The 72,089-nt window shown below is 43.4% G+C and overlaps 1 protein-coding gene across 1 annotated transcript; it reads right to left on the reverse strand.

Moving 5' to 3' along the window:
• Nucleotides 1-26,153: 26,153 nt before the first annotated feature.
• On the reverse strand, nucleotides 26,154-48,845 carry LOC310786473 (galanin receptor type 1-like; the record flags this gene model as incomplete). The annotated part of the gene is made up of 3 exons (XM_083647698.1): nucleotides 26,154-26,474; nucleotides 47,992-48,057; nucleotides 48,180-48,845. The coding sequence occupies 3 exons, from the start codon at nucleotides 48,843-48,845 to the stop codon at nucleotides 26,154-26,156; spliced, it is 1,053 nt and encodes a 350-aa protein (XP_083503824.1).
• Between the last annotated feature and the right edge of the window lie 23,244 nt (nucleotides 48,846-72,089).

The following is a 72,089-nucleotide window of genomic DNA, read 5'->3' on the forward strand; positions in this document are numbered from 1 at the left end:
CGGGTTGCTCAGGGAGAAGATACAGGGTTCCAAAGGCACGCACAAATCGCTTGAGGAACAGTTTCTTCCCGTAGGCCACGAGACTCCTTAACATACACAAATAGTGTAGTAGCCGTACTGTACCGCACTGTAGCTGCTACCATAACGTATGTCTAATGTTTAATTGTATGTTTAATAAGGAATATGCTATTTGCACCTGTATGTCAAATACGCAGAATTTAAAACACAGAGTTTAATTGTATGTTTAATAAGGAATATGCTATTTGCACCTGTATGTCAAATACGCCGAATTTAAAATGTTTAAGCACGTCTAAAGTATGCACATGACACGTATGTGCAGTGAATATGCCACTGTCTCTGACTTGTCTTATCACTATACTGCCTTATTGCTTGTTGTGTCTCTTGTTGTTTTTGCACTCATATGCCCTGTCACATTTGTACTATGTTGTAAACGGAGTCCTCAGCACAAGAATTTCACACATGATACTTGTACCATGGAGTGACAATAAAAATCTTGAATCTTGAAAATAGAACTTTGTTAGTTTTTGGTATAGTCTCTATTTTCAACTTTATTCGACCTGGGGAGGTGCTTTTCAGGATTTTACAGGACTTTCCCAGGTGTTTAAGTGTTTCTAGGATGACTTATTACAAGTGTGGTTTTGACTATATTTCAGTCACGAAGACTGACTTCTACATCATCATTTAGTGCACCCCATGCGTACATGCCCCTTGTCATTCAGGGTGTGTAACTCCTTAGTGACATCACTGACTACATTTACATGCACACAAGATTCAGTTTTTTGCCATATTTGGAAAATGACAATATTCCGACTAAATGAATAATCCACTAACATTCCTGTTTACATGCAGCCGTAGCTCGCCCTCTCCGACACGTGAGGGAGGGGGGGAGAGAGAGATGTAGGTAGGCGGAGTTTTTCTGTTGAGAATAACCAGAGGATCACTTGGTCCATTTCAGGAGCTGCTGCTGGAAAGTTTGGCGTTGCAATTATTTCCACATCAAAGTCTTTCATAAAAAGTAGGCTAGTAGCCTACGTTATTAGCCTACCTTGCAGGCTCGCAAGCACTTTGGACTTCCGTGTGTTTCTCATCTCCTCCCTATCAGAAATGTGGGCTTTTCTTTTCGTATGCCAGAGATGACGGAGTATATGATTATATCGCCTCTTCTAGAGCTTTCTAGCACACATCAGCTGACCACAAACAGGCAACATGCATCGTAAAACTGCGGTAAAAACCCTGATTGAGATGCATATTCCGAATGCGCTGTATACATGATCAAAGAATCCTCCTAAAACCTGAATAATAGTGGAATAACCCAGATGTCTTAATCGGAAAATGCTAAATTCGGAAAAAGGCCAAATTCGGAAAATGCAACCTTATCAGATTCAGAATATTGTCATTTTCCGAATAATAGTGGAATATTGTGTGCATGTAAACGTAGTCAGTGATGACATCACAATTGCTTGAGTGACATCACTGATGACATCACAATTGCTCGAGTGACATCACTGGTGACATAACAATTGCTCTAGTGACAAAACAACTGCCCCTTCTCCATTTCCCAATATCCAATCAGCTAAGGCCATCTGTCTCTCCTGATCTGCTGAGCCAATCACCTAAGCAGTGGTGTTGGTATATAGAGCCCTTGCTACTACGTCATTACTCACATTTGTGCCATCATCCTCAGCTGCTGTTCATCATCACTGGAGCAGTTGTCTCGCCCCACCCCCTCCCCTGATCACCACCAACATCATGGCTCCTGTAGAAGTCCCTATGGGGGGATTATCTATCCTATACGTCACTGACGCCCCCCCTCTCTCATATCAAGAGGAGCCTCATATCATGGAGTCATACGCCTCACTGGTTATTTGTTCAATAAAGTTTATTAATCCTTCCTACACGTCTTTCGTGATTGAACTATATTTAGGTAGAGCTGGGGAACATTGAACCATGGGAACATTGAATCCTGGCCTGGGAACATTGGACCCTGGGAGAGCAAATTTTTAGGCCTGGGGAACATTGAACCCTGGGAACATGAAATCCTTTGTCATGTCCCCATTAGGTGACATGTAAATCTTGGGAACATTGAACCCTGGGAACATTGAGCTGACCCCCTCGAGACAATATAGCTTGGGACACAGTGAGGTTAAAAGTTTGACATCTCTGCACAGTGAGTACAGTGGTTATAGTTGTTGATCTTGTCCATAGCTCTCCACTAATGGTAGGCTAAACTATGTTAGTTTATAGGACGAATCAGCGTGACGTCACTGCCACCCAAAAATGCGTAACTCCGCGGCAGTTAACTAGTATGAGTTGTGCCAAACAAACGTTAATATCTGAAAAAGTATACATCACATCGCTTATATTTTGACATTCTGAGAGAGAGCAGAATTAACTCAAGAGTTTGATGTATAATATATGCATGTCGTGTTAAAGTTGTGTGAACTGTCGCAGTTTTTAAATTGTAAACACGGTCAGCCGGCTAGAGTCAGACGCTCAAAATCAGACCCCATAGGGTTCCATTGCCGTTGCCACCCAGTGACAGGGTTTGTTTACCAAAATGCTGCTCGGCTGATCCCTAGTATAGAATTTAAGGGGCTATATTAAGTTAAAAGTAGGCTACCTTCTTTTTAACCCTAGAACACTAACGTGATTTAAAGTCACACCATCACTAACGTCGGGTGTATTTCACCCGATGCAATATACCCCATAAAACATACTTCTCATCAAAATATCTTAAAGTACAACAATACATGGCAAATTGAGGTACTCTTCTTTTGTTTTTAATTGTGAAATATCACAAAAAACACAAAAAAGTTTATTATGGGGGACACTATAAAAAATATGTCAAATTCGGGAAAAATTAGGTAATCGTTATAAAAAAATCCCCCCCCCCCCAAAAAAAAACAGGAGCTCCCAACTTCTCCTTCGGTCACCCATTCATGGGACTTGTGTGGTGAAAAAAAAAAAAAAGTCACCACAATACCATTGTAACTAACCCGAAGATATTTTACCCTCTATCACTAACGTCGGGTGAAAATCACCCGAACACGTAGCCGGTAGAAAAAACCATGAATGGGAGCAGGGAAACAAACCTACATTCAATGACGTCAGTGAGCATCCTGAAGGTACCTAAGGACCCGCCCACCTCAGACAGCAGCAAGACAATGAAAATCACGTGAATTCAATTGTCCGGGTGAAAATCACCCGACGTTAGTGTTCTAGGGTTAATATAATTATATGGTTACCAGCTTGCTAATATAATGATGATGATTTTAACAAGAAGAGCTATAGTAAGAGAAGCACATTTGATAACCTTGTCACAAACAGCAGTATTCAGTTGAGTTTTGAGAGTAATACAGACTAGACTGCTAGTCACTTCTGCACAGTCCTCGAGCAAGAGTGACGCACTACTGCCTTAACCAGACTTGTGTTGTCACCATAGCAACTAATCCATAGTCACCCTTATACTCCACCTTAATTATCATGCCAAACAGTGGAAGGAGCGTAGGTGTCTGATACACTCCCTCATGATCCAAATTTAACACTATAGCTTCATTATAATAATGGAAAGAAGATATTTAGGAAGGGCCTGCAGCAGCCTTCTCTGCTGAAACTTGCACAGTTGTATCTCTCCTCCCATTGTAAGACCAACCAATTTATTCTCAATTCCTGAAATATTCAAACTGTCCATTTTCCATCAAGCGTTTCCATTCTTAGTTTAATAACAGAGTAGAGTACAGCATTGAAAATGAAAAAGTGATTATGACTCATTAAAGTCAGCATAGGTCACATCAATAGGTTATCTAATAAAAAAAATACTGAACTTCTCAGAGAAGAAATTGAGAGAAAGGGGCTTAATTTAGAAGATACTTTTTTATCCCCAGCAGCTTTCTTTCTCTGAACACAAAATGGTTTTCCATATAGACATGTTCATCTGGTTTTACTTTAAATTGCTCTGAAAAAAGTTAAAGGGAAAGTTTGTCATTGAATTAGAGGTTATTAAATAATATTTTTTGTTACATCAATATGCATGATGTGACTCATCCATCTAAGCAGCTGCTTGACAATTAATAGGGGGATACAATTCTAAACTGTTACAGCTGTTAATTAATGTTCAGAACAATTTTATAATGAAACATCCATCCTTGTCAAAATAAATCACATTATGTTGATGTGTTATGTTGTTGCACCTTTTTGACATCAACACTCTGGTGTGTTCCAGCCAAATGACATTATACAGTATTGCCTATCTTCTTCTACAGACTTTTGCAACAATGTTGGATTGTCTACGATTTTTCTCAGCCAGTGTCATAACTGGTGATTGGGCAACCTATACCTATAGTCTGTTTACCTATAGTCTCTTGCTCTCTCGCTCTCCCCGTGTGTGTGTGTGTGTGTGTGTGTGTGTGTGTGTGTGTGTGTGTCTCTCTCTGTCTCTCATTTTTAGTTTTAATTTCAAAAGCAGATTATGGTCACCACCATGACTGTTAAAAATGTACATCAGTGCACAATGAATAACAAGCATAAAGATATTGGTACGTTGATCATTGAATATATCTGTGATGATCAAATGCAAACATGGCCATCTGCAGCATACTATTTTCAATGTGTATTTCTGTGAAATGAGCTGTCTGTCTTTTCCTTGCTGTATCGCACACATCAAAGCTTTTAGCAGATAGGAACCAGACTGCATCATCGAGATAATATGAAGACATTGTACATAGGGTGTAAGTGAGATGCTGAGCTGCTTTGCTGTGACACAGCAGCAGCTGACACCTGCATGAATTCACATAGAAACATCCCCACACAGTAATCACTTTAGCTCTGATGTACAGGCTTTCGTTGAAGTCAAATAACTCATGAAATGAAAGTAAAGCCAATTGTTGCTTGTTTTAGTACTAAAGTAGTAGTTTAGTACTAAGTACTAAAAGAAAAGGTTACAGAGTTAATTGAAACAAAAAAGGCACAGCCCGATTCTGGATGTGCATAAGAAAGGAGCTGAGTTCAATTTTAGAATGTGTTATTTGCTTAGATCCAGGGCAGTTTCCGCAAAGATCTAAGCTATTAAACAAACTTCTCTTCCTGGCAAGAAGATGTATACTATTAAATTGGATCCAAGAAAAAACCCCATCTGTGACGCAGTGGTACAGAGAAATCTTGAGAGTACTTCCTATGGAGAGACTCAGCGCCAGAATGAAAGATAATGAAAACGACTTTATGAAAATATGGCAGCCACTAATAAATTACCTGCCCCAGGATCTAAGCAATATACTCCAAAGAGGAAGTACGGCGGTAGAGTGGAAAGCTCCAGAAACCCTTTTACGTTTCACTTGAAATGGAAAGTTGCTTGTATGAAGAGAGGATGTGTGTGTAGGTAGCCTAACAAGCAGTGATGTTGTGTGTGTGTGTGTGTGTGTGTGTGTGGAGGATATCCAAGACAAAAGTGATGCCCCCCCCCACCACCACTTTGTTGTCTTTTATTTATTTTTTTATTGTCGTTTTGTTGTGTTTTGGGATGTATTTGTATTGGGATGTGTTTATGTTTTGTGTGATGTCTGTCTTTTATATGGGTTACTAATCATAGACTTACTAGTCTCATTTTGATCTAAATAAATGATGATGTAATCTGTGAAAAAAAAGAAACAAAAAAGGCACAGCACAGTTCCCCATACAATATAAAAAGGACCAAGTCAGGATTTTTTTCCAGAAATTGACGCCATTACAGTTTGCCTACCGCCTCAAAAATAATTTATTTGAGAGGGGCAATATCTTTATAAATATCAACAACTAGCCAATGCTGGTGGCCTGTATGGAAAGAGCGTTGCTCAAAATGGTTGAAAGTTATATCAATTTGGTAATTCAGTGGCGAACTAGAAATTTTATTATTTTTCTCCATGTGTGTGTATGTGGCATCTGTATCTATCGCTATTGAGCAAAGTGAGGCAAGGCTCGTTACCGCAGCACACCGCACAATAGGACAAACCCCCCGCTCTGGGGTAACACAATGCGAGATTTCTCCACGTCATTCCCTCGTCTAACTAGCGATAAACCGCGCCATGAAATCCGTTTTTAATTTGCGTTTTGGGGCTTTTTCGTGATTCTTGTTAAAAGTTACAGCACCTCTGATTTTTCCTCTCAGGGCGCAGGCAGCGCAGGGCAGAGGTGCAGAGCTCTTCTCCTCCTCAGTCAGCCCATTCAGTCTGTCCAAACTCAATACCAATATAATCTCAGTAGGAGGGATGCAGGGAAATATATTATAGTAGCCGATGTGTTTAGAGAAGCTTTGTCACGTTGTCACGTCGTAGTATAGCGTTATATTTTACATGTGCGCTAAACTGCGATGAGATTTGTTTGCGGAAATGTCAGACTGTTCCCATGCAAAAGCCCCCGCCTCTCATGACTGAGAGGCTCAGAGCACTGCTGTGTGCTGCTGCTGCTGCACGCGCCCCCGGAGCTTGGGGCATGCATGTGCATGAGAGCAGACTGACTCTCCCGCTTGACTGGCCGGGAGAAAGTGCTTATGATTGATGATATGATGGCCATGTCGTTCCTTTTATGATTATAGTGGCGTTTATTGATAGTATTGTGTTACATAGGAGTTGGTAGGAAAACAACAGGCGATTGTAATCAATTTACAGGTGATTAACAGGTCAAGTGACATCATGGGAATAGGCTTGGAGTTGTGAGGAGCCGAAAGGGTACAGGGGGAGTAGGGGAGTAACTATCTTGAAATCCCATAGTCTTTGGGGACAACGTCAGGTTGTACCAAATCTCCCATTCATTTGAGGGCAAAAAAAAAGCAGTGTTCCACCCTTAGAGGGCGCTTATGCCTGGTATGCTGCTGAAAAATGATACAAATGGTAAAATGGCAACAGTTTGGTCACAAATGTGGAAATTTTGACCAGCATTCTTCACACATCACCCCCAAAGTCATATATCGCTGCTGTCGGGGGGAAACCTTGTATCTCCAAGGTTTCTGCATGACAGCAGCGATATATTGGTTAAAAGCTGAAAAAAAGTGTTTTGGAGGTAAGTTCTCCTTTAAGCATCCACCGACAGAGAGATGGAGAGAGCTTGTCAACAGATCGTCTGTGGTGCCCCAACGACCCTCCGGGGTTCTGGGATAGGTGAAGGTGAAGCATGCACCAAAAAAGACAGACCACTTTTCACCTTTTGCACTTTTGCACCTTTTCAGAGCACACCCATTTTCTAACTCGTTTCAAAGTTTTTGACTGCCTCTTGCACGGTTGTGATGCTATCGCCTTGACACAATGTCCGTAAACAGACATAATAATCATATAGCAAAGTACTCAAAATCTTGCCTGGGTCCAGCTTCGCCCACTCCACCAAGTTGACTGCTTAGTGTAGCGAGTTGACAATTCAGTCAATCAGGCTAGTCAAAACCGTTTCTGTGGTAGTTCCCACTGCAATAGGTGTCTGGCAGCTAGGACAACATTTTGCACGCACGCGCGCGCACACACACCCACACACAAGGTGAAAACAAAGCCAGGTCATAAGCAGCTCATCTGGCTGATGCAAATCTCCTCCAGAATGCAGGAACTCGTCTTTGCTGGAAGGACTGCATAATTTATTGTTATCACAAAATGTAGCTCATAATACACGTGTACAGCTACATTCACAGTTTATACTGCTGACCCAGCTCTGCGCTGATCAGCACATTATGTCCGCCATCATGGCACCCACACCGCCGCTTCATCACTCTCACTCGCCCACTCACTCACCTTTAGCCAATTAGTATGCACACTGCAGCTAAAAGTTTCAAACACGACATGGTGCTTCAAATTGTCAAGACTGCTCTTCAACACAACTGCTGACAGAACTTTCATTACAACCACTATATCCATTTCCAACCGAGCCACCCCGCTGATGTTGATCACTTTCACCCCATACCAGCCGAAGGAGGAGTCAGCAGTCACATGGTCATTGTAGTGATATATATATATATATATATATATATATATATATATATATATATATATACCGTATATATATACATATATATATATGTAAGGGATAATGTATTGTGAGCCGGTGATTACTGGCGAAATAATGACCGACAGGTGAATGATTGAGCCCGACGCGCAGCGGAGGGCTTAATCATTCACCTGAAGGTCATTATTTCCAGTAATCACCGGCTCAGTATACATTATCCCGCTTACAACACGGCCTACAACTAAATTATTTCAGTAATCTGACAAAAATAATTATACAAAAATAGATTTTTTAATAGCGTTTTCAACAACAAAGCGGTTTCATTCGTAATTGGCACACAAGACACCACAGCTGCAACTGGTTGGCCTAATTAGTAGTGTCTGCAGACAAAATGCTCTTATCAACTGATTAATCCAGGTGTGGCAGAGCAGCGGTCGGTTGTCGAGAAATAATGACCGGTGAATCTTGTTGATTGACCAATCAGAATCGAGTATTCAAGAGAGCCGTGTTCTAAATATATATATAGACTGGGCTGTACTGTAAAGGTCAAGTAACTTGACAAAGTCACGCTCCCATGAAGCAGCATGAGTCCTGGCTCTCTTGCTTCAGGACCTGTGGGAGAGCTTGTTTTAGCAAATTGCACTTTAATTGGATGTTATACTTTGGAAGAGGTATAATAAAACATGGTGAAACTTTACCTTTTACTTCAACCTTTGAGTTACAGTAAGTTGTCCTGTTCATTTAAAAACTTCATGGAACCTTGCTTGCAGCAGCAGCAGCAGCAGCAGCAGTAATAACAGTCTCTTTTTGATATAGATGCTCTGAACAATCAGTTATTGACTCCTGTTCTAACTTAAATCGTATCATGCCATCACAAACAGTTTTCAGAAATAGATTGTTCTGTGTTTATGTGACTCAGCCCGTCCCTAAGGTATAACCAGGGCATTAGTATTCCAGCCTGCATGGAGATAGTGCAGTACACTAGCTGCAGTCATCAAGGCCATGAGGCTTTGCTTATTTTTCACCAGTGGTGTGAAGGACATGGCCACAGATGGCTAAACCTGACATGAATTCAAAGCACCTATTTGTTCTAGTGCATCTGATTTAAGTTCTTTTTTCAGCTTTGCTAAGTTGAAATCATGTACATTATTATTATTAATTTATTAATTTATTATTATATATTATTATTAATTGTGCACATTATTGTACCTCGTCCATGGACACTCAACAAATGCTGCCGGCTTTTAGATTGTTGCGTACAAACAGATTTTATGTTGACTGCCAATGTCTATTTGGCCCGAGCATATACTTGAGGCTGATCGCTGCTGAATACTGGAGAAACCAAGCTCCCCCCCCCACACACACACACACAAAGAATGAATCATTATGGATTGCTAACACCCACTAGGAAAAACATATTTCCCAGCACATGCTATCTGCACATATTTTGCTGTTGTCATTCCACTGTAATTGTGAAGAATGATAATAGTGATATCTTAAAAGGCAGTAACAAAAGTTAATTTAGATGCACCAACTGTCTTAAAACACCCACGTTTTGAATAATTTACCTCTCTTGTTTCATTTTTGTTTATTTAGTTAATTAATTGCTGGACCTTTACCAAGAGTTACGAAAGACAAATTCCTCGTATGTAACTTGCATACTGTGGCAATAAAAGTTATTCTGAGTCTGATTCAGCAATGAAATGAATCTGTACACTTTTCACATTCTTCTTCTTTTGATTCTGTGGCCAGCATGTTGCCAGATAAGGCTGGGGTATTACGTGTTGGTGAGTCAGCCCATGTGTTCTCCAGCTGGGAAAGCCCATGCTGGCTCCCTAATGTCTTTCTGGGAATAGAAATGTAGCTGAGGTACCGTCATTGGTTTTCCACCCCAGAACGTTTTGCGGCCCATGTAGCCTACAGTATCACGTTCACAGTGACCTCAAACACCATGGAATGAGTAAGCAAAGCACCATAGAAAAAAGTGCTTTATGTAAAATAAAATATGTATTTCTTTCTCTAAATATTTGTACCTATTGACACAGACGTATTGAAAAGAATAAAGCATTAATTAAAGCAGTGCATAGCAAATCCTCCTCCACTGCCATTGTTAATTTAGTCAATGAACTTTACTGCTATACAAGCCTTAAGTAGACGTATTTGCAACGTATTCTCATGAAATGATTTGTATGATATCTTACGAAAAGTGAGTTCAGTTTTATAATCCTATGAATGCAAACACGAGCGATCAGTGTGCCTGCGCAAGCACCTGCAACACGACCGATTTGAAAACATTGAATTGCGTCCCAACTTGATTAAGGATTAGGGTTTGTCATAATGATAATATAAGAAAAATAATAGGAAAAACAATAATAATAAATAAATAATAACAAGAAAAACAAAAAACAACAAGAAAAACCTTCATTAAACATTTAAATGTGGCTTATGCTGGGAATCAAACCCCAGTCACCGGCACCCAATGCAAATGTATACGCCCATTTGCGTAAACCAGCCTGGCCACAACGGGGTCAGCTCAATGTTCCTAGGGTTCAGTGTTCCCAGCGTTCAATGTTCCCCAGGCCTAAACATGTGCTCTCCCAAGGTTCAATGTTCCCAGGGTTCAATGTAGGTGGATATTTGGTTCAAATGTAATAAATTGTCGCTGAATATCAGCAAAACCAACTTCATAATATTCCACTCTAACAAAAAATCAGTGGATCATATCCACCTCAATATAGATGGAAGGGAGTTGACAAGAGTAGGGTCAACAAAATTCTTGGGGGTCATCATAGACGAGTCAATCAACTTCAAATGTCATATTGATCATCTGTTAACAAAACTGTCTAAATATGTTGGTTTATTTTTCAAACTCCGTCATTTTCTGCCTTTATCTGCTCTCCTGATCCTGTACAAAACCCTGTTTGAGCCACACATTAATTACTGTAACATCATATGGTGTAACACCTTCCCCAGCTATTTGAAGAAATTAGAAAGCTTACAAAAGAAAATAATACGAGCCGTATCCTGGTCGGATTTCAACGCACCCACATGTTCCCTCTTCTATAGCTATAATCTTCTGAGGCTTGCTGAGTTTAATATTCACCAAAACGCAATCTTGATGTATCAAGTTGTCCATAACTTAAATCCAAGACTCTCCAAGCTCATCCCAGTCAACCGCCCCGCTCATTCTTTTAATACCAGAAATACACATCTTATTTATGGTAAGAAAAGACGACTGAAATGCACCAGTTTAAGTATAACTAATAGTGGGCCGCGGATCTGGAATGGGCTTGATGAGAGCCTGAAAACAGCTCCATCCATCTCTGTTTTCAAGAAAAAAATGAAAGAACAACTGCTTAATCTGTATGTATAATAATATAGTATATTATAATATATAGTATATATAATATATAATGTATATGATATATAATATAATATATAGCAATAATATGTATTATAAGTATACTTATACTTATCCATTGATCTGGGACTGTTTTGTTTGTTTTGTTTTTTTTGTATATTGTCCTGTTGTGTAATTGTTGTTATGTTATACTGTATGCAGTAACTTGTATTTAAGTTGTGTTAAGTCTTCCTGCTCAGGCTCCTGCTATAAGCTTTTAGTAGCTTCTTTGGAGACCTGGCACTCCACACATTTGTATCTTGGTGTTGATTGAACATGTCAATTGTTTGTGTGTGTGGGGGGCGAAATAAATCTGAATCTGAATCTGAATGTTCCCCAGCTCTATATCTAAAATAATAAAGTTGAAGTCATACTGGAAACACTTGGAAATTCCTGTAGAATCCTGAAAAGCACCTCTCCAGGTCGAATAAAGTGGAAAGTATTGCTTTAAAAAAAATCTAATACAATTATAACCATTGGTTTTGTTGAAGCCTTTTCCCAATAAAAAAACAACAACTGGATAATATGAATGAAATGTTTTTAACTTCAAACGGTTCAAATTTGATCTGAACACAATAGGAGTGTTAGGCCAATGTGCATAATCATAGTTTGAACTTTAAGTTTGGGGGTTCACACAAAAAATCTAGAGGAAATGTAATCCAACGCCTCCATCCGCGAGTCTCTACGACTACGAGGTACTTTTGCGGAGATACAGCTGAAACAATGTTTTTTTTTCACTCCAGAGCCTATTTCATTTAGGCAGTGGGCTTTATCTTCCCCCTGGCCTTAAAATAGTGTTTAACGCCGGGCGCAGCACTATTAGTGGGCGTGGTCAGGCGCATTCCCTAATTTCCCCTCGGCGCTAAACCCGGCGCTAACCATTTAACCACGCCTTTTAAGCATAGAATTATTCATAACTGTGGCCATTGGTGAACTGCAGTTACGCAATGACATTCTTCCTTTCCAAGCTCCGATCCACTCGATCCAGTCCGGTTGCGGCTGCATGCTGTCATCTCTTCATGCCAATTTGGATATCTCAGCACATCACAGATCATAGCCTGAATAAAATAATTCAACCTACAGCCAGGCAAATACAGATCTGTTCAGCAGGGCTGATGGTCTCCCTGTAGCCTACAATATACAACTATCGGTGACATTCCTGATACCATCCAATTCCATGATCTTTATGTTGTAAACACATAACTTTGGCATAAATGTGTTTTTATTGAAAAAGTATGTATCAAGTAAGCTAAGTCTTGTTGGAGCGGAGATCACAGTACAACCAGTGTTATGGTTGTCACTCGACTATACCATGTTGTATTTGCGACGGATATATAAATGGCCATGGATTACATGTTTCACATAGGGTTATGTTTAGATTTTTATGTTTTATTTTGTCCAATATTGAAATGTTCTATAAAATTGCATGTTGTGTTAACATAAATATTATTTCTATCTACCACTTAGCCTACTTAGGCTGATTTGGTTGCTTTTTCTTGTCGAAATGTATTAAGCCTCAATGCATGCTGGGAGATGCATGTGTGTCTGTGTGTGGCATTTGGTAGGGGAGTCGGCTCACTGAATAAGGCCTGGTTTTGAAAAGCACTAAGCGCTAAATTCACGCCAGTTGGGAAGATAGCTTTAGGCTGGTATTTAAGGCCGAAACGCCCATTCTGGCCTATTCTGGCACTGCGCCACGCCTCTTCAGCGTAAAGCGCATTTCGGGGCCTAAAAACAGGATGCTATCTTCCCGAGTCACAGGTAGGCCGGTGCAAAGCGTGTTTTTTTTTGCGTTTAACGCCAGTTTAGCGCCTAAGGCCAGTGGGAACATAGAGCCCACTATCTCTGTTTCCGATGGTGGCATTGGATTCACTGTGAAAAAATACAGAAGTGCTATTACAGTCAGTCATTGCGATCCGACCTTCCATTTCTGAGAAAAATACGATGATAATAATAGCAATATAATAATACAAATATATTGGGGAGGTTTTCATAAAAAATTTGCCTTCGGCCACTAGGGCGTTCAGGGACCCTTGTGAACCCCCCAAACTTCGCTCATGTGAATGTGTATGTGTGTATTCAACCCTGGGACATTGAACCCTGGGAATATTGAACCCTGGGCACATTGAACCCTGGGCACATTGAACCCTGGGAATATTGAACCCTGGGAACATTGAACTCTGAGAAGATTGATACGCCCACTGTTTTATTTAAGGCACCTACTGTAGTGCCTATATCACCCCCTGCTGGTTGTTCTAATTGGTTGAAATGATAGTGGCTGGGTTTCCCAAAAGCTTCTTAGCGCTAAGAAGCTTCTTTAACCCTTCTTAAGGCTCCCGTAAGAAGCAAACGCGTTTCCCAATTGCTTCTTAGCCTAAGATGATCTTTCGTTACGAAGGTATGCATTTCCCAAAAGCTTCTTAGCGCTAAGAAGCTTCTTTGACCCTTCTTAAGGCTCCCGTAAGAAGCCAACGAAGCCAACGCGTTTCCCGATTGCTTCTTAGCCTAAAATTATCTTCCGTTAAGAAGGCTGCGTTTCCCAAAAGCTTCTTAGCGCTAAGATGATCTTTCGTTAAGGTTTTGTAAGAAGGGTCTGGGGCATTCTTAACACCTTCTTAATGATGAAACACTGGCAGATCCAGCCGCGTCAGGCAAAAGGAGATACTTGTGTCCACTGTTCCTCTTGTGTTTTTCCCTTTTTCCTTTCTTTCATGCACCCTTTAGTGTTTAAAATTGGGGAACACTTGAAAATCTCCCCTGTATGTATGGTTACTTGTGTTTTAAATGTTTTACCATAGGCTATATTCCTCTAATCAGAATGGATTCCTTTTATAATAAGAATGTTGTGGATTTATATAGCACCTTTCACAGAACCCAAGGTTGCTTAAATTCCGTAGTGTTTCTCGCAATTTTGTTGTATGCTGTGTATATAAAGCAATTTGAACTGCAGTCCATGTCTGAAATAAATCATGTTTAATAGAAGAAGTTCTTGTTTAACATGACCACGATTAGGTTATTCTACAACAGTGTTTCTCAACCACTGGGTCGTGGCCCACTGGTGGGCTCAGAGTGCCATCTAGTGGGCCGCAGAGGACCTCTCACATCGAGATGGTGGACAGCTCCAGTTAAGATGCTTCTTAAGAGCCTTCTTTAGCGATGTGTTAAGAAGGCTGTTAAGAAGGCATTTGGGAAACACTTCTTTGGAGCCTTCTTAACTCCTTAAAGGTAAAGGTAAAGTCCCACTGATTGTCACACAATGTGTGAAATTTGTTCTCCGCATTTGACCCATCCCCTGGGGGAGCGGTGAGCGGCAGCGTGCGCCGCGCTCGGGAATCACATGGTGATTTAACCCCCCAATCCAACCCTTTGATGCTGAGTGTCAAGCAGGGAGGCAATGGGTCCCATTTTTATAGTCTTTGGTATGACTCGGCCGGGGATCGAACTCACAACCTCCCAGTCTCAGGGCGGACACTCAGACCACAAGGCCACTGAGCTGGTTAAGAAGCTGCTTAAGAAGGTTCTTAACTCCTTAAGAATCTTCTTAACTCTTAAGAAGCTTCTTTGTTGGGAAACTCAGCCAGTGTCATTACTTTTTGTAGGTATAAGTACGAACAGAGACTGAGAACAGCCTGATCTTTTATCAGCAGGAGACACATGATGGAAGATAGCTATTTCCAGTTAAATTCACCTTATCTAAATCAAAAAATTAATAAAAAATGTGCCCTTGTTATTCCATGCTGGGCTAACCACATCCTCGCCAATAATACATCAGTCATAATTGCGAGCACAAACATTCACAGCTTGAAGTTCACCTGCTCTCTCATTAAAACAGATTTTCTGCAAACAGCATTACTGAATGCACCAAGCAAGCACCATGCTACTGTTACAGTAATCAGAGAGAGAGAGAGAGAGAGCGAGAGAGAGAGAGAGAGACACAGAGAGAGAGAACGCAAAGGTGCAGAGGGCAGAAGCCTGAGATGAAATGATCTGTAGCCATACACCTTCTGCAGGAGACAGTTTACAGTAAAACAAGGGTAAACAGATTGTAGAGGTGTCTGTCTATGTGGTACATGGGATTGGGAAAATCTAGTCAAGAATGCAATGAATTGTGCATGTCGACATTTGAAGCTATTGATGGCAACTTAGGTACCAAATTAACCATTTCAAAGAGTTCTTCTTTCTTCTTTATGGTCCATCAAGTCGCTTGCGACCCTTGGCGACTCTATAGATATCTGTCCTCAAACTGTCTCTCTCCTGTGTAAGATGTTTCAGTCTTCCCAGGTCCTCTCCCGTCACTTCTTTTATGGTGTCAATCCATCTTGCTTTTGGTCTTCCTCTACCTCGACTTCCTTCAGTCTTTCCCAGCATAATATCTTTCTCCATCCTACCCCCTGATCTCATAATATGTCCAAAATATCCAAGTTTCTGCTTCTGGATGCTTGCCTCCCGAGACATTTCTGGTTTTATTTGTTCAATCACTGACTTGTTGGTCCGTCTTGCTGTCCATGGTGTTTTCAGGACCCGTCGCCAACACCACAGTTCAAACGCATCCATCTCTCTCTGTTCCCCTTTCCGCACAGTCGACATTTCGCTGCCATACGTCACTACAGTGTTTTGACTAGTCTAAGTTGTGTATTGACAGATGGTACATCTGGCTCTTTCCACACTGTTCAGAGAATACAGCAATCCACCTTATTTCTAGATGCCATGATGCCTTATGGGTGCTTCTTCCAGTGGAATCCTCCCAGCCCCTCCCCCCCCCCTCCCCCACCTCCGTTACATTGCTGACACATACACAACATACTGTAGCCCGTAGATCTCCGTGAAGTGAGCAACAATCTCCCACAGTTTGACTTCCGGTTTAGCGATTTTAACCCTAAACCCCTGTAGCACGTCCAGCTTGGCAAAAATCTCATCAATAAATATCCAGTGTTGTTCAAAGAGCAACAGAAATAACGGATGTGATAGATACAACTATTATCATTCCCTCAAATAAGTCGTCAAACGAGTGTATTTATTGTGACAAGCAACTTTTTTTTCCCAGCGTCGGAGTTTTAACGAGGAAATGCGCAAGCGGCAACAATCAGTCACATTCTGAACCGGACCTTGCACCCATAATTATTTTATCACTGGGCATTCAAAAATAAGGTGGATATGCAATGCAATGGGTCCTTTCCCTCACTCTCTTACTGTGTTATCTCTCTGTTCTCAGCTGCTCCAGCCTCCAACGCTGCTCAGCCAACCGAACATCAACCTATTTTCTCTCCATCAAAGTCAATTAGACAGCGTATTTGGAGGAAATGAGGCGGCACTATCTGTATGTGGGTAGAGTGAGAAATTGTGTTTATGTGGAGTTGTTGGTGAGTGAGTGACTGGCTGACTGACTGGACTGACTGACTGACTGACTTGACTGACTGGACTGACTGACTGACTGACTTGACTGACTGACTGACTGACTGACTTGACTGACTGACTGACTGACTGACTTGACTGACTGACTTGACTGACTTGACTGACTGACTGTCTGACTGACTGAGAATGAGTGACCTAGGGAACAATCCTTTGGTTTCTGTCGAGAGAGTGCTACAGGTATTCATCACTGTGTACAAAAAAAGAAATGGAAGGAAAACTACGGAAAATATGATGATGAGTAAGCGCAAGGAGGCCATGTACTGTGATTTTGTGATATTGTGATGCTTGATATCTGGTAATATATCCTTTGTTCACAAGAAAGCAGCATTACGAATCAGGTTTCTAAAAATAATAGAGTACTGGAAAGTGGGTTCAAAAACTAAAGCTATAATCATCAGAGGGAGACAAAACACATGCAACATGCAAAACAATGGTGTTTGTCAGAATCTGGAGAGGAGATGAGTCAGATGAACTGTGCAATTATAGCTGCCACATCGTAATTAAAAAATAAAAAACAAGTGTCGTCAATTAACGAAAGGAGAATAATCACAGTATGAATCATTGTCATTCTACACTGTTCTGTAGTCAAATGCAGCTGTAGTGATACCTCCAAGTGAAAAATGTGCCTGCAGAGGGCATTTGTCTACCGCAGTCAGCCTGCTAAAGCAGTCATTTTCCTGTATTGTCCCTTCTTACCATCTTACACAGATTGGAATTTCAGTACCCAGCAAACAAGCCTGTGCGGCGTGCGGCGTCACTGACTGTAGGGCCACTGTGGGTTCTTTTTGGGCAGTGTGGGCTAGTACAAACCCACACTAAATACACAAGGGCCCAAATATGGTGTTTTCCCAACTATGAGCCCCACATGGGTTATCTTTGGACTCCCCACACTTCACACTTGTCCCGGGAAAAAGTATTTACGACCATAATTACAATTCAAATTATAGCAATGGGTCATGGCCGGGCACTGACAGAGATGCTCACGTCATTTTTTGCAAGTCCAAGTCAAGTCTTTGAGCTAGAGTCCAAGTCAAGTCTCAAGTCTTTTGCTATAGTCCAAGTCAAGTCTCAAGTCTTTGGTCACAAGTCAAGTCTCAAGTCTCTTATGGATGAGCGTTCTATCATCTGCTGCATGCCATCCAGTCTGCTTAGAACACTGCCAAGGACCTCACCAACAACCCCCCCCCCCCCCCCCCCCCCACACACACACACACACACACAAACTCACTACCTCCTCCTAAACTCAACTGAACCCCCCCCCCCATAAAACTGGAACTGCCTGCAGTTACTCTGACCGCCACCGGTGTCAGCAATAGTTAGAACTTACGGATAGGACCTTTAAGTGCAACTCACGTCCAAGTCCCCATCTCTGGGCACTGATGACATCAGTGAAGTGATGCCTTAGCTGGCCATGCTTCATCTGGGCTTGAGAGAGCTGGCCATGTTTCATCTGGGCTTGAGTTAGCTGGCCATGCTTCATCTGGGCTTGACTTAGCTGGCCATGCTTCATCTGGGCTTGAGAGAGCTGGCCATGTTTCATCTGGGCTTGAGAGAGCTGGCCATGCTTCATCTGGGCTTGAGTTAGCTGGCCATGCTTCATCTGGGCTTGAGAGAGCTGGTCATACTTCTGGTTGGGTTCAAATCAAAGTTATCACTCCATGTTGAACTGGCAAGTGTGAAATGCTTATCACATTGGTTGAGCTAATAATGTGTTCCAGGTAATTACAGGCCAGTATCTGTTCTAAGTGCTCTGTCTAATATTGTGGAAAGGATTGTACAGGAGCAGATAAATAAGTACCTTTCAGATCACAGCCTTATGTTATGTATGAGCTGCAATCTGGTTTTAGGAAAACCCACTCTACTGAGACTTGCTTGCTGTATCTAATGGCTCATTTCCACCACAGTTTACAGCCCTGCACAGCTCGTCACCACTCGGCTCTAATCGTTTCGGCCCGATGGACGTTTTGCTTCCACCGCGGATCATCTGCCCCCACCCACCCCCGCCCACAGCTGGTCGTCATAGCGACCGCATATCTGTCCTTCGCTTATAGCCGAAGTAGGCTATAACATAACGTTACAATTAAATCCATCCACAGAACTTTTAAACTGTTTATGAAATACTGGTGCATCTAAATGACCTACAGTGTACATGGGCAAATGTGACAATCGGCCAGGAGAATGGATATCACTTTGTAGTTAGTCAAACTCACAGGCATGCGCTGCGCTGTGCGGGGATGGGAGAGGCGCAACAGAGTGAAGCCTGTACCCCGCGGCCTCTCACCAGGCAAGACCGCGGCTTCACCAAACACCCGCTGCGGCCTTGCGGAGCGCTGCAGCCTCCACTCAGCTACAGAGCTCCCTGAGCAGCGGACTTTTCTCTCTCTCAGACAATTGAACACCCGCCACGATTTTATTTCACCGGAGGCGAAGGCAGCAACACAAAAGACTGATGGAAATATACATAACAGAAGAGAAGGTAAGCCCACTAAACTGGTATGCAGCCGCCAGCTTTGCATTGACAGTCAGTAGACAGAGTAAACACGATTCTGCCTGACCAATCAGTCGTCAACAATGTTTTCACGTCACCGTATGAACCCGGGTTCACAGAATAGAACCACGACGAGGCAGGTACTAAAAGTAGCACGACTCGACCCCAATACAACCCGGGCTGGGATAGTTTTTAGTGGTGGAATGAGACCATTTATCGAGTCGAGCGGAGCGGGATCTCGCTACTACCTGCGGTGGAAATGGGCCATAACTGACCTTATCAGAAAGGAGGTAGATGCAGGAAAACTTTGTGGTATGGTCATGTTGGATTTACAGAAGGCCTTCAATACAGTGGACCATAGCATTTTATTAATGACATCGAGTGCCATGGGTTTTGGGGAATTGGCCCTTAATTGGGTCCAATCATACCTATCAAATTGCACTGAAATGGTGGACGTTAACGGTACTGTCTCTGAGTCTAGATCCCTGGGATGGGGGGTGCCCTAGCGGAGCATCCTTGGTCCGTCATTCTTTTTCTTATATGTAAATGGCTTTAAATCAGCCACCTTTTGTAACCTTTTTTATATGCTTGCTGATGATTAAGTCTTGTTAGTATCACATAGTGATAAATCTGTTGTAGAAAACACACTTTGTGACGAACTTAAAAATGTATGTGAATGGCCTTCAGATAACAGATTATCCCTCCATCTGGGGAAGACCTTTATGTTTGGTTCCAAGATTAAATTGGCCAGGTCTCCAGGTTTTGAGGGGAAGATTGGAGAGTCCCTCATAACTGCAAAGGACAATATAAATTATTTAGGCTGTATCCTGGACAAGTGTTTATCTGGTGAAAATATGGCTGTAAAGGCCCTCACCAAGATAAACGGTAAAATAAAGTTCCTCGCTAGAAAGGCTTCCTTTCTGGACAGCCCAATTAAATTATACACACTCTGGCAGGCACTGTAGTCCAGAGTCACTTTGATTATGCTGCCATCTCGTGGTATTCAGGACTACCACAGCGTCTAAAAAACTCATTTCAAACAGCGCAAAACAAACTGATTCGAGTCATCTTAAAGGTCCACCCACGTACTCATCTAACCAATGCACATTCAAAACAGCTTAATTGGTTATCCGTGGAAAAGCGATCTTTTTATTGTAAAATGATGTTAGCCTTTAAAATTGTTAAAAGTCTGGTGCCAAGGTACCTCATGAATTACTTCTCGCTGGTATAGACCCCTTATACGACTACGTCACACTGACATCACGCAGCGTCGATGCGCAAGACGGAGGCAGAAAGACAGACTCCACGCAGCCCTGTCAAGTAGTTTTCCAATGGCTGGGAAACTATTCGAGCAAGACATGTCTTCGTGTTGTGCAGTGCGATGCCAGAATCGGAAAGCTATTGTAGCAGAGTATTCGGGTCCGCCTATTCACACTTGGTTAATAAAATAATAAACGATAGAGCCAGGCTGTAACGTTATAACAAGCTTCTCCCCACATATCCTGTTCTACGCAACTCGAGGGAACATACTGTACACAGCCTCGCACACACGCAATAGAACACAACACAACACTGAACAGTCTGTTACACTATCAACAAAGCAAGGACTAAAGTTTGACCGAATCCCGTCAACTCATACTGCTTTTAATGCTAACCGTAGGTGTCTTTGGTTGCAAGCCGAAAGAGGAAATCGTTAAAAATGCCCGACTTTGCAGTGCTCACTCATTTCATATCAGGTAGTAGGCTGCTAGTAACAGCCACATCGCTCGGTTAGTTAACAACCAAGTACCGGTAATGTTAAATAATGTCATTATTGAGTTGAACTGATTGGAACGAGGACATCATTAAAAATGCCAGACTTTGTAGTGCTCTTCATAATCAGGTAAGCTGCCTGAAGCTGTAGGCTGCTCAGCCACATCGCTCGGTTAGTTAACGACCAAGTAACGTTACATAATGTCATTATTGAGTTGTGTGCATTATCAACATAACAATATATCTTTGCAAGTTACAGAATAATTATCTACGCTATCCCCAGTTATAAAGGAATGCACGATATGTATTGCTGGCCACTAGGCTTGGCCAATTGACAGCGCCAGTGCGTATGGGTCTGTAAGACATATTAAAAGAGAAGAGGATAGCACTCCAAGTTAACTTTTTATTGCCTGACAGGCAATAAAAAGTTAACTTGGAGTGCTATCCTTGGAGTGCTATCCTTGGAGTGCTATGTCAGGACAGCAGTCCTGACAGCGGGGCTTTTACAGAGTTCTCTGTCTGTATAAGGGGTCTATAGGTGTTTCTCATGGTTATTTTACTATAGGCAGCAGCACAACTGATTTTATTGCAATTCCTTTTAAAAGCTTGATGGGCAGAAACTCATTTATGTACTGTATAGTGCAGCAGTGCAGTGATAATTTGCCAACGTATATTAAATTGTCCACTTCCTCCTTAGGATCTGAATTATTTCTCCTAAATCCCTCTTTAGGTAATAAAGCGATGCACATGAGAAAATACAGTACATAATGTATCGGTATTAATTGCAACTGGTGCAGTGCCCACAGTACATAATGTATCGGTATTATAATTGCAACTGGTGCAGTGCCCGTTCCCCTCCCTCCCATTCCACCATTCACATATCATGCTCTCCCACTCTTCACCCCCATCCTCCCCCTGCTTGCGCCACTCCCCCCCCCCCAATTGGTCGAATTCCATGAAATTTGACACTGCACTTTCCTGGGTCGGATGAACGGTTCTTATGATAAACTGCTTTTTGTGTTGCCAGTAGGTGGCGCTATGACTATGCGTGTGTCCAAAATTGCACACAATTTGGCACTGTTGACAATTTCTTTAAAATGGGGTAACAACATATTCGGCTGCTCAGTACAGAAAGGTGTTTTTTCCAGATGCAGTTCTAAACCTACAGGGGATGACATTTGATTCACTACTCCTGCATCAGTGAGGCTAAATAAAACTTCAAGGCTTCAATAAGACATCAGAAAATCTTTTGGGGGGATTTTCATTCACAAGAAAACATAATAATAATAATAATAATAATAATAATAATAATAATAATAATAATAATAATAATAATAATAATAATAATAATAATAAAGATGCTGGAATAAAACAATTTCTTCAATGAAATTACACTTTATTCCACTATTTTTACTGCATAAAGAGACAATCAAAAGCATGGATATATTTCAAAATAACATTTCAAGATATTTCAACATACAGAGTACTCCAGAAAGCAGTAATAGTTTCTAAAATGTCACATGTTGCAATTCAAACATGGGGAGATCAAAGAAGAAAGAGGAAGAAAACAAGTTTTTTTGCTGTCCAGCCGTATAAACGTGAATGTCTGTCACTGACCAGGCAGTGCACATACCCCAGGTGGTGCTCAGGCACCTGATTACTAAAACATCGCCAAGTGACAAATAGCCCATCAAATTTCCCTGCAAAAAAAGTAGCTATGTGGTAGGGTATTGAAGTTGCGCCACTGACACTTACAGTCTGGCAAGGCTCACTGTTCGCCTCTCACCAAGCAAGCAGTTTTATCCAAATAAACGTTACGATAGAATTGGTCTATTTTTTGGGAGATTATATCATGCACAACATTGATTTAGCTCATTTACCAGCAGCATGCCAGCATAATGCCAAGACAAGACAGGCTAAGAAAACAGAAAGAAAGGGCGCTACAGCAGGCAGCCCAGAGTAGCAGCTCTCTTCTATAATGGTTCAGTCCATATTATAGGCAAGCAGATGTAATGGACACCTTTGAAGTCTCAGTAAAACTTCATGGTTAAGATTTATCCGATCACATTTAGTCATAACTTGTCATGTGTTGTACAAACTAACGCCCCGCACGCTTTGCGCACCTGTGCCCCTTCTGCCCAACCCTATTTTCCTCCCCCAACACCCCACCCCCCCTTTCTGCTGCACACACAGCTTAACGTTACATCCACTTCTTCTCAATTAAAGGAGAATTTCTGTATTTTTCAACTTTTTAATGTTTAATAAACTAATCAGAGCATAAATCTTTGAAATTGATGCAGTATTGAGTGAGATCCAGCCTGCAACGGGCTGGAACAGAGGCGGACGGGGCATCGGGGCACCGTGCATGTACGTCCTATAAAGAGCTGACTTTTTGCCATGCACTGGCTCATATCATTATTATATGATACAGGGAGAACTGGTAGCACTTCTAATATTACCTCCAGTCTGCTTCAATGGCTCTGGGACTGTGTAAGCCTGAGAGTTGCGCAGAAAGTCAGCTGTGGTGGTCAGCCATATTTCGCTTGGAATAATGTAACAGAATGTGTAGCTAAAATATTTTGGAAGTTATAGTTGAATATCTTGATGATCTCAAGAATATGGATGATGGATTTGAATTCGATGGCCGCCTGTATTTATTTGAGCCGGAGTAAATTAAGGATACAAACTGAGGAGCCGGGCATGGAGAGACAGAGAGGAGCAGCAGGCAGAGAGATGGGGGAGAACAAACACCCTGCTGCAAGGTAATATAAGCATGAATTGTCTCTGTCTTCTACAATAACAATCTGAGTCTCTGTCCATTGCAAAAATAAGCTTGTTTAGTGGACGTACGTGCAGGCATCCGAGGCAGGAGGGGCATGCGGCCAAACGATCTTCGACAGTACTGCACCAATTTCCAAAACTAGCAGAATAGCCCAGAATAGTCCCGTGGAGTGTAAATGTTGCGTTCTCTGCATGCCCAAACCATATGGACTGTGTGCTGCAGGCTGGCCAGCGCGGACACACAGTTCCCCAGCTCCATAAATGTCAAATTAGTCCAAAATAGCTCCCAAACAGATACAAAAACATGAGCATTATATGTGTTTGATGTACTGTATGTCCAAAGAACGGATTTGTGAAACATGCATTTCCAGGGAAATTGATGTTGATCCCCCATCATCCTCCAGCTCTGTCTCCATCACAGTTAGTCGGGTTCAGGAGTTCCTCAAAGTGTCCCTTCCACCACCCGATTACCTCCTTAGTTAACAAGTTAATAAGTAAAAAAACAAAAAACACGAATCCTCTACGAAACCTAGAGTAAGAAAAGGTACCTTTCTTGCATGTTCTCACACTCGGAAGCATGCAATATACATTTTAATTACTTTTCGAAAGAGGAATCTTCTAGCTTTTCTCGCATTAACTCATTACCATCTGAATGATAAGAAAGTTGTTCCCTTATTAATATTAAAGAATATAATTTCTACTGAGAAATAAGAAATATTGTTCGTGCTCTTCATGGGTATTTTTGAATGTTTCTCATTTGCTGAAAAATTGCAATGTACCTGACAACAAACAGCCATGTCCCTTACCCTCCTGAATTTTCATGTAAATAACTGAATATCCCATTTTTCATTATTCTACCAGTCTGAAATGGGTCAACACAGCTGCTGACAGCCAGACTATGGGTCATCAATATGCAATATGAAGTGAGTCATGTTCATTTTAGAAAAGTCCACAACTTCCAGAGATACACATATATACAGTATAATAATGTATGATAAGGTCAGACCACAGCAGTCAAAGGTCCCATTCCTATATTGTTACGTTTACAGATTTTGTTTCACATACTGTGGCTCAGAATAGCAATAATGTTCTTCATGATATTTTGAAAATAAATGTAGTTTTGTATGTATCGATTGAATGAATTTGAAAACAAAGTCATCACAGTACTGGCCACTGATTGGTTGACAACAGCAGCTCTTCTAATTGAAATTAGGTGCTACAAACTGGCCTGATTATAAGGATTTCAGTAGTTATTTAGTAAGGGGAACCAATCAGGACCAAGTCCAGTTGTGATGCATTGGCTGGTGTTAGTCTGCACCTGCCTCTAAAAACTTTTAACCACCACAAAATGAAATGTCTCCATTAAGCATTGTTGTGATTTTATCTATCTAACTCAAGTATTTTTACATCAACCTAGAATAGTGGAAATAATAGGGCCCCTTTAATGCATTTTAATGTTGTGACGATTTTAAGGACTAAAGTTGCCACATCACATAAATCTGGTGTTCCACACCATGATTATTTAATTTCACAGGATTTCCCAACAAATAAATGTTATGTTTAGAAAGACAGGAATGGACTTGATACACAGCTCTAACAGGCTGAGTCAGGAGAGCACATATATAAGGTTAGCACATTTTTAGCATTAAGCTTTCACAGGCATATATGAATATCAGCTTTTAGCATGATACCAATGGCAAGTGAAAGATACAGACAGTATTTAATATTTACAACCATTTTTTAAAAAGCGTTTCCCACCCTGAGCACAATGGGATGCTTTCCCTTACACTATGTACCCGGTGACTCCTCTTCAGACAGAAAGACTTGACATTATACATTCAACGGAATAAATTATTTTACTTCAACAAAAGCCTCTGACTTTGTTGACTTGTATAAATAATTAGATGTAATGTAATGAGATGGTATATGTAATAATGGACACAATGAAAATCACTTCAGAGGGAGTATCACTGTCACATCCTCTGTTACAGTAGCCACAGTGGTGCAGGTATACGTATAAAGTGAACAGCGCTTATGTGGAACAGTACCGCTGTTACACATGACAAGCAAAAATCCACATCCATTCATGTCTGACAATTTTGTCTCAATGTGTCATGTCAATGGTCATGTCATAAATGGAGCACATTGCCACCTTGAAGTTATTTTCATATCACATAGTGGGGCAGTTAACCATAACAATTGTGCATTTTGCGATGCAAGCATATAATTGGGTACACTTATAGCCAAAGGCGCGGCATTCCCAAAATACTTTGACATGGGGCATTTTAGGGGGGTTGGTGGGGTTATTATGGAATTTTTAGCTAAGTTGCCCCAGTAACACCTCAGTCAAACGTTGGTGCAGTTAGTAGAGGGTGGAGTGTCCGCCTTGCTGCGGATCTCCTTGATGTCGTTGAGCGGGGAGTCGCTGGTACCGATCTGACATTTGAACACTTGCTTGTAAGCTGTCCTGAAGTTCTCCGACAGGAAGGCGTAGATGACCGGGTTGACAGAGGAGTTGCTGTAAGCCAGGCAGTGGGCGGCCACCCGAAACACGAAGGAGGCCTGGTTCAGCGGGAAGGTCCCAAACTCCACCCAGAGGTAAACTACGTGATGGGGGAGCCAAGACAGACAGAACACCACCACCACGACCAGCACCGTCTGAGCAGTCTGCCATTCACACATGAGGAACGGAGAAGAGAGAGGGGTAGGGAACATAGTCAGTGCCCTCAAGGACAAAAATGCATGGCTACACTGACATGCCATAGCCCTACTTGTATTTAGGTTGAAGGAATACTGGCCCATTGGTCAACTAACCCATTAAGTGACCAGAACAAAGACACCAACACCATCCATCCATATGTCCCCATTTGCACATTTTCTCAAGTGCTGTTGAGTGATAGTGGTCCATTAGCATTATCTCAAACATGAGAAAATGAGAATGTAGAAACTGTAAAGCTAAATGGTAATGTAAGTAATCTGGCTATTTTGTGCAGGAGGCTTCGTGAAATAAAAAAATATGGTGTAAAATAATGTAGTTTTGAACTACCAGGGGCTACTTTCACCTTAAATACTGTCGTCTAAAAGCAAACCTGGCAACATTTAATTTTTACTTTCTTTACAGTATCTACCAGGGACCATTTTCTCTGTTTACCACATGCTACCACACAACACACAGGGACACGGGTCTATTAACATCCATCCTGATCCATTTGCGATGTGGGGGATCTTGAACACGTAATGAGAGACTGACTGCTGCTCGAGGTCCATATCCACTTTTATGTGTCATGAACATCCATCAATATTTGCAAATTACAAACAATATATTACTAGACTATTAGATATCACATTAGGATAGGCTACATAAATGTATGCAACATTAATTTAAAAAGCATATCGCCCTATACTGTGTAAACCATCCAGTCACGTGAACTCACATTTGTGTTCTGAGAGACCGTCTGGCCTCTGACCCGGGGCGGGTATTTTCAGAATCCACAACGCCGACGGGCCAATCAGGGACCTACCTCGTAGTTGACATTGTAAACGGCCAATCAGGAACACCACTGGCAAAACAGTAATGGTTTTCTCCATGACTCTCCAGCTCGAGCAGTAACGTCAACGTTCAACAATTAAACAAGAACAGGAGTATGTAACAGCGGAGTTTCTCGGAGTGGAGTTGGATTTGACTGGATCAGACACTGATTGGCTGAAGGACTGGCTACTTCTACCCATTGAAATTACTGTGCACAGCTCAGAGTTCAGACGGATCCACGGAACGAAACAGAATGCGAGTTCACGGATCCGGATGGTTTTTAACCAGGCAACTATACTCTGAATTTATGTCATAAAGTTTTATTTCAGGCTAAAAAGGGGTGTAAACTGAATTTAAGTGGGTTCAACAACTTCACCCTCTACACTGTGAGGGAAGTGGTGGATATAATTTACTTTGCCAAAGCTGTCAGTAAAGCCAAAGGTTACAATTACATGGATCCTAATCCGCATCATTACACCACTGCATTCCGAGGTCGAGAGCTGAGCTAATTGGTTCACAGCACGGTAAAGACAAACGAGTGTAAAAAAGATATACATTGAGGAGCCTGAAATGAATTAGAAATGGCGCTGCTATGAATTGTGCCACATCGAGGCCTGCTTGATGTCTCACTATGTAACTATCACAAATGACATAGCCTAAGTGATGTGGGTGTTAGTGACTTGACATATAGACAAGTTTCCTGGGCACTCCCGGTTTGCTTCCGGACTCGGCCGCGATATGTCTGTCTTTTCCGGTGTTTGTGAATACAGTCAGAGAAGCGTAACGTACTAGCGTAGTAGCCATAGCGACCGCCGAAAAAATGCAAACTTGGGATCATTCTCCGAGTCTCCTGTCTAACGAAAGAGTGTCTATCCCACACCCGTTGACAGTGGACACATGGGAAGATAATGGTCCCTATCGTTGCATCGGCGCTGTTTCTAGGCCGAGCGCCTGGCCCAGCTCAAATCAGTGGGCGTGGACCAGCGCACTTGATATCGTCGTGCTGGCGCTAGACGCAGCCTCAACCATTACAACCACGCCTTTTAAGCGTAAAATTATGCACCGTCATGCTCATTGGATAACTGCAATAAACGAATCGCACGCTTGCCTTTTTAGCTCCAATTCCAGTGATCCCGCAAAACCAGACGAAAGCCAAACGCTCTGCCCCCCCCCCCTCCCTTCATCCAGTCTGTCTGTCTGCATTATAGGCTATTATTCCATATTATTATGCTTCTCAAACCAATCTAACTGCAGTTTCAATACTGCAAGCATGTAAATACGCTACACTATAGCAAGATCAAAGTGAAAATAATGTTCTAAACGCATCAGCTAGAAAAATATAGCCTATTAGATTGGTGAAAGTTTGTCCAGAAAGATATCATTTTCTCTCGCCTGCTGCAGGAAGGATGATGCACATAAATATAGCCTACATTATGTAAAGTCATTGCATAAATGTGTTTTTATTGTAAAACTAAATGTGGAGTAGGGCCAAGTTATTGGAGCGGACATCACAGTATAGCAGATGACAGTAGAAGCTTCCGAAGCGCGTTCCGCTGTCACTTGTCTAAATCACGTTAAATCCACACAGGGTATATATAGGCTCAAGAGGACATATATGTTTCACATAGGGTGGTGTTTCATTTCGATGTTTTATTTGGTCCAATATTGAAATGTTCTACAATTGCAGGTTGTCTTACCATTACACATTATTTTAGATCTACCTTTTATATCTATTTCGGCTCATTTGGTTGCTATTTAGTAGCGAAATGGAGGACCCAATTGCATGCTGGGACAGGGACATTCACAGGCAGTAAACTTACAACTGCTATTTCCTATGGGAAGCTGGGTGCTGCTATGTGTTGTGTCTGTCTGAGCGAGGGAGTCAGAGAGAGAGAGAGAAGGGTGACAGAGAAGCGGCAGAAGAGCACTGGCGCACTGAATAGGCCTGGTTTCAGAGAGAGACAGAGAAGGGTGACAGGGGAGAGGCAGCAGAAGAGCACTGGCGCACTGAATAGGCCTGGTTTTCAAAGGCGCAAAGCGCTAAATTTACGGCAGGTGCGAAGATAGCAGTACGCCGAGATTTAAGGCCGACACGCCCACTTTGGCCCATTCTGGGACTGCGCCACGCCCATTCGGCCTAAAGCGCATTTGGCAGCCTAAAGCCATATTGATATCGTCCCAAAACAGGCGCAAGGCACGTTTTTTTGCGTTTAAGGCCCGTTTTAGCGCCGAAGGCTTGTGGGAGAATAGGGCCCAATATGTGTAAATGGCCGAACGTAACTACAGGCAGGATATAACGTATTTTGAGGAATCAATGGCGGTGGACGGCAATGATATGAACAATCTCAAAAGCTCCGAAGCGTCAGCCAGACTAACGTTAGGTTACAGTCCTCTCCTCTGTCACAGTCAGTCAGACTAACGTTAGGCTACAGTCCTCTCCTCTGTCACAGTCAGTCAGACTAATGTTAGGTTACAGTGACAGTACTCTCTCACAGTCAGACTAACGTTAGGTTACAGTCCTCTCCTCTCTCAGTCAGCCAGACTAACGTTAGGTTACTGTCCTCTCCTCTGTCAACAGTCACTCAGACTAACGTTAGGTTACAGTCCTCTCCTCTCTCACAGTCAGCCAGACTAACGTTAGGTTACTGTCATCTCCTCTGTCACAGTCAGTCAGACTAACGTTAGGTTCCAGTCATCTCCTCTGTCATAGTCAGCCAGACTAACGTTAGGTGTCTCTCCATTCAAAAACAACACAGTTTGCCTAGATCACTGCAAAACATGACATGCTGTGTGTAGCCTCCACACAATGGGGCTACACACGGTAAATCATGGTAAATACGCAGCACATACCTGCCGTGGTAAACAGAAGAAGGCTGGGATATTAACTTTAAGGCAACTCACTTCTAGACTTGAATGAAATTGTATTCACTTACTATCTGCTCCATGGATTACCCTTTTACAATTTCGGAGCCAAAATTGTAACATACAAACGTTGCTATTTTACAATTTTTTGGGAGATCGTTTATTATTCAGCAGAGCAGAGTGCTTTCAAAAGATTATTCAGCAGAGCAGAGCAGAGTGCTTTCAAAAGATTATTCAGCAGAGCAGAGTGCTTTCAAAAGATTATTCAGCAGAGCAGAGTGCTTTCAAAAGATTATTCAGCAGAGCAGAGTGCTTTCAAAAGATTATTCAGCAGAGCAGAGTGCTTTCAAAAGATTATTCAGCAGAGCAGAGTGCTTTCAAAAGATTATTCAGCAGAGCGGAGTGCTTTCAAAAGATTATTCAGCAGAGCGGAGTGCTTTCAAAAGATTATTCAGCAGAGCAGAGTGCTTTCAAAAGATTATTCAGCAGAGCAGAGTGCTTTCAAAAGATTATTCAGCAGAGCAGAGTGCTTTCAAAAGATTATTCAGCAGAGCAGAGTGCTTTCAAAAGATTATTCAGCAGAGCAGAGCAGAGTGCTTTCAAAAGATTATTCAGCAGAGCGGAGTGCTTTCAAAAGATTATTCAGCAGAAATTGAGTAATGCTCACATTCAAGTAGGTAAAATATGAACATACAGTAGATACATATAGAATAGCAATAAGACAATAACAAAGAAATAAAGGTATACAATAAAGTGTCAAATATGTGCCATATCCTATGGTAATTATCAAAGTACCTTTTGACCCCTAGGGAGGCAGATATTGATTTGCAAACTCTTTGGCACGCCATACACTACAACCCTGGTAGTACTATTTGTGTAAACAAACTGCATTTGGACTGAACCATATTGATTTTTAACAACAATTTTTGCCAATATCTGCCCAATATATCAGGCTAACCCTAATGAACACACACAGACACAGTGGTCCCTATCGTTGCATCGGCGCTGTTTCTAGGCCGAACGCCTGCCGCAGCTCAAATCAGTGGGCGTGGACAAGCGCACTTGATATCGTCGTGCTGGCGCTAGACGCAGCCTCAACCATTACAACCACGCCTTTTAAGCGTAAAATTATGCACCGTCATGCTCATTGGATAACTGCAATAAACGAATTGCACGCTTGCCTTTTTAGCTCCAATTCCAGTGATCCCGCAAAACCAGACGAAAGCCAAATGCTCTGCCCCCCCCCCCCCCCCCTCCCTTCATCCAGTCTGTCTGTCTGCATTATAGGCTATTATTCCATATTATTATGCTTCTCAAACCAATCTAACTGCAGTTTCAATACTGCGAGCATGTAAATACGCTACACTATAGCAAGATCAAAGTGAAAATAATGTTCTAAAGGCATCAGCTACAAAAATATAGCCTATCCCTATATGATGAGATTAATTTTATATTGGTGAAAGTTTGTTCAGAACGATATTGTTTTCTCTCCCCTGCTGCAGGTAGAATGATGCACATAAATATACCCTACATTATGTAAAGTCATTGCATAAATGTGTTTTTATTGTAAAACTAAATGTGAAGTTGGGCCAAGTTATTGGAGCGGACATCACAGTATAGCACATGCGCGTTCTGAAGCGCGTTCCGCTGACACTTATCTAAATGACGTTAAATCGACAAAGGATATATATAGGCCCAGGAGGACATATATGTTTCACTTAGGGTGGTGTTTTAATTTCGATGATTTATTTGGTCCAATATTGAAATGTTCTACAATTGCAGGCTGTGTTACCATTACACATTATTTTAGATCGACCTTTTATATCTATTTCGCCTCATTTGGTTGCTATTTAGTAGCGAAATTTAGTACCCAATTGCATGCTGGGGCATTCACAGGCAGTCAGAGACAGACAGTCGTATTGTGCCTGTCAGACTGCCTGCAGCCTCAAAGCGGTACGGACGGAGTTGTTTTACCCAGGCTGGAAGCGTTGTCACACAGGCTTGTGACAGTAACTCAACGCGGAAGGATTTATTTCACAATAAACTGGTAAACGCACACCAATGCCTGCTCCTGTCAGTAGGAGAGAGGGAGAGAGTGACACAGAGAAGGGTGACAGAGGAGAGAGGGGAGGGACTGGCCCACTGAATAGGCCTGCTTTTCAAAGGCGCAAGGCGCTAAATTAACGGCAGGTCGGAAGATAGGAGTACGCCGGTATTTAGCGCCGACACGCCCACTTTGGCCCATTCTGGGACTGCGCCACGCCCATTCGGCCTAAAGCGCATTTGGCAGCCTAAAGCCATATTGATATCGTCCCAAAACAGGCGCAAGGCACGTTTTTTTGCGTTTAAGGCCCGTTTTAGCGCCGAAGGCCTGTGGAAGAATAGGGCCCAGTAACTACTGTATGGAGAAGTTGCCACAGTTGTAGTGGGGAAGTAGGGGCAATAATATGTTTGGATAGTCTCAAGGAAACATTCATAACTCCACTTTTATTACTATTATTTAACAGGGGGGAGCATAAAAACACAATAAAGGTAATTAAAATACTTTTGAGCCCTACACAAAAACGGTTTTCAGAGATAGAATCCATGTCCTTCTGCCAGACTGTTCTAGGCTTCACCCTCGGGCTCTGTTGGCTATTTGAGGCTTCTTTCTCGATTTATTATTATTCCTGTTCCTAAGAAAGCAAGCTGCAAGGAAAATAATGACTTTCGTCCAGTTGCTTTGACTTCAGTTGTCATGAAGTGTTTAGAGAAAATCACTATCAACCTAGGGAAAACTGAAGTCAGCTGTTCTTTGGATCCTTTTCAGTTTGGGTGTAATAGAGGTCCGGATAATGCGGCCTCAGCCATGGTTTATATATTTTATATTTTTATATATTTTTTTGCCATTTTATATCTAAGCACTTAGAGGATCCTACCTCTTATGATCCACTTTTATTTGTAGATTTTAGTTCAGCATTTAACACGGTACAGCCGCATCTTTTAATTGAGAAGTTGAATGGGCTCAATGTCCACCCTCAAGTCTTATTAAATGGTACCATTCCTTTTTAACCATTCGCACACAGCGGGTCAGTGTTAATGGAACTCTTTCAGAACCCTGAACACCGGAGCCTCTCAGGCTATAGTAAGTTCACCTGTGCTTTTTACTTTATACACCAATGAGTGCAGAAGCTTCTATCCTAACAATCACATCATTCAATTTTCTGACAATACTGCCATTTTAGCTCTAATTAATAATGATTGACCTATCTGACTATTACTCTGAAATTCAAAGGTTTGTAAAATGGTGTGATGATAACTGCCTGGTTTTAAATGTTAAGACTGAGGAGATGGTGTTCGACCCCAGAGGTGTTGGGAACCACAGGCCTGTGGGCATCCACACAAGCAATCCATCTCGCAGGTCTCCTCATACAAGTACTGTATCTTGTGTTTTTTGTTGATAACTCACTAACCTGGAACACCCATGTAGACAGTCTGTGTAGCAGACTACAACAATGTCTGCACTTCCTACGCCGCCTTAGAGTTCATGGTGTTGACCAAAAATGTATGTTACTTTTTTATCAGTCTGTATTAGAGAGTCTCATCAGATACGGCATTGGAACAGACTGCATGGAAGATTATAGGGGTGAAAGATCATTCATCCCTGCAGTCTAATTTTTGAGCAGCCATTAGAATAGTTTCTGACCCCTCCCATGTCTTACATGCTGAGTATGAGTTACTGCCCTCTGGGAGGAGGTTTAGAGTCTCACGCTGCAGACTAAACAGATTTAAAAAATATTTTAACCCTAACCCCTAAAAAATATTTTATTTCAGTTAAACTTTTAAATAGCGCCAGATAAACGGCTGTGCAATTATCGAATATCGATATCTACACATGAAACTTAGCTGCGCAATTATCGATATACATAGATATTAAATAATGTAACTAGACTATGAAACACTGGATTGCAGTGGGGTGAAGTAGTTCCTAAACCTGCCGAGTTGCCCGACTCATTCCATTGTGTGTCTAATGTATACAGTGTGGGGCCCTATCGTTGCATCGGCGTAGAAACTGCGTTTAGGGCCTGGCGCAGCCCAGATTAGTGGGTGTGGACCAGCGCACTCGATATCTTGGTGTCGGCGCTCAAACATTATAACCACGCCTTTTAAGCGTAAAATTATGCACAGTCTGCTCATTGGTGAAGTGCAGTAAATAGTCACAAGCTTGCCTTTTAAGCTCCAATTCCACGGAGAAATCCAGTAAAACCAGACAAGCCAAGCGCTCTGCTCCCCCCCCCCTTCCTTCATCCCGTCTGTCTCCATATATAGGCTATTATTCCATATTATTATGCTTCTCAAACCAATCTAACTGCAGTTTAAATACTGCAAGCATGTAAATACGCTACACTATAGCAAGATCAAAGTGAAAAGAATGTTCTAAACGCATCAGCTAGAAAAATATAGCCTATCCCTATATGATGAGATTAATTAGATTGGTGAAAGTTTGTCCAGAAAGATATCGTTTTCTCTCCCCTGCTGCAGGTAGGATGATGCACATAAATATAGCCTACATTATGTAAAGTCATTGCAGAAATGTGTTTTTATTGTAAAACTAAATGTGAAGTAGGGCCAAGTTATTGGAGCAGACATCACAGTATAGCACATGACAGTAGAAGCGCGTTATGCTGTCACTTATCTAAATCACGTTAAATCGACGAGGGATATATATAGGCCCAGGATGACATATATGTTTCACATAGGGTGGTGTTTTCATTTCGATGTTTTATTTGGTCCAATATTGAAATGTTCTACAATTGCAGGTTGTGTTACCATTACACATCTATTTCGGCTCATTTGGTTGCTATTTAGTAGCGAAATGGATTAGCCCATTGCATGCTGGGAGATTTCACATGCCAGGCAGTGAACTTACAACTTCTTTTTTATGGGACGTGTGTTGTCTGTCTGAGCGAGGGAGTCAGAGAGAGAGAGTCGTATTGTGCCTATCAGACTGATGAGCCACCCGTTCTGAGCAAGAGAGAGAGAGTGACACAGAGAAGGGTGACAGAGGAGAGCCAGAGGAGAGCCAGAGGAGCGCTCCGCGCAACCAGCGCACTGAATAGGCCTGGTTTTCAAAAGCGCAAAGCGCTAAATTTACGCCAGGTGGGAAGATATCATTAGGCCGGTATTTAAGGCCGAAACGCCCATTCTCGCCCATTCAGGGAGTGCGCCACGCCCATTCCGCCTAAAGCGCATTTGGCAGCCTAAAGCCATGTTGATATCTTCCCCAGGCAGGCGCAAGGCACGTTTTTTTGCGTTTAAGGCCCGTTTTAGCGCCGAAGGCCTGTGGGAGAATAGGGCCCTATGTGTCTTGACGGTATTGATGATTGGGCTTCCCTGATTGTGTTTTGCCAGACATTTCATTGTGCAGATACATTTTATACCTTTTTACTTGTTATTACAGTAATGCATTTGTTGTCTGTTTTATTAACATGTGTTTGTACGCGTCTGTTCTTATGGCTGCAGTATGGGTGTAAGCCCAAGACAAATTTCCCACCTATGGGACAATAAAGTGAATGTTGAATCTGTAGAGCTGGCTTATCAGTATTGATTACTGTCAGATAAACAGTGGATAGAAAACTGCAGTTAGCAAAGTCCTGAGAGCCAATGGTGGTTTAGTAAACTGAGAATATTAATAAACTGGGCAATGGGGGGGGGGTGTCACAAAAATGATAATCAACCCGCTATGTTCAGGCTTGACTTTCCTTGTGCATTTGTGTCCCACCTCGCGATGTTTCCTTTCATTTTTGACGTCCCTACCAGGCTCCGTGGGTAGAACTATTTTAGATCCAGGGTCTGGCAGATGATGATGTGGAACATATCAGTGTAGCATCAAAGTGAATCCAAACAAAGAATGGCAGCTTGTGTCTGGGAGGCTATGGCATGTCTGTCTGTGTAAAAGCCCAAAGAGTGCGGGATATTTCTTCTAACCCCTGGAGCCAGTTCTGCATGAGTCACATGCCCACTGCAGAGAAAACTGAATTTACGTGCCAGTGCCAAAGCAGTGATGAGTTGACAGAAGAGGCCACAATCTATCCTGGAGGTAACTGAAACCCTGATGCGGTGACAACTGTCAAGGGCTGCACAACAATTCCCAATTATTTGGCCCTGAGAGCAACTTTTTTAAAGCTTTATTTATTCAGGGGAGTCTCACTGAGAGCAATGTGCTCTATTTCAGGAGCGCCATGTTCACAGTCACACACACATTCACACATGGAAGCTGACCAGTACAACCACCACAGTCTGATCTGCTCGCCACTGAGCAGCTCCACTGGAGAGGTTGGGGTTAAAGGCCTTGCTCAAAAGCCCATCAGTGGTAGTAATGAGGGAGGGGCAAGCGCTGCCTTTTCACTTTGCCCACCCACATCTATCCTGCTGATCCCGGGAATTTAACCGACAACCTTCTGGTCACAAGTTTGCTTATCTAACCATTGGGCCACCACACAGAATTGTGACAGCTAGCCTAACTTTGTGCTACTAGCAGTCAAGTCAACAACGCACCAGTCACGTGATACATTACATTACATTACATTACGTCATTTGGCAGACGCTTTTATCCAAAGCGACTTACAATAACACATTTTTTGTCAGCAATAGAGCAATCAACTATGGAGCACAGTCTATGACAACTACAACTTCTGAAGGAACAGTGGTACAAGTTTAGGTTAGTGGTACAAGTTTAGGTTAGTTTTCTTTTTCTTTTTTTTTTTTTTTTTTTTTAATAAAGAGAGAGAACAAAGTTAGATCAAGAAGGGCCCAGATGGAGCCTGAAAAGGTGTGTCTTTAGTCTTTTCCGAAAGATCGGCAGTGATTCAGCCGTCCTGACCGAAGGTGGAAGCTCGTTCCACCATTGAGGTGCCAGGGACGAGAAGAGTCGAGATCGGGATGAGCGACTTTTGAGCCCCCGTAGTGAAGGAGGGGCGAGGCGACCTGCACTGGTGGAGGAGCGAAGGGAGCGCTGAGAGGTTTGGAACCTGACCATAGATTGCAGGTACAGGGGAGCTGACTGGTGTACTGCCCTGTAGGCCAGTACCAGTGTCTTGAATTTGATGCGGGCCGAGATGGGAAGCCAGTGGAGCTCCTGGAAGAGGGGAGTGACGTGAGAGAATTTGGGTTGGTTGAATACCAGACGGGCTGCAGCGTTCTGAATGAGCTGAAGCGGTCGGATGTCGGTGGCAGGTAGGCCGGCCAGGAGCACGTTGCAGTAGTCCAGGCGGGAGGAGACAAGAGACTGGACCAGGAGTTGAGTCTCTTCTCTTGTGAGAAAGGGACGGATTTTGCGGATGTTGTAGAGAGAGAACCTACAGGAGCGTGCTGTAGCAGCTATGTTGGCTGAGCAAGACAGCTGGTTGTCAAGGATCACCCCAAGGTTCTTAACTGTTTGGGAGAGAAGTACAGTGGTGTTGTCAATGGAGATGGAGAGATCTGCGAGAGGGCAGTCTTTTCCTGGGAGGAAGAGTAGCTCTGTCTTACCAAGGTTGAGCTTGAGGTGGTGGGCAGACATCCAGTCGCCAATGTCTTTGAGGCATGCAGAGATGCGAGCCTCGATTTGAGTGTCGGAGGGGGGGAAGGAAAGGAAAAGCTGGGTGTCATCAGCATAGCAGTGATAAGAAAAGCCATGAGAAGAGATCACATAGGCAAGAGATCTGATATAGAGAAGGAAAAGTAAGGGGCCCAGGACTGAGCCCTGGGGGACACCGGTGGTAAGAGGACAGGATCTGGAGAGGGACCCTCTCCATGAGACCTGGTATGAGCGGTTCGAGAGGTAGAAAGCAAACCAGGAGAGTGCAGAACCTGAAATGCCGAGGTCAGACAGAGTGGAAAGAAGGATTTGGTGGTTGACTGTATCGAAGGCAGCAGACAGGTCAAGGAGGACAAGAACAGAGGAGAGGGATGAGGCCTTAGCAGTGTGAAGGGCCTCTGTGACAGCAAGAAGAGCTGTCTCAGTGGAGTGAGAAGCCTTGAAACCGGACTGTAGAGGGTCCAGGAGGTCATTTTGGGAGAGATAGAGAGAAAGTTGTTTGGACGCTGCTCGTTCGAGGGTTTTGGAAAGGAATGAGAGAAGAGAGACAGGTCTGTAGTTGTGAGTAGCAGTAGGGTCAAGGGAGGGTTTCTTGAGCAGAGGCTTGACTCTTGCAGTCTTTAGAGCAAGTGGAACAAGACCAGAGGACAGAGAGGAGTTAATGAAGGTAGTGAGGAAGGGAGATATGTTAGGTGAGATGGTTTGGAGGAGAGAGGAAGGGATAGGATCGAGGGGGCAGTAAGTGGCTCGGTTCGAGCTGATGAGTTTAAGCACTTCATCGGGAGAGAGGGGAGAGAAGGAAGGAAATCCAGGGACAGGGGGCCGAGGAGCAGGATTGGAGTCGGGAGTGTTAGTGAGGGTGCCTGGAGGATGGAAGGAGGAGCTGATGTCATCCACCTTTTTAGTAAAGAAGGTTACAAAATCATCAGCAGAGAGGGAGGAGGGAGGGGGAGGGGAGGGAGGGTTGAGGAGCGTGGAGAAGGTGGAGAACAGTTTACTGGGGTTGGATGCAGAGGACTGGATTTCAGAGATGAAGAAGGAGGTTTTTGCTTTGGAGACAGCAGCGGTGAAGTTGGAGTGGATAAGGTGGTAGGAAGAGAGATCATCAGGGAGATGTGATTTTCTCCATTTTCTCTCAGCTGCCCGAAGCTCAGTTCGATAAGTTCTGAGCTTCTGAGATCAAAGTAGAATTATGAATACCAGAGATTATTTTCAGATAACTTCAAGGCAAGAATCCGAAATAAAGCACTCCAGCCTGTATGTGTATGTAGGTATCTTACTACTCCTCTTCTATTCATTTTATTCACTTTGCCTGCTTTTCTGTTTGATCTTATAGCCCAAAGTATCCTTATCTCTCTTCCACAAAGGCAGCTACAGCATAAATCAAGCTATATTCATTCAGATCATCTGAGAAACAGGAGCTCTGTGAAGTTGCATTATGATTGATAGATGGGGCATGGGGCTCTAAGACTTTTCATCACCCAACTGACTTTCACAACTTGACCGTATGAATTATAATTAATGAATTCAATGTGTTAGGCTCCGGTAGCTGTCTCGCCTTTGCTGCATGCATATATTTAATGCCAAGCAAAAATGATACAAAAAGAAAAAGTAAAAAAAAAAATCTAATTTGGATACTGTAGGCTTCCTCCTATCCGCTAATGTGAAATCTCCTGGATGTTTTACCCTTCTGAATATTTCTGCATGTGGCTAAAACTCTTAATGAATTTGTGCATATTGGATTTCCATCGTCTCCATACTCCCAATATCAGTGACTTATTCAATATGAAATGAAGCTGGAGCAGTGTAGCGAGCTGAAATGAGCAGTGCTCAGATCAGTTGGGTGCCATCACTGGAGGAGTTTTACAGTATTTCCACTGAGATGGATGCTGATATTGCTTGCTGCAGAAATATCAGGAAATAGTATTTTGATATTGTCATTAACTCATTGAGTGCCAAGGACGAGTATGTTCGTCAATTCAGATACTAACGTAGAGTGCCAAGGACGAGTATGTTCGTCAATTGCGTTTTTTGACGGTGGGACGTGGATCAAAGCCTCAGGCATCTCCTGTACAAATATTGTAGCTATTGAAGGTGTATAACCTATTTTACGGACTCATTAGGTGGCGACAGTGCTCTCCAGATTAGAGAAAGGTCCGGAAAACAGCAGGAAAAAGCCCCGTGATGAAAGAGAAACCGCTCATGCTGCAGCCAGAGCCATATAGATTGCTCTGTCTGCAGCTGACGTTGGCTGCGAACAGCAGTCAATCCGCGCCCACAACTGAGCCCCTCTGCCTCTGTCTGTCTGTCTGCATAGTTTCTCCACACGATTAGCCGCCAGAAAGGCAGCACCCGACGCCGAAGGGCCAAACCTTTCCCTGCAGTCCGGTTTGGCATTTCCGTGTCGCGCTGGGAGCCAGCGCACAAAAACGGAGCGCTCCGAAAATAGACTGGGTGCGTGTTAGGCTGTGTGTTTAGTGTGGGGAGGAGTTTGCAGCTGAGGGGGGGAGAGGGGGGTGGGGCACCCAGGGCACCACACAACTACACCACGTCACTACATCAGAAAATATTAGCCTCAGACTCAGTGAATGTGCTTGAAATGCTTCATTTCACAAAAGGCGGAATAACTCAGCTACTAATTTGAAACGTGTCTTTTTGCTCAAAACAACCTATCTTCTCCGGCTCATAACTAAAATGGAAAATGGAAATGGAAAATGGAAAATGGAAATGGAAAATGGTATCAATAAACTTTTTTTTGCAGATGATAGAAGAGAGTCTCATCGTTCTTTGTGCGTGTTCGGTGTTTACATAGTAATATCACACAATATTCTGTGGGCCTCGAGATATCACTGAAAACGCTCTGAAACTCTGGCACTGGGAGCGTCCGTTCTCCAAAGGTGGCTGGCACTCAATGAGTTAACAACGTGATGACACACTGTCATTTCTCCTAGGTATTAGTCCTTATATAGGGCGGTAATTGAATTGAAATGAATCGTCCATAATCTTGGAATCAGATCATATCTATAAGTTACACTAGGATGGATGCTACACAACAGACTGAGTCAACTCTGACCTGCCCCGGATGTGCTTCAGAAGAAGAAGAGAAGCGCTTTTGTTTGGTAACAGAAGAAGAAGAGAAAACCACAGAAGAAGAAGAGAAGCACATCCGAGGCATGTCAATGTTGACTCAGTTTTTTGTGTAGCTATGGTGTAGCAGCCTAGCTTAGCCTATAGATATGATCTGATGTCAAGATTATGGATGATTCATTTCAATTCAATTGGCGCTCGTATGGAATAAGACCATATATGGATTACAAAGAGCAGCAGGAGATAAAGCTGGAGGTGCTATCTGTGTGACGGACAGCAAACAGAGCAGGCTGTTGGCAGCACGGAGGTACGTTACATCGCTAATTCATGTTCTCTATATCATATAATAACCATATTGAGCCGTTGTGTGTCGGAAAATAAGCTTTTGACTAGACATCAATACAATCATTTCAGATGCCCCGTTTTCCTCGTTTTCAGGTTGCAGTTCAAACTGATTATCGTTTCTGCTGATGCTAATCAAAATGAAGTTGTCAGGGTGAATTAAACCTATTTAAAGCTGGAAATACGGTTCAGGGTGTAAAAAACGGAATTCCCCTTTAATGATTTTAGCCAAAGGACATCACACAAGGTAGAAAGCCAAAACAATTATATAATTGCGCACTGTGTGTCTAGCTTCCCGGACGCATAGGCGAGCTTTTACGCATGATTACGCACAGTTCTACAGGTCCGAAAGAAGTGTGTGGAGCTGTCAAATGTCTTGAAACTGTATCCAGATATGTGCTATGGATTAGCCTACTGGTCATACAGATTGTGCGTAAAAGTGATGCATAGCTGTGTTCTCGTCAGAATTGATTGATATGAGAGGGAGAGAGAGCAGGTGCCACGCACAACGACAACCGCTGACACAAGCTAAACCAGATTAAACCTAGGGCCGCTTGATTATGGCAAAAATCATAATCACGATTATTTTTGATTGATATTGAGATCACGATTATTTAACACGATTACTCATTGACATTGAGAACATCATGCATTTATTGAACATTGACAATGGCTTTTCTTTTTAACATTGGATGTCTTTGGATTTTAGATATAATTGAAAATAAATAAATAAGTGAAAATAAATAATAAAAGTGCAAAGATTTAAAAATAAAATAAATATACAGTAGTAGGCCTACTATGTTGCAGTGAACTGCCACAACCAACTGCAACTATTAATCTACATTCAATATGTTGGTAAACATCTGAACTAGTAGTCCTTAAACCTCACACTAGCCAAAATAGTGTCACAGAAAATGACGTGTACACAGTATCTGTGATCAATCAGTGAAAACGGTATTTATTTACCGTTGTTTAATTAAGTGGAATGAAAACAGTCGGGACATATGTTGCCAACAGCAAATTAGTGTTCATATTTCATCAAAACTAACCAAATGAGAACGCTATTGAGTAACGTTCGTTTACATTACATTAAATTACTAATTTGGCAGATGCTTTTATCCAAAGCGACTTACGTTTAGGTTCATAATAGGCTATTGTTAATGTTTATCTGTGAGGTCGTTAGCTGTTGAATATGCGGTCGCATTGTAAAGAGTGTCCTGAATCGATGACTGTGTTGCGGTGGCAGGAGTAACTAGATGGGGCTTTGTCTTTTTGTTCGTTTAGCGTTATTGCTTGGTCATAGACCACTTTGTGAGTGGATTTCAAGTGATTAAACAAAGAGGGAGAGGTCGTGTTGCGAGGTGCAGCCACGACCGCGCATATCTTGACAGGTGGGTCAAAACTCGCATCGCAATTCCGTGCTGTATATTCGCATCGCTCTTGATGTGTAAGGACCTTTAAACTCGGCGAAACCATAGTGTTTCCACCCCACATACATTGTTTTACCTCTCCTCTCGACCAGCGGCTCTCTTTCTGTGACTTCTGTCATGTTATTCTTGTGCTACCACGGAAATAAGCAGGGAGGAGAAACGTGCCGTGGCTCTTCACATGACAGTCATTCACAACTCGAGCTGAAACGAAACAGTGTGCTTTGGGCTTTGGGGGAGGGGCCGAGCAAAGGAAGGGATGCGCTTGATTTGTAACGCAAGACAGAACGAGAGTGACAAGAGCCGCAAAATCGTTTTATGTCGATTATCTTGTTTTCATAATCGTGGACAGCCCAAATCGTAATCATGATTGAAATTCGATTAATCGCCCAGCCCTAATTAAACCACTAAACCAGTGTAATGATTTACCGTCATTATAGACTTCATAAAGCAAATACTGCCCCTACTCTGCAAACCCATCTGCTAATTTTCCAGATTCTGTCACAAATCACAACCAGAAAGACTACGAACACAGGAGGAAAAAGATAACATATGATAGATCATTCATATATTTTACTTACTACATATTGTAGTTACTGTAAATCTGTGTTTTGCTGTCCATGCTGTGTGTGCTGTGTGTTGTATTGTTTATGCACCGGAATCGATATGGTAATTACTTTATGTTGGTGTGTCTGATAATCCCATGTGGGATGGGTCATGTAACTTGTCCTGACACGTAAATAAAACTTTCATTCATTCATTCATTCATCACAGGCCTACTGCACGGCGGCAGGAGTAAAAAAAATAACAACATTCTACTACAACAACAACAACAACAACAACAACAACATATATGCGGGGGGGAACAGCATCTTACGTTATTCTCTAAGTCTAACGCATTCTCCTAACGAAAATCGTTCAAACGAAACGTGTGTTGCAGGCAGCGTGTATCAAAAAATGTGTCCCCCAGGCAGCGTGTGTTACAGAAAATTACGTCCCTCTCATTTTGAAAATATGTAAAATCAAAAAAAACTGTAGGTCGCTCGTTGGCTTGCATCCAGCCTTAAAGCTCGTTATATAAGGATTTTTCGAAATCTCTAAGGAGAAAATGAATGGGGACTTCTCGGACCAGGTGATGTCAAAGAACGTCATGTGACTCTTGAGCTTTATAGACCAGAATGTAATGCAGCCACAAGACATGTTGTATGGGGCCCTATTCTCCCACAGGCCTTCGGCGCTAAAACGGGCCTTAAACGCAAAAAAACGTGCCTTGCGCCTGTCTCGGGAAGATATCAACATGGCTTTAGGCTGGTAAATGCGCTTTAGGCTGAATGGGCGTGGCGCACTCCCTGAATGGGCGAGAATGGGCGTGTCGGCCTTAAATACCGGCCTAATGATATCTTCCCACCTGGCGTAAATTTAGCGCTTTGCGCTTTTGAAAAGCAGGCCTATTCAGTGCGGAACGCTCCTCTGGCTCTCCTCTGTCACCCTTCTCTGTGTCACTCGGGGTCAGCTCGCCATTCCGAAGTGTCGGCATTCCGATCATTGACTTCTATGCTTTTCGGAGAGGCGGTCCTTTTTATCTCCAAAAAATGTTTCGCCGAGAGGTTAGGTTCTGGGGGAGGCTCGCAATGGCGAGACAGATCTCAATTTTGTCGGAATGCCGGTATTTCGGAGTGCCGACATTTCGGAATGCCGAGGTGTCCCCGTGTCACTCCCTCTCTCTCCTCAGTCTGACAGGCACAATACGACTCTCTCTGACTCCCTCACTCAGACAGACACAACACATGTCCCATAGGAAAAAGAAGTTGTAAGTTCACTGCCTGGCAGGTGAAATCTCCCACCATGCATTGGGCTGCTCCATTTCGCTACTAAATAGCAACCAAATGAGCCGAAATAGATATAAAGGTAGATCTAAATAATGTGTAATGGTAACACAAACTGCAATTGTAGAACATTTCAATATTGGACCAAATAAAACATCGAAATGAAAACACCACCCTATGTGAAACATATATGTCATATTGGGGCTATATATATCCCTTGTAGATTTAACGTGATTTAGATAAGTGACAGCGTAACGCGCTTCTACTGTCATGTGCTATACTGTCCCCCCTGCTATACTGCCCTACTTCACATTTAGTTTTACAATAAAAACACATTTCTGCAATGACTTTACATAATGTAGGCTATATTTATGTGCATCATCCTACCTGCAGCAGGGGAGAGAAAACGATATCTTTCTGGACAAACTTTCACCAATCTAATTAATCTCATCATATAGGGATAGGCTATATTTTTCTATCTGATGCGTTTAGAACATTCTTTTCACTTTGATCTTGATAGTGTAGCGTATTTACATGCTTGCAGTATTTAAACTGCAGTTAGATTGGTTTGAGAAGCATAATAATATGGAATAATAGCCTATATATGGAGACAGACAGACGGGATGAAGGGAGGGGGGGGGGAGCAGAGCTTGGCTTGTCTGGTTTTACTGGATTTCTCCGTGGAATTGGAGCTGAAAAGTGAAGCATGTGCTTCGTTTACTGCACTTACCCAATGACCAGATAGTGCATAATTTTGCGCTTAAGGCGTGGTTGTAATGCTTTAGGCTGCTTGTAGCGCCGATACCAAGATATCGAGTGGGCTGGTCCACGCCCACTGATCAGCGCTGCGCCAGGCGCTCAGCGCAGTTTAAAGGCTGATGCAACGATAGGGGCCATGTTGTCATAAATCACTACTGTATAACTGGAGTACAAATACAGCAGGTTGAGGGAAAGTGGGTACACCAAAAAAGTAAATTACAACACTTATAACTGTTGGGATGCATTGAACATCATAGATTGACATGCAGTGTAAGAGTGTCAGCGATATTACTTTTTTCCAAAGCGAAACTAGCCGCTATACTACTATAATATCTGTAAGGTGTCATGACTCAACTCTACTATATGGATCTCTGTATGGTGTGATGACTCAACTCTAGCTTGGTGACTTGGTTGTAACTGTCTTTAAACATTGTGCTTCCTGCCATATGCCGAAGGCTGCTATAATGTTTGTCTAGATACATTTCAGAACAGCGGAGAGAGCAAACTTACTCTCCACAGCTGTGACTGAAGTTACATTTCACAGGCTTGGTGTTACGGTGAGCTTGCCAATGCCAAACGTGGAGTGCACAAACATATGATGCAATGTTTCTTGGAACAACCTGTCTCTATGCACCAGGGACGCTGCAGTTTTTCATCCTGTGCAGTTTTTTCATTTGTCTCATTTGATTTTCATCAAATTGTCCGGTTAAAGGTCCCAGTTAGCTTATCATTTCTTACAATGGTAAGCTAACTTTGTGATGCCACAAAGTTACAGGAGTCAGCTCAGAGTTTTTCAGTCTCGGTTTTCTAATATGGATTATGTGGATTTAGTTGGCGACCGTGCACGCACATCCAACACCTTTATAAACAGAGAGTCAAGGGAAATCCTGTTTTACACAAAAGCAACCTTTTAAAGCTACACTTCTTTTGGTTAGATAGATAGATAGATTTATTTGATGATCCGTTAAAAAAAAAAAAATGCCATACATTAAATGTACATGCAATTCCAAAAAAAAGGCGAATCTGTGAATTAGGCTCAAACTGATATATTTAAAAAGAAATGCATGATTTAAATGTATAGCATCACTTTTAGCAGAATTACACCAGTTTACATTTGTTGTTACCTTACTAAGATGTGTTTGTGTTAATTGAGTGCATTCTACAGTATCTCTTTCCACATGATTTACAGCATAACAATACATACCAAGGTAATGATATACAGTACAGTATTATCATTGTTTGCCAACCACTTCTCTTCTATCATAAAGCTGTCACCATAATTCTCATATTCCCTCTACAGATCAGTTTCACCTCATCGAATGAGGACATTCTACAGTAAATCATCAAGATATCAGAATCTACTGTTTGAATTGTTACTTTAAGCCTGATTCAATAAAGCATCTGTGTTTAAGGTGCCCAGCAGACCTAGACATTCTCACCAACCAATCTTTTCCTTAATCATCCGACTAGGTTTCTGTGTGGGCGCACAGTATAGTGTTAGACCCATAGAGGATTTTGAAGGTCTATATGTATGTATATGTGTGTGTATGTGTGTGTGTGTGTATATACAGTATATATATATATATATATATATATATATATATATATATATATATATATATAGGATGAATCAGCATGACATCGCTTATATTTTGACATTCTGAGTGAGAGCAGAAATAGCTCAAGAGTTTGATGTATAATATGCTTATATATATATATATATATATATATATATATATATATATATATATATATATATATATATATATATATTATATATATATATACACACACACACAAGGGATCAGCCGAGCAGCATTTTGGTAAACAAACCGCGTCACTGGGTGGCAACGGCAATGGAACCATATGGAGCTTGAGCTTTGGGAGGCTTGAGTGTCTGACTCTAGCCAGCTGACCCTGTTTACATGTTAAAAACTGCGACGGTTCACACAACTTTAAGACGACATGCATATTATACAGTACATCAAACTCTTGAGCTATTTCTGCTCTCACTCAATGTATATATCATATATATACATTATAGATATATATCATTGGAGACTGTTTTATATCTGTTGTTAGAGAGGAACCTTGATTATGCAGCAGACGACACTGACTGTCCAATATGTGATATGTAATAAAAGGGAATGTTGGCTTGGTTGGTCTAACCCTACTTCTCTTAGCACAAGGAGCAGTTATCAGCTCCTGCTGCTAAACTGGCCAGCGAACATACAATAAAGTGTGCAGCAGCAGGTCATTGTCAGGGAGTTAAATGACCATCACCAGGAATACTGGAGGGTAGAGGGCAGTCATTTTGATCAAGTGTGCCAAATTAACTGAGATCAATGCAGTGTCTACTTGGAGTTATAGTAGCTCTACATCACTATGCAATTATTTTGTCACTATGCCTAAAAAAGAAGGAAACCTGTTTCCTGTGCTGGGGTGTACAGGTGGGGTCATTTTGAGGTACAGTATATGGTGCAGCCTTGTCCCTTACTAAATATAGGTCAATGTACCTGTCACACACCCTAATGGTCCATGATGAACTTGTGTTTTAATCATGGCTTCAAGAGAAGAAACGGCTACAGCCCAGGCTAATGGACTGTGAAATGTAATGCAAATATTCAAACAACTAACTATGACAATAGTTTTCAAAGCATCTGTTATCTAATGTTTTATTCAGACGTTATAACTAGTTACATTCACTAAGTTTGTAATTAGCAGAAAACTCATTACATGGAATGCCTCACCCCCTCCAACCCTTCATCAACAGGTTTTGTATAATAATACATACCTTTTTCTTTGATGCCTCTGACTTTTTGGACATATTTCTGAGTTTTTTGTGTAAGTGATTCAAAACCTGTAAGGCAAGAAAGAAAGGTCAGATAGAAATTTGATAATTGCCCCAATGCCATAATCCTACTTTTGATCAACAAAAACCATATGAACATTTAAATGGGCTATTATAGGGATTTTTCTTACCTTTGCGTAACAGAAGGAGATCAGCAGGAGGGGCAAAACATAACCAAAAACAAACGTGCAAACCACATAGACCTTCTTCTGGTTTTGATCTGGCCACACTTCCCAGCAAAAAGTGTGGTTCTCTCCTCTGTGAAATATGTTCTGGTAATACATCACAGGCGCGGCCATGGCCAGAGAGAGTATCCAAATGACCACCACGCCGATGAAAGCATGCTTGGCCACCCGGATGGAAGAGGACTTTCTGGAGTGCACGATGGCAATGTAGCGGTCCACCGACATAGCAGATAACGTGAAGATGCTCACCAGCATGGACACGGTGAAGAAATAATGGATGAATTTGCAAATGAAGGCGCCCAGCACCCACGTCGGCATCATGTAGATGGTCGACTGGAAAGGGATACAGAAGAGCAGGTAGGAGAGGTCTGCTATGCTGAGGTTGAGGATGAAAATGTTGGTCGTGCTCCGCGGTTTCCCCGGTTTACTGCGGGCCAGCACGGTGATCACCATGGAGTTCCCCACCACGCCGAGCGTAAAGATTAGCCCGAAAATCAGCAGCGTGATCACATTATCCGCGCCGATCCCGAATAAAAGTTTCTCGTCTTCTTCCTCCAGACCGCTGCGGTTCGTCGGCTCTTCCAAAGGGAAGAACAACTCTGACACGTTCATGTTTTCTTACAGATCAACTTAATAGGCTACTTTCAGATTTCAGATTCACCGATGCGACTGTGCGTAAATGCATGGCACACGCATCACTGCAAGTCCCCCAGCTGCTTTATTGCTGAGATTTATTTTACACCTAAACCCCTCTAAGCTTTGTTAATCGTATCCGTCAATATCTAAGTAATATAACCGCTGACGAGTCCCATCCAGTTGTGTCTAGGCTACAGTTTTTCCGTTTTGCCGCTGCAGTGTGTGCGTCTTGGAGTCTTCCCGGTGCACACCTGACGCGTCTGCGCACCGCGCTCAACTGCTCCGCATTTCTTTGCTCCTCGCATTATATTGGCTGTGCCATGTAACGTCAGCACCCAGTAATCCACCTGCCAAGGGAAACGAGTTATCTGGACTTGGACTTGTTTTGTTTTTTCACGCTAACACACACACACACACACACACACACACACACACACACACACACACACACACACACACACACACACACACACACACACACACACACACACACACACACACACACACACACACACACACACACACACACACACACACACACACACACACACACACACACACACACACACACACACACACACACACACACACACACACACACACACACACACACTTGTCATTGCAGTCTTTTCCCTTTTTATGAGAGAGGAATACGATTTACGAAACATCAGTTAGATCATCCTCCACAATGTTATGAATCTATTCTACTTTCCCACATTATTTAACCAAATAAGATCTTTATGTTTTTAATCAATTTTACCAAACAAGTTGACAAAACACATTGTGTGGGGTTAATATAGGCTAGTTGGTGGTGGGTGAGGGAGCGAGAGTCACATACACACTCCTTCACCTTGGGAGCTGCCCATACAACCACAAGACAGAGCACTCATGATCAGCTCTTAGGATATTGAGACATCTGACCTGTGATGCAAATAACACAACAATCATCAAGAACAATTATGGGGGAATATGCTCTTCAATGAATATAATCCGGTCAAGTCAAATTTATTGGTAAGACATTACAATAAGGCACACAAAAACATCCATATTAACCTGTTATAGGGACCAGTGTTGGGGGGTAACACATTACAAAATAACACATTACTGTAATCACATTACATTTGTCTGTAACAAGTACTGCATTACGGTTCCTAAATCCAGTAATCACATTACAGTTACTAAATTAAACACTATGTAATACTTGCATTATAAATTCTTCATTTATCAGCAGGATTGGGATTGAATCAGCAGGATTATGGAAAAAACATCAAACATGCGGTGCTTTTTTATGCACTCGATTGCACAACACAACAGCTGACTGTCAAAAGCTGTTAATTAATGAAGTGATGGGGAGGAGTGATGATTAGGTTTAGGCATGAGGAATGACATTGGTTGGTTCAGTGGGGTGTACCACGAAGCAAGATTAGTGGCTTAGCAAGGTAACTTCAGGTTTAACCCTAGGTTTGCCGTACCACGACGCTAGTTAACTTCTTACCGAGATAGATCACCATAGCAACTTATGCTCTACGGCTAACCTGCTTTGTAGTAGGTTAAGTTCAGAGGATAAGATCAAAACCCATGAAAGACCCACCTGCTTACCAATCAGCTCTCTGGAAACAACGAGTCGCCATTCATATGGTCCCCATATGAAAAATACATTGCATTCAAAAGAAAAGAAAAATAAAAAATAAAAAAAATGGCTCCTGTTGAATTAATCGAGGACTGATTAGCCTTGCACTTGTTGCAGGCTACATTTAAATTAAGCCCTATTTACCACTTGGAATATGTTTTTATATATTCATTTTTGTGCTCTCAAGTAGATACGTTGTTTGACCCCGCCGATCGATTGCAGCTAAATGGTGAGTGGACAAATATAAAGCAATGCGCATTGGAGCTGAGGCTGACGTTGGGTTGGACATAGTCATACATGTCAGAATATATATATATATATACTACTATCTAAGCAATTTAATATGGGATCACCTGCACACAGATGATTCATATCTAGGCTACTCCTGCATTTTGCAGCTGCAACTGTGTTGCTTTTGGCCTGTATGATGTGATTGAACTTCATATTATTTCCAGTCATTGTATGAAATATGGAGATATGCGACTCTGCTGCCAATAGCCTATATGTGACCACAAAATAGGCTAGTTTTTATAGATGAAATCTATGCCCGCACGTACCGTGTCGATTCAGTTCAGCAGCCTTTTTCAGCCTATAGGAATTATTCCACCAGTGCGACCAAACACATCATGAGATCATTATTATTCATTGAGCCTAAATGGTCTAAAAACGCCTACGGATTTTGGAAATAGACATGCAGGTTATATTGAGTTTATTGAGAGGGTGAATTGAGCTGCTGTAGATAGCTTACGTGGAGGCAGAAACCGCTCTTCAAAGAAATGACGGATGTGAATAAAAGTGGTAACTTTAGACTTTAGTCATTCGGGAACAGACTAATAATATCCAACGCGGATTTTGATTCTGACAGTAGTAAAGCTTCACGATTTGCGCTTTGAATGAATGAGGAAATAGGCGTGTTTGGCGCTGTAGAAGCTGGAGCAGTCCATATTGCATTGTGATTGGCAGTTGTTAAAAACCACGCCTCTTTTGCGGGCACGAGCTCCTGTGCACTGGCATTTTCATGTGCACGAGCTCTCAGCTTGATTAGCAAAACCTGGTTCCACTTAACGAGTTGAGAACTACATTCGTGGTATCGAGTTAGCAGATGGCAATGATCTGGTTTAGCCAAACCAGATCAAGAGACAGATCCTGGATCTTCTTATACAACATTCGTGGTACAGCCCATAGGCCAATCAGAGGCAGTTCAAGGCAGATGGGGGGAAATGGCAGTGCGGTCTACAACTGTTGAGGGGGGGAGATATGCATATTACTTCACACCTCAGGCGATGTTGCGGAGCAGCGCAAAAGTAATGCAATGAGTATTATAATAGTGCATCAAGTTATTTTCTCCAGGGATTAATGATGTAAAGTAAGGTATTACTTTTTTAAAGTAATGTCTAATATGCATATATTACCTTTTTGAGTAACTAGGCATCTCGCGCGCTGCATGCGCAATGCCTAGGCTCGGCTGCTGCGTGGCGTCGCCTGCCCTATTGGCGCATGCGGGTGTGTGTGTGTGTGTGTATGTGTGTTGCTCACTAAATGTTATTGCATCAGTGATGTCACAATGCCTCCTTTTGTGTGTGTTTGTGTGTGTGTGCCCCATTATGATATCACTGATGACATCATCGATGTGTGTGTGTGTGTGTGTGTGTGTGTGTGTGTAGAAGAAGAACTGGAGGGACAAACCCGTCTTTATTTGTCACACTAACACACCCAACACTTTTGACATCATCACTGATGACACCATCACTGATGACATCACATCATTAGCTAATTAGCCTAATAAAAAAATCTGCACCGCACATGTGCCCTTTACACACCCTGAAGTTTTCAGCCCGATCGCATGTAAAACGGCATACAGTAGCTGTGGCCGAACACAGAACTTGAAACAAACAAACAAACAAATATTGCCCACATACTAAATTTTATATATATAGAAGATAGATAGATGACCCGCAACACTGGTAGGGACACAGGAACGAAGAGATAAGTCGCTTCTCTGTTGGAGCCAGCACACGCATGGATCGTTCCTTATCCACTAACAATAATAGCTACAGCAGGTATACGAATGCTAGCATGTACAGCAAGGATAACTGCGTGCGGTCGCACTCATTGAGGCTGAACAACACGAGGCTACAGCAGCCATTTTGAGTGTAAAAGTTGGGTAAACACAGGTGTAACCAATAACATTAATGAGGGCCCTGGCACTGGAATATACTGTAAATGGAATGGAACCATCATTAATGGTGTTGGTTACACCTGTGTTTGCCCTGCTTTACCACCTCAAAATGGCTGCTGTGAAAAGGGTCTATGACCTCCTATAGTCTCCCAATCCGGAGTCCCCATGTCCCATAATCCTTCAGTCTTAAAGGAGCCACTGTGACTAGATGGTTCAGTCACTGCATAATTGTGTCCCATAGTAGTCCGCTACACATAGTTAGCAAGGAAAGAGTGGAACAAATCAAGAATGAATTGTTAATTAATGAGTAGTTAACAGGGAGGGTAACACTTTATATTAAGGTTCTATTAATAAGCGTTAATTAATAGGTAATAAGGCTCTTATAAGGTGCTTATTAACACTAGTATTATCTTAATAATACTATATAAGTGTTAATAATCGCATTATAAACATATTTATTGGTAGCTTATAAGACATTTATAAGCACTTTATAACCACCTTTACTAGCTGGTTTTGTTACTTCATTAAGCCTAATAAATAGTTTGTTATTACCTTATTAGTACTTAACTATGCACTTATTAACAGTTAACTTTTGCAGGTACCTCATGAGCCCATGCCCACTTCCTGGATAAGCGATGAAAATTTCAGAAAGATCCAAGCGTCGGTTCTAGAGTTATTCAAGAAAAACCTCTTATTGGCTGTTTAGAAGGCTCTGGGAAGCTTAATTTGCATTTATGTCCCATCATGCAATTCTGACCCTCTTAGAGACACAAAACCCTGAGTGAAACACACATCTCTCAGAATCATTCCTCTGGCCGTTTGGCCATTCAGACATCTGCCTCCATGGAGGCAGCATAATAAGTGCATAATAAAGGATTTATTAACCTTATCTGGGATCAGGTCATGGAGGTAGCCATTCCAGCAGGGGACCCACAAACTTCCATTTCCCTGGCCGCAGTCGCCAGCTCTGACTGGGGGATCCTGAGGCGTTCGCAGGCCAGCGTGGAGATATGATCTCTCCACCTAGTGCTTGGAAGACCTCCCTAGGGAGGCGACCAGGTGGCATCCCAACATGTCCTCCAACTCATACGCTCCATGAGGTCGTAATACGTGCAATATCTGCAATTCGACCATATAGCACATCTGCTAGACTAGCAGCCCTCAGTGGCAGATAAAAAGTACTGCAACATATCACTGCAATACGACCATGTAACACGTCTGCTAGACTAGCGCCCCTCAGTGGCAGCGAAAAAGTACTATGCAACTTCCGCCCAAGCAAGTTGAAAAAGCATCTTTTCTTCCTAAAAACGTTAGGTTAAGGTATGGGTTAGGCTTAGTTCACACCGGCGACCCAAGCCTTGCCTACACCTTGCCCTTACCCACGCATTTAAATAGGCGTCCGTTTTAGTCAACGAGGCTGCGAGCACCGGGCGCCTGACGGCCCGGCCACATCTACGCGTCGTTTGACGCGGGCTGACGCTTGGCAGTATTGACGCTCAACGCTTGGTGGGCGTGGAAATCCGGAAGCAGCAGCTAGCTCCCAAGCTAGCTGCTGCTAGATTTACTTTGCTTCTTTGAAAATTGGTGGTAGAGAGGAAGTGGAAGAGGACAGGAAGGGTAGGGTAGGTCCTAGGACGAGCTCAATCGGCTAGCTTTGTACTTTGTCAAATTCCACCCCGCCCCCTCTGTTGCCCACTGTCGCTTCACAAGCCTGCTACGCGTCGTCTGGTCTCCCAGCATGCTTCGCGAGGCATCGAGCAGCATGTTCAATACAAAGTGGATGGGCAGCAGCGTCAGCACGCGTCAAACGACGCGTAGATGTGGCCGGGCCGTGAGCGTGAACCCTGCGTGTACCCACGCCTTGCCTGTGCCTTGCCAATTTTATCGTTTAGGCGTGAGTTCTATTTTCAAGCCGACTAGGCGCGTGCAGGCAGGCTTCTTCTGTCAATCCATGAAAGAAAAACGCGACAATATCTGTGGGAAATGGCAAAGTCAACTGAATTTCAAAATAAAATGGAGTTACTACAACATGTTGAGCAGAGAGAGAGAGAGAGAGAGAGAGATTGACGTGTGGCTATCACGTGGGGCTTTCTCCCCGTTGGCAAACAAATTTTCAGGAGAGAGAATATCGACCGAAGAAGCAAGATGGACAATGTTGTTGTGCCAGCACATATTCTTGCAAGATTACCTCTCTAAAAAGTCAGAGTCAGACCTTGTTATACATATCCAGAATCAATAGAACATTAAATATAGCCTATCAGATTTATTTGACCTATCCATGATAATTCGGGACCACACGTGAAAAAATACAGTCGGGAGAGAGGAGAGGCGCTTGTGACTCGGCTCCAGGTTCAGCGTGCAAAGGCGTGCGGTGTGATCGCAAAAGCGTGTAATAGGTTCACGCCCAGCTCAAGGTCTGCAGGCGTAGGCGTGGGTTGAGGCAAGGCAAGGCGTAGGTTCCCTATGTGAACGAACTGGTAGCTGAGTGGTTACGACAGGTGGCTGTCAAGCCAGGTTCAAATCCTGCACGTACTCGAGGTTATATTTTCACCAAACCCTGAGACTGGGCTGTTATTCACACGACCGCCACTAGAGGACACTTAACATTGAAACGTGATTTCAGGTCGTATTCAGCCGCTTGTACAAACGACGTCGTGGGTCGTATCCATGGAGGTCAGGCTGTGGCTTCTTTCTGCCCCTGCCAAATGAATGGTGTCAAGCCGACAGTGTCCAAGGAAATGGAAACAGAGATACATACAGAGATACATAGGTTTACTCATTCATGTGTAAGGTGTGAATGTACCAGTATCTAATGATTAGTTCCTGGATATAATAATGCACATACTGACCATTTAAACAATAACAAACTATTTTCTTCTTATACCCATATTAGTTACTATTTTTGTGCATAATGAGTTGCTACTATGAGTGCATGATTATTTTCTGACTATATTACCAATACAATACATTAGTTACCATTGTTGTGTCCGCTCAAGTAATGTAGAGCAGCATACTCAGTTGTTATTAGGGAATGCATTATTTCTTCATCTTACCATTACTTATGTACGTACCATTTTGTGTCCTTCAGGGGGACACAAAAACAGTAACTAGTCGTAATATAATCAATATAATTATCTTTGGCAGTTGTTCTTCATCTCCTCATACTTTGATTTTTTCCGCTCATAGGCTTCTGCCATTCGTTCTTCCAGATGAGCTCAAGCATAATAATGTGTTTTGATGAGTCAGACCACAACACAGGATCAGGCCACAGTGTGAGGGAGGAAACTGCAGCTGCTTTCCTATGTCTGCTTTCTGGTGTTGCATTGTTGGTCTTTCTCCCTCTTTGACAAAGTGGATGATGTTCTTGTTTAGCCGTGTCTTCCAGCTGATGTTGAGGGTGCTGCAGATGGTGTCTGCAATTGTCCGGAGGACTCCGTCAGCGACTATCTACCAGAGCTCTCGGGCAGCAGCTCAGGATGTCTTCAAGCGTGAGCAAGCTGGTTGTTCTGCAAGGCCCCAGCAGTGCAGGTTGGATGGACTAGGCAGGACAAAGTGCCTGGATCAGGAACTTGATGCGGTGTGGATTCACCTTCCAGAGATCATTCCACGTGATCTTCTGCTCATTGCCTGCTCCCATTTGGTTCAGGCACCTTGCTGTCTTCATTGCCACAGCTCTACTAGATCTCTCCTCCTCCATAGCCCTAATCTCCTTCTGGATCAGTTCTCTGTGCTCTCGCCCTTTTGCTTTGTCAACACAGGGGACCTCAAGGCTTCCAATACCAACTCTTCCCTTGGCAACTGCCCCCACCAGCACTTTATGGCATAGTCGTGTCTCAGCTTCTTCCACTGCAGCCTCTGCTCTCCACTTTCTTCCAGGTCTCACCGCCACCCTTGCTCCTTTGGATCTGAAGATTCCTGGCACTGCAGCACTTCTCTTGCTCACGTAACATTGAATTCCTCCTCAATGGATTTCAGCGGGAGCCTCAGTTTACAGCTGTAGCGAAGCTGCTGATGTTTGTGGGTAACCCCAGCCATCTTTGCAAGAATCAGCTGACTACCCTCTCTAGTTCCGCAAAATTGTTGATACACTAGGAGACTCATATAGAAGCAGTGGACAGAGGAGATTCTTCGTAAAACACCGTAGGTGTCCTAGGAGAGACTGGTCCTGTCAACCTCTTGCAATAATCGCTCAGCCGAATGGTGGCGAGAGCGATAATGTCATCATCATTGAGTGGTGGCCAGTGGTGACTGATGATGTCATGCCATACAATCCTCGAGTGGTGGCTAGAACATGCCCAGCCTGGTGGCCAGTGGTGACTGGTGATGTCATAGTAGACATTGTGAGTGACATAATCATGTCTTGTTCTTCTTCTGTGGTGTTTTATGGCAGTTGGCATCCTTTTTGTTGCATTACTGCCTCCTTCTGGATTTATCCACCCCCGTTTCCTTACATTCTGTAAAACCGATTCCACCTCTTGTCCTCTTTCACATAATCATGTCATAGCAGATACCACTGATGAGGTCATACCCACACTGACTGATGATGTCATTCCCACTAATGGTGCAATAGATATTGTCATAAATCCTTCCCTGTTGAGGTTATAAATTGGATGAGCTCTAATGCCCAGTCACACTCTGACCACAAGAGGACGGAAGAGTCAGATTTTCAGTACACTCCCACAGGAAAGAATACATACATGCTGTGATAATGGGTAATGACAAACTGTTTTCCTGCCCATATTTCTGGCGTACTTAAAAGGGGTCACCTCTCTTTCATATGGAAAGTCCCTATACAATCTAGAAGCCATTTTATACTAAAAGGCATCTGGTGCTCGTTGAATGGCCAATTAAATTTAAACTCTGAACTGGAAATTTATTTTTTTCATATATTATTGTTATTGTTATTTTATTTTATTATTATTGCATCTACCTGATCTGCAGACAGGAAGAGAACAGGCCACTGTGAAGCTGATTCAGGACATGCACCAGCCTCACCACCCGCTCCACCACATCCTCCCTCCTAGTAAGAAAGAAAAGACTGGCCGTGTTCTGCGCAGAGGCAATCAGCTGTCTTTGCCAAAAACCAGAACAAATAGACTGAGAAGCTCCACCATCTCTTGTGGCGTCAGGCTTTTTAATAAGCTGTCCTTTTGGATAATATTCATTGTATTTTGATGCTATAGGGTTTGTTTTAATCATACATAATCATGTATATGTATTTATTCTCTTTTTTTAAGTGTACATTCTGTATAAGTCAATCTTGTATTGCAAGTCAGAATGATTCAACTCAAACTCAAACTCATTTGCTTATATTTTATGACCCCCCCCCCCTTCTTCTGTATGGTTATTTTGTGTTTGTTGATTGTTCAGGTGGGTGGCCTAAATGTTCCTTTTGTTATATTCTTCCATGCTGTCAACTCAAATTCATTCAAATGTACTTTTAAAAAGTTGCAGATGAATGCTGCTCTCGTCTCTGCGCTTTCTCTTCTGTTGCTCCGCTCTTCTCGGTTATGAGCCTCTTCCTCAGCATCCCACACAGTTCATGTGGTTTGCCACATGTTGTTTGAGGACCTTGAGTTCTTTCTGGATGTTCTGAATTTTGGTGCTCTGTTGTTTTTAACATAATGGCTGTTTGGCTCAATGTGCTTCCTCTGTATGGCAAATCTTTCTGCTGCCATGGTCATTATCAATGTTGTCATTGTCTGTGGCCTCCTCTACACATCATCTTTGACTGTTGTTTCCAGCTCAATGTCCTCATCAAATCTTTGCCATTCTGTTGTCTCACTGGCTTTAGGCCACCTGATCCGCGCAGTCTGAGATGTGGTGCTAGTGTGCGTAGCTTGCACCATGCAGAGGCTCTGATTACTGTGGGGTGCTTCCTGTAATAAGGAAGAAATGATTAGTTCTTGTTTACAAGTCATTTAGTACACTAGCCTGGGTGAACCCAGTCTTCAACGTGATGTCACATATGTCTATAACCCAAGTCTACATGACTGATAGTACATGGAGGTCACGTGGAGGCTGGGTTTACCCAGGCTAATTTAGTACCTTATTCAGATCTAATCAGGAATACTAAGTGTCAGTTATGTGCATTCACAGATATCCAGGAAGTAATCATTAAATACTGGTTCATTATATGGTATCTAATAGTCTGTTCTGAAGTAACTTGTTGTTAATTCAGTCATTCCAGAACTTACTTGTTCCTTGGTAACTACATACGTTTTTGTGTACCTCATTGTAACGTGAGTCTATTTAAAAATAGACTCTGGGACAGCCCTACATTTTTCCCAGCTTCCTGTACAGCTCACCTCTCCTGCCACCGTCACTTCCTTTTACGCGTCCGTGCTCCACTGTTTACAGTGTAAATAGCAACTTGCACCGTGACTTTCCAGTCATTTTCCACGTTGTTGTAAGACGAGTTGACGTCTTCTATGCAGTTTTAACGTTATTAGCAAATAGCCAAAATGGAGCAGAAAAGGAAAGCAGAAGTCACGGAAAAGCCACCGTCACTTCCTTTTCCGCGTCCATTTAGGCTATTTTCTAATACCGTTAACGCATAAACACACTGCATAGAAGACGTCAACTCGTCTTACAACAAGAGTGGAAAATTACTGGAAAGTCGTGGTGCAAGTTGCTATTTACATTGTGGAGCACGGATGCGGAAAAGGAAGTGACGGTGGCAGGAGAGGCGCGCTGTACAGGAAAAACGGTAGGGCTGTCTATTTTTCAAATAAAAATATACTCTGGGTTCCCAGATTGCGTGTTTACAAACTGTGGCAACTCTGATTCAATCCAAGACACATAAAACAGTTTTAAACGCCGAAGCGTTGTTTTATTCACCAAAATGAAAACTCTTCCCTTATCGGGGTATGTCCATGAAATATATATAACTAAAGTAGGCTGGGTTAGCCTGGGGCCAGTGAGGGGGTTTGCTCCCCACCACGTAGCCAGGGCTCCGTTCCTCGTTTAAGTGCTCCCGTAACGTGCCTGTGGACGAGAGGAGAGAGGGTCTGTCAGGCAACATCATTTTAAGACACGAGAATGTTTAGGGAGAGGAGTGGAAATCTGACTTACCGCCCGACAGCAAGGAGCGCTTCCACCTGGAGGAAAACCGGCCACACAGTGAGCTTCAGAGCGGCGTCTGTTTTTCTAGGGCCACTGATTGGGGATCTGTTCCAGCCGGGCGCTCTGTTCCTAACAGCGCCCGGCTGCTAGCGGTCCCACTGATTCAGGACATAATTGGGGAAGTACCTATCAGTGATGACGCGTCCCAGACAGCGTTTCTGTTGGGATCCCCCTGCTCTGACGTCACTGTGGTGGCTGGCTGTCCTCCTGCTCTCACCTGTCAGGGGGTAGGCTGACGAGACTCCACACATCCTCCCCCTAAGCTCGCTGCCAGTGCGGGGAGCTTCACTTTCCCCTGCTTCATCTCGGCGTGACATGGCGTCTGCGTGTGGTATCTCTCTTCCTGGTTTGTGTTCCACTTTGAACTTATAGTTCTGAAGTTCCAAGAACCACCGCGTTACCCGCTCATTTTTATCCTTGTTCGTCGCCATCCATTTTAGGGGGGCGTGGTCCGTGATGAGGGTGAACACCCTGCCCCATAGGTAGTAGCGTAGGTAGTGAATGGCCCACTTCACCGCCAGGCATTCCTTCTCTACTGTTGAGTAGTTTCTCTCATGTTTAAGCAATTTTCTACTTATAAAGGTAACGGGGTGTTCATCCCCATCTATTACCTGCGCCAGCACTGCTCCTATTCCTGTTCCTGAGGCGTCTGTGTGTAGGATGAATGGCTTAGCGAAGTCTGGGGCTATCAGCACCGGCTCTCGGCAGAGCGCCTCCTTTAGGGCACAGAATGCGGCGTTTGTTTCCTCCGTCCATTTGACATGGTGGGGCAGCTTCTGGCGCGTTAAGTCATACAACGGGGCTGCTATGGTGGCAAAAATTTTTACAAATTTTAAATAATATGCAATCAGGCCCAGGAAGGATTTTACTTGTTTTTTCGTCCTGGGCTGGGGCCAATTTTGTATCCTCTCCACTTTGGTTATTTGGGGTTTTACGCACCCCCGGCCTATGGTGTATCCCAGGTAGTTTGTCTCTGTCCATGCCAATTTACATTTCTTGGCGTTGGCGGTGAGTCCGGCTCGGCGGAGGGCTCCCAGCACCGCTTCCAGCTGTGTCATGTGCTGCTCCCAGCTGCTGCTGTGTATGACGATATCGTCTAGATATGCCGCCGCATAAGCGCGATGGGGCCGGAGGACTCTGTCCATCAGTCGCTGAAATGTGGCCGGGGCGCCGTGTACTCCAAAGGGGAGGACGCGGTATTGAAATAGGCCGTCGGGGGTCGCGAATGCGGTTTTGGCTCTCGCCCGTCTGGTTAGGGGTACCTGCCAATAGCCTTTGGTGAGGTCCAGGGTGCTCACGAATCGAGCGGGCCCCAGCCGCTCGATTAATTCATCTACCCTTGGCATCGGGTATGCGTCAAAAGTGGATATTTCATTCAGTTTTCTAAAATCATTGCAAAACCGAAGCGTCCCGTCTGGCTTCGGCACAATGACAATGGGGCTGGACCAGGGGCTGTGGGACTCTTCTATTACGCCCAACTCGAGCATTTTCTTCACTTCGCCCCGGATGGCTTCTCTCCGGGCCTCGGGGATGCGGTAGGGCCGCTGTCGCACCACTTTTCCCGGCGTCGTCTCAATGTCGTGTTGGATAGCGTGTGTCCGTCCTGGCAGCTCGGAGAAAACATCATGACTCCTTCCTAGGAGTTCCTTGAGATCTTGTAGTTGCTCTGGCCCCAGGTCCTGTCCGATGTCCACGGGGATCGTCTGCGGTGGCCTGGGTTGTGCGAGGGTGAGGAGGGCTAGGGGGCCGGGTCTCTCGGCGTCGTGCCATGGCTTCAGAATGTTTATGTGGTATATCTGGTGGCCTTTCCTCCTCCCCGGCTGACAGACCCGGTAATTCACTGGCCCGACCTTCTCGGTTACTTCAAATGGTCCCTGCCATTTTGCCAGGAATTTGCAGTCATGGCTGGGCACCAGCACCAGGACCTTCTCTCCTACCTGGAACTGCCGGGGTTTGGCTCCCCTGTTATAGGTGCGCGCCTGGGCTGCCTGGGCGTCCTCCATGTGACTCCGTACCAGTGGCCAGACCTTTTTGGCTCTCTCCTGGAGCCGCTCCACATGTTCGATAACATTCCGGAGGGGGGAGGGCTGGCTTTCCCAGGCCTCCTTGGCCAGGTCGAGTAGGCCACGGGGGTTTCGGCCGTAGAGGAGTTCGAACGGTGAGTATCCGGTGGAGGCCTGTGGCACCTCCCGTATGGCGAACAGCACGTATGGGAGGAGTTGGTCCCAATCTTTTCCGTCCACGTCAATCAGTTTTTTTAGCATCTTTTTCAGGGTTTGGTTGAATCTCTCGACAAGTCCATCGGTCTGGGGGTGATAAACAGAAGTTCTGATACGGGTGATTTTCAGCCATTTGTATAACGCCGTCATTACTCTGGACATAAAACAGGACCCTTGGTCTGTGAGTACCTGCTCCGCTATTCCCACTCTGCTAAATAGCAGGAACAGTTCTCGAGCGACATTTTTGGCATTAGCGGTGCGTAAAGGTATTGCCTCAGGGTAACGAGTAGCATAATCCACTATTACCAGTATGTATCGGTGTCCTCGGCTGGACTTCGGGAGAGGCCCCACGATATCCATGGCCAGCCTGGAGAACGGGACCTCGATGATGGGCAGTGGAATCAGTGGGTTCCGGTACATTGGCCGGGGTGCCGTTTTCTGGCACTCGCCACAACAACGACAGAACAGTTCAATGGCTTTCTTTATGCCGGGCCAATAGAATCTGCGTAGCACTCTATCATACGTTTTTTGGACCCCTAAGTGGGCCCCCAGTTGGTGAGTGTGGGCCAAATACAACACTCTGGATACGTATGTTTTTGGTACTAACAATTGTTCTATTAAATCCCCCCCCGGAGTTTTGGCGACTCGATACAACAACCCATGTTTAACAATAAACTGTGGAAAGTTTTGTCTCACCCCGGAACAGTGCTGGCCATCGATGCCAGCGACGGCGCGGCGGCCGGCTTCCAAATTCGGATCGGCCCACTGGGCCGAGGCAAACTCTCCGCGGCCCGGAGGTCCAGGGTCGTCCGGGAGCGGAAACTCCGCGAAAGGGTCCTCGTCGAGAGGAGGCGTGTCCGACTCGGCTGGCCGGGTTGGACCGTCTTCCGCGGCTGATGGTTCGGACTGCGGTCCGTCTGATCCCGGCCGGAAGGCTGGGCAGGCCAGGCGCGGCCGGGCCATCCTTTTTCCCCTCGGTTTCTCTCGTCGGGGCTTCTCCGGCCGACGACCGTGACTCCAGTACCGGCTGAATAGGGGGCAGTCGGTGCCTATCAGGAGCGGGACCGGGAGGTTGGGCACCACGCCGGCGGCTACTTTTACGTCGCCTTTCGGGGTCTGGACCCGTATATAACTGACCGGATAGCTCTTCACGTCCCCGTGGACGCACGTCACCGGCATTGTCTCTGTAGTGAGGACCTCCACGAGGTCAGCCCGCACGAGCGTCACCACACTACCGGAGTCTAGGAGGGCGTGGGTGTCGATGCGGCCCACCCGGACCGGCAGTGTCGCCTGCTGGCTAGGGGCTCCTCCGGTGTGGAGGGAGGGCCGTGGTTCGTCTCCGGCGGCGGAAGGCATCGACACATCCCTGTCGGGGCAGGACCAGGAGAGGTGGTCCTCTTGTCCGCAGACATAGCACCTCCTCAGCTGCCGACTCACTCGGTCGGCCTGGGCACGAGGGTCCCTCTGGGTCGGGGGCTGTAGCGGCGGTGGCCGGCGTCGGCTGTCTCGGCTGGGTCTGTCGGCTATGGCGGGCTTTCGGAGGGGCTCGTTCTGCGTGTGGCGCATCATGTCGGCGCTGACTTGGTGGTTCTCTAGCAAGGCCACCAATGCGTTCAGCGATGAGGGGCTCACCTGGGCAGCATATTTTCGGGCGTCGGGCGGCAAGGAGCGGATACATCTGTCTATTACGAGGCGTTCTATCCACGGGGGCTCCCCGGTGGAGGTGAGCCAACTCTGGGTGAGCCTCAGCAAATCGGCGACTTGGGAGCGGGGCGGTTGGTCCGGGGTGTACCTCCAGCCATGGTACCTTTGTGCGCGAGCAGGAAGGCTGTAGCCGTAACTGGCGAGGATGGCGGTGCGCAGCTTCACAAAGTCGCGGGCCTCTCCCATGGACATGTCCCGGCAAACCCTCTGTGCCTGGCCCGTGAGGAAGGGCGCGATGATGCCTCCCCAGTGGGCTGCGGGCCATCCCTCTCGCACCGCCGTTCTTTCGAAGAGCTCCATGTATGCCTCGATATCATCGTCGGGGGTCTGCTTAGTGAGGACATCTCCTGGAGCCCGGGAAGTCGAGCCGTCTTTCTCGATTTTTTTTATCAGTTCGTGTACTGCCTGCTGTAGGTCAGTTTGGCTTTGGATTAGGGCCACCAGAGCCTGTGCTTGCTCCATGGTGCGTGCGGTTGGCGTTGAATCAGAGTGCCTGCATTCTCCACCACTTGTGGCAACTCTGATTCAATCCAAGACACATAAAACAGTTTTAAACGCCGAAGCGTTGTTTTATTCACCAAAATGAAAACTCTTCCCTTATCGGGGTATGTCCATGAAATATATATAACTAAAGTAGGCTGGGTTAGCCTGGGGCCAGTGAGGGGGTTTGCTCCCCACCACGTAGCCAGGGCTCCGTTCCTCGTTTAAGTGCTCCCGTAACGTGCCTGTGGACGAGAGGAGAGAGGGTCTGTCAGGCAACATCATTTTAAGACACGAGAATGTTTAGGGAGAGGAGTGGAAATCTGACTTACCGCCCGACAGCAAGGAGCGCTTCCACCTGGAGGAAAACCGGCCACACAGTGAGCTTCAGAGCGGCGTCTGTTTTTCTAGGGCCACTGATTGGGGATCTGTTCCAGCCGGGCGCTCTGTTCCTAACAGCGCCCGGCTGCTAGCGGTCCCACTGATTCAGGACATAATTGGGGAAGTACCTATCAGTGATGACGCGTCCCAGACAGCGTTTCTGTTGGGATCCCCCTGCTCTGACGTCACTGTGGTGGCTGGCTGTCCTCCTGCTCTCACCTGTCAGGGGGTAGGCTGACGAGACTCCACAAAACATGATTCAAATAATCAAAGTCAAGACACATACAAACAGTTTAAACTATAAAACAGAGAACAGACTATTATAAAGTATGCTTAAAATAACTTATTGCTCTAGGTCCTTGTTTTTACCAGTCTCGACAGTGGGGCTGGTATTGTTTTCACCTTGTGAGAGAGAGAGTGTGTGTGTGTGTGTGTGTGTGTGTGTGTGTGTGTGTGTGTGTGTGTGTGTGTGTGTGTGTGTGTGTGTGTGTGTGTGTGTGTGTGTGTGTGCCTATAGACCCCTTATACGCCTACGTCACAATGACAACAAGCAGCGTCAGATGCGCAAGACGGAGGCAGAAAGACAGACTCCGCTCAGCCCTGTCAAGTAGTTTTCCAGTGGCCCGAAAACTATTCGAGCTAGACATGTCTTCGTGTTGTGCAGTGGGATGCCAGAATCGGAAAGCTATTGTAGCAGAGTATTCGGGTCCGCCTATTCATTCTTGGTTAATAAAATAATAAACGATAGAGGCAGGCTGTAAGGTTATAACAAGCTTTTCCCCACATATCCTGTTCTACGCAACTCGAGGGAACATACACAGCCTCGCACACACGCAATAGAACACAACACAACACTGAACAGTCTGTTACACTATCAACAAAGCAAGGAGTAAAGTTTTACCGAATCCCGTCAACTCATACTGCTTTTAATGCTAACCGTAGGTGTCTTTGGTTGCAAGCCGAAAGAGGAAATCGTTAAAAATGCCCGACTTTGCAGTGCTCGCTCATTTCATATCAGGTAAACTGTAGTAGGCTGCTAGTAACAGCCACATCGCTCGGTTAGTTAACAACCAAGTAACGTTAAATAATGTCATTATTAAGTTGAACTGATTGGAACGAGGACATCATTAAAAATGCCCGACTTTGTAGTGCTCTTCATAATGAGGTAAGCTGCCTGTAGCTGTAGGCTGCTCAGCCACATCGCTCGGTTAGTTAACGACCAAGTAACGTTACATAATGTCATTGAGTTGTGTGCATTATCAACATAACAATATATCTTTGCAAGTTACAGAATAATTATCTACGCTATCCCCAGTTATAAAGGAATGCACGATATGTATTGCCGGCCACTAGGCTTGGCCAATTGACAGCGCCAGTGCGTATGGGTCTGTAAGACATGTCCCATTAAACAACGTTAATTTTGATGCATAACATTGCTTATCACTAGGCGATAAGCTGTGGTAGTAAGCCGAGAACTGCATTTTAAAACTAAAATATAACTGTGTTGCAGATGAGCACAGAGCAGTCCTGACAGCGGGGCTTTTACACAGTTCTCACTGTCTGTCAATGCTGGGCTGACGGCTTTTTGCCTACACGATGTGCGCGCAGCTCAATGTTGACAAGCTGTATAAGGGGTCTATTGTACCGGGAACTACCACAGAAGCCGTCTTGAGTACTTTGCTTTGCCAGGTGTTGATTCTGTCTGACAGATTTTGTTAGTGAGTTAGCGTCAACTAGATTGACCCCCCCCCCCCCCCCCCCTACTACTACTACAGCTATTCTTACTGGGGTCCGAAATGGATGGTGGCTATGGCTGCTCAGTGCTTATGCTAAATATGCTAACTACCTAGTTCTTCTTCTGCTACTACTTTGTTTATGCTAACTACCTAGTTCTTCTTCTGCTACTACTTTGTTTATGCTAACTACCTAGTTCTTCTTCTGCTACTACTTTGTTTATTCCAAACAAAGCAAAAAAGGCAAGATGCATCACTTCCTGTGAGCCAGAGTATTTTTCCCGGTAAAGACTGTGACAGCTTTCATGAGCAGGCCGAATGATTATTGTGTTATATCGGTATAGAGCACACAAAAACAGACAGAAATATGAAAATGTCAGAGTATTACTTCTTCAAATGTAGCTGCGTGTGCAGGGTGCAAATCAGCTCATGGCAAAAAAAAAAACTCAAGAGCTGATTTTTCCTGGATTTTAGGTCCATCTGGCTCCAAACAAGCTGGTTTTAGATGTCAAGCATCCTTGTTACCATTCTGGTAACATGTCATGACGTAACACGCTGATGCATTTTGTCTTCTTTACATTTCACCCAGCAACAAGTGTAAGCGTTGGTTGCGTAACGCCTTACAGACAGCGATTGTTTCTATCAAGAGACGTGCTTCTCTTGTCCATCCGTTGTCTTCCTTGTCTTTATTTGACCATCCTTTCTCTTGCTTTGTGTCAGGTTGGACTCAGCTGTGTGAGGATCTGATTTGGGCACAAGTTCAGGGAGCTGTGCCAGCAGCAATGGCAACAGAGCTGAAAGGCATACAGTAGCTGCGGATGGTATAATGACATGGTTTCTGCTCCTGGCAGGTCAGGCGGAGGCTGAGCGGACTTTCAGAGTGCATAAGTACACAAACAGAGTGGAGAGCACACATCAAAACAGCAATCTATCTCAATTTGGACATGATTCAATTGAATGTAACCTCTACATGATCAGCATATTTGTCATTCAAAGGTCAGACTGACAACAAAATGGAACAAAATCAATTGATGACAGATCAAAAGAAAAACATTGCAGTGATAGAACATATCAACTCGCATGTGTGTACAGTGTGTCTGTGTGTGTGTGTGTGTGTGTGTGTGTTTGCGTGCATGCGTGCAATATATAAAAATAAGAAAACAGAATAATACATGTTCATAATGTTCTAAACCCAATACACTCTAAACTTTCAACATTTGAATAGACGCCTAAACAAAACACAATGTTTATTACATATTTATGACGACTTATGAAAACGTATGACTTATGATGAGAAAAACTTGACACAATGCTGAGTGCTGAGTATTTAATATCCACAGAACACTCCTACACTCATGTACATATTGTGTGTGTGTGTGTATATATATATATATATATATATATATATATATATATATATATATATATATATATATATATATATATATATATATATATATATATATATATATATATTTTCCTTCCTCCTTTTTTTTCTTTTATTGCACTTGCAACATTGTGATTGTCTTTTAGTTATCTTTCCTTCTTTATCTCTGTATATTGACCTGACCGCTACGCTGCATACAGACACTAACACAAATTCCTCGTATGTAACTTGCATACTGGGCCAATAAAAGTGATTCTGATTCTGAGTCTTAAATTAATATACAGGTTCCCAGCTTTCAGATGATACTTCTATGTGACATATAGCCTACTGATCTGCTATCTCATCCTAAAGATCCCTAGAAGTCCATAGAAACAAGACAAAAAATGGTGTCTGGTAGGAGTGGAGCTGAAGAGGTTAATACTGGCTGTTTGCCATGTTAGAGGTGCAGGACCATCAAGCCAGTTAATTTATTTTTCCAAAACTACACTCCTTGAAGGGCCACATGTAAAAATGTATTTAAATTATGAGATTAATCTCCTATTTCTGAGAATAAATTCAGAATTCTGACGGGGGAACCTGTACATCCTTAATATTTACAGTATGTATCTTAAATATCGTATAATGTTTGAACAAGACACTGGGAATCCGCTCATTTGTCTCAATAATACCAGGAGATGTTGCACAACAGCATCATTTAATTTTTTCATCATACCATTTTGCCCAACAGCAGCTTTTACAGTTGCCTATTTTCTTGTACTAACGTTAATTAATGGATGAGGATGGATATCTGCCACTAGATGGGGCTCTTCCATATTGAAGGGATGCATTAAGCCTGTCTGACCCATTTGTCCATTGAGTGTTCAAAATAAGCTCTGCCCAATGAGTATGTGTTGCTGTCTAAGGCTCTGAGCCCCTCTCTCTGTATAATGGTGGGTATTCATTCATGTAAATAATGAGAACATTGATCATTGAATCAACCCATTTGATTCTACACAGTTGTGCAGGTTTATCTATATGTGGTATGAAAGAGCAACTGATTATATTTCAAAATTTGGGAATGCATAATTTCATTGGGAATATCCATTATCACAAATGATAAGATTATAATTGGTCACATAGGGGATTGTTGCATGTTGATCGCCCACGCCACTCCATCACCCCCAGCCACCCCCCCACCCCCCCACCCCCCTCAATTTTCACAGCTTTTCCAACAGCATTCTGCACTGGAAACAATAAGACAGCAGGGGAAGTCTTGGTAAATATACTGAAAGATTCACTCAAAAACAGAAGCCAAAAAAATACCCAGGCCCGTCTGTCTCGTTAGGCCAAAAATAGCCAGGCCAGTCTGTCTCAATGCTAAAAAATAATTAAAATGCATGCATTGTCTTCCTATCAGCTACATCCATTCTACACTAAGGATCCAAAGCAATATTCTTCCCTTCTGTCTTTGTCTATAACAGAGTTTGTTTGGCTGTCCTCCAGCAGATGATACCTCACAATTCTCATGAGTAACCTACTGAGAGTGGTTCTGAGTGGCAGGAGTAAGAAATGCCTTTTCACACACATGCTCTATCTCTCTCTAACCCTGAATCTAATCAGTACACGCCAAGCTCATTTTCACTCAGAGAAATGAAGCGGGCCAAATTTTAACATGAGCATTATTGCTTTCCTTGGATTAGCATACAATCTTTGTTAGTCAGGTAAATGGGAATTAAAAAAGTCAGCCATATGGGCCTTTTGATTATTTCCATAAGTCACCATAAGCTTCAGCTCATTCAGAACGCTGCAGCCCGTCTGGTGTTCAACCAACCCAAATTCTCTCATGTCACTCCCCTCTTCCGGGACCTTCACTGGCTTCCCATCTCGGCACGCATTCAATTCAAAACACTGGTTCTGGCCTACAGGGCAGTAACACCAGACAGCCCCTCGGTACTTACAATCTATGGTCAGGCTCCAAATCTCTCGCCGTTCCCTCCGCTCCTCCACCAGCGCAGGACGCCTCGCCCCTCCTTCACTACGGGGGCTCAAAAGTCGCTCATCCCGTTTGCGACTCTTCTCGTCCCTGGCACCTCAATGGTGGAACGAGCTTCCACCTTCGGTCAGGACGGCCGAATCACTGCCGATCTTTTGGAAAAGACTAAAGACACACCTTTTCAGGCTCCATCTGGGCCCTTCTTGATCTAACTTCTTTCTCTCTCTTAATTAAAAAAATAAAAATAAAAAATAACCTTAACTTGTACCACTGTTCCTTCAGAAGTTGTAGTTATCATAGACTGTGCTCCATAGTAGATTGCTCTATTGCTGACAAAAATGTGTTATTGTAAGTCGCTTTGGATAAAAGCGCCTGCCAAATGACGTAATGTAATGTAATGTAATGTGTAGCAACAACAAGAAGGCACCAGCACATAAGCCTGAAATTAATGTTTTGTGTGTGTGTGTGTGTGTGTGTGTGTGTGTGTGTGTGTGTGTGTGTGTGTGTGCGCGTGTGTGCGTGTGTGTGAGTGTGTGCATGGCCGTATCTAGCTATGAGGACGGGGAGGTCCGGACCTCCCCTAATATTTCAGAGAAAAAAAAAAAAAAAAGCTGCATGGAAAAGCATGAAAAACACGGGATCGCTTTTATTTTGAAACGAAAGGCAGGTCAGGCAGGAAGTCATCTGATGCTGCGTCCGCGGTAACTTGATTCCGAGAGAGCAGCAGCATGGTGGTGATGACTGTCTGTCTGCCTGGCGAGATAATTGAAGGTGAGCGAGCTGCGAGACAGTGAGCGAGTGAACGACAGACGAGGTGAGTGAGTGACACTGACAGATTTTTTAGCAACAACCAAGAAAGTAAGTGTCTAGTCTGTCTCTTAACACGTTCACTGCCGTTGACGAGTTAACTCGTCAAACAGAAACCAACGGTTGACTGCCGTCGACGAGTTAACTCGTCAAAAAAAAAAAAAAAAAAATTTGACGGTGGGACGTGGATCAAAGCCCCCTACATCTCCTATAAAAATATGGGAGCCACCGAACGTGTACAACCCATTCCACCGACCCACTAAGTGGTGACAGTGCTCTCCAGACTAGAGAAAGCCGAGCAAAAACAGCAGGAAAAAGCATGAGGAAACCATTCTCATGAGAATGGTTTGGCGAAAACGCTTTCGCGCTGGGAGCTGGCGCACAACGGTGGGGGATTCCAAAAATAGACTCTGGGTGCAACACACTTTGAAACACGCAGCAGAAAGCCCAGAATCGCACGCAGCTTCATCCCAGCTCACAACCGAAACCCCAGAAACGAGCTAGCCCGATCCAGACTCGCCCGACGAGCACAGACAGGCAGCAGAGACTCGCCTGTGACACACGCTGCAGAGCCACCAGAGACACACCCACGGAGGGAGGAGTTTGCGGGGTGCTGTGGGGGTGCTGTTATATTGGAGGAAATTACTGTTCAGAACTATTGTTTAGATGTCTGATGTCTCACTGATGCCAAAAATAAATGGTTAAAGTGACTGTTCTGCCTGTTCTATCGAATTTAACAAAAATGCATTTATCTCAGCTTTCCTTCTCAGACGCTGAAACCATGCTGTATTCAACTGCTAATGCCTACATAACAGAACATGATAAAAACTAACTCTTTTAGACAGAGAAAGCACACATTCTATTAGTTCTTTTGAGATATTTTGTGTTCACAAAGTCCTAGCAGAAAATAATCCTCGGCTCTTGAAAGATGAGCCAGAATCCTCAAAAAAAACCTTGGCAGGAGCTACCTACTGTATTGGATAAACTGTTGGCAGTGAATGTGTTAAGTAACGTTACCTGTGTGACACGTTGGGAAGCTACTGGCTAATCATGCATGATGCCAATTGCCAAGCTCCCGAAATCAGGTATGCAGGTGGCTGTATGCATGGTTTCAGTTTCATGACCCAATAAGTAACAAAAAGAGGTGGTGTAAAGTTAAAAACAACATAATATATTTTATTTTATTTTTTAATCGTTCCTATCAGGAATAAATAAATGTTATTTTTCATTTGGAATATACTAAACTGTATATATACACTGTATATATAGTATAATTATAGTAATATATATTTGATAACTGATAAAAAATTATAGAACATTCTCATGATATTCTAATTTATGGTGATGCACCTGTATGTGTTGTAGTAGACTAGATTTGACCGAGGTGGATATTTGATACTGGGCAATAGGCATCCTTCGCACTATTCAGTAGCTTGAAGCCTTAAACCATATCAAATAATGTTTTTACATTATGCAGGGTTTCATTCACTTATTTGAAGAGTACATGAGCCCACATGTTTGTGTCATCTACTATGTATTTGTTATTGTTGCATTACTCTTGCTAGCCTATAATTTGATAATAATCACATTCAATAATTTGAAC

This window comes from Poromitra crassiceps (assembly GCF_964638095.1).
Source record: "Poromitra crassiceps genome assembly, chromosome: 1".
Classification (NCBI taxonomy): Eukaryota; Metazoa; Chordata; class Actinopteri; order Beryciformes; family Melamphaidae; genus Poromitra; species Poromitra crassiceps.